This window comes from Bos indicus x Bos taurus, unplaced genomic scaffold (assembly GCF_003369695.1).
Source record: "Bos indicus x Bos taurus breed Angus x Brahman F1 hybrid unplaced genomic scaffold, Bos_hybrid_MaternalHap_v2.0 tig00000092_arrow_arrow_obj, whole genome shotgun sequence".
NCBI lineage: Eukaryota > Metazoa > Chordata > Mammalia > Artiodactyla > Bovidae > Bos > Bos indicus x Bos taurus.
This window is the reverse complement of record NW_020867116.1, coordinates 1-66,158: the sequence shown is the minus strand read 5'-3', so window position 1 is coordinate 66,158 and position 66,158 is coordinate 1. Positions and strand designations below refer to the sequence as shown.

The 66,158-nt window shown below is 36.9% G+C and overlaps 1 long non-coding RNA gene across 1 annotated transcript; it reads right to left on the bottom strand.

Annotated features, from left to right (window-relative positions):
• Nucleotides 1-32,074: 32,074 nt before the first annotated feature.
• LOC113888567 lies at nucleotides 32,075-63,836 on the bottom strand. Its single transcript, XR_003510012.1, has 3 exons — nucleotides 63,739-63,836; nucleotides 35,968-36,049; nucleotides 32,075-32,169 (listed from the first exon to the last, which is right to left on the bottom strand). It is a non-coding gene; the product is annotated as an uncharacterized LOC113888567 (long non-coding RNA).
• Nucleotides 63,837-66,158: the final 2,322 nt, after the last annotated feature.

Sequence of the window (66,158 nt, the reverse complement as noted above, 5' to 3'; positions counted from 1 at the left end):
TATTCCAGGAATGCAAGGCTAACTCCAATTGGAAATCAGCCAATGTAATTCATCATATAACAGTTTTAAAAGAGATAGAAACATGATCGTATCAATTGATGCAGAAATAGATTGACAAAATTCAACACTCATTCACATTAACAGCAAAAATAGTATTAGAGAGTACTGTCTCAACTTCATAAAGATCAGCTTCCCCAAAGCCTACAAGAAACATGTTTAGTAGTGAAATAATGAATGCTTTCCTCCCTAAAGATCAAGAACAAGACAGCATGGCTTTCTCATCCTTCTCATCCTTCTTCTTAAACATAGTTTGAGGAAGTTCCAGCCAATGCAAGAAAGCAAGAAAAAGAAATAAAGGCATGTAATGCATAAACACTTCCCTGTTTGCAGATAATATGCTGGTCAACATAGAAAATCCTAAGAAATCTGCAAAGAAACTCATAGAGTTAATAAGTTCAGTAATGTTGCAGCATACAAGATAAACATACAAAACTCAGTTGTATTTCTATCTACAAGCAATGAAATGTGAAAGCTGAAAATGAAAACTGAAATGCAACACCACTTAAAATCACTCAAATATGATATACTGAGATATAAATCTAAAAACAATTACAGAACTCGAGTGCTAAAATCTACAAAACCCAGATGAAAGAAAAGATATAAGTAAACAAATTGTGTTCATGAATTTTAATACTCAACATTGTAAAAAACATCAGTTTACATTTTTATAAAACTCTGGCAAAGTATTTTTGTAGATTTTGTTGACATGCTTATTTTAAAATTTATATCAAAAGGCAAAGGAACAAGAATAACTAAAGCAATTGTGCAAAAGAAGAATGAAGTGGGAGGAAACCGCCTACCCAATTTAAGACCATATTTATCTACAGTAAATAAGACTGTGTTGTATTTGCAGAGGGATAAAAAGATAGACCTGGAGAAGGCAATGGCACCCTACTCCAGTACTCTTCCCTGGAAAATTCCATGGATGGAGGAGCCTGGTGGGCTGCAGTCCATGGGGTCGCTAAGAGTGGGACACGACTGAGCGACTTCGCTTTCACTTTTCACTTTCACACATTGGAGAAGGAAATGGCAACCCACTCCAGTGTTCTTGCCTGGAGAATCCCAGGGACAGGGGAGCCTGGTGGGCTGCCATCTATGGGGTCACATAGAGCTGGACACGACTGAAGCGACTTAGCAGCAGCAGCAGCAAAAAGATATACCAATGCAACAGAATAAAAAACACAGAAAAATAAACCCATTTAATAGGTCCAAATGACTTTTGACAAATTTGGAAGGCAATTCAATGAAAGAAGGTCAACAAATAGTACTAAAGAACTGGATATCTTCTGAGACAAAATTGAATCTCTACCTAACTTCAAACATTATACAAAAACTAACTTGAAGAAGACCATACATTTATATCTACATGTAAAATATAAAACTCTACCAAAACAGGAGAAAATCCTTGGGATCTTGGATGAAGTAGTAAGTTCACAGATTTGATCTAAAAGTGAGTGATCCATAATGACAGAACTAATAAATTGTGCTTCATCAAAGTATAAAACATCTTCTATACAAAAGAATCTTTTATGAGCATCAAAATAGAAGCTACAGACTGGAGAAAATATTTACAAATCACACATCCAACAAAAGACTAGTATTTAGAATGAATTTTTAAATGCTCAGAACTTAATGGTTAAAAATAAAAAATACATGAGAAAGTGCTGACAAATGGAAAATCAATTTTATTGGACCCAGAAGAGAAGTGAAATCTTGGAACAAACTACAACTTCAAAATTTCTATATAAGAAGGAGTTCTTAGGGAAACCAAAAACAAGGGAGACAAAATCAAGGACACTAGAAAAATCTGAAGCTTCTGGTACCCACAGCCACAGCAAACATCGATACAGCCTAACTTCTTATTGTGTCAACATAAAACCTGACATTAAAGGCCTATCTAGGGAATTCCTTGGTGGTCCAGTGGCTAAGACTCTGCACTCTCAAAACAGGGGGCCTGGGTTTGATCCCTGGTCAGGGAACTAGATCCCATGTGCCATGACTAAGACCCTATGCAGCCAAATAAGTAATTTTTTTAAAGGGCCTATATACCTCAAGTCAGAGAAGGCAATGGCACCCCACTCCAGTTCTTTTGCCTAGAAAATCCCATGGACGGTGGAGCCTGGTTAGGCTGCAGTCCATGGGTAGCTAGAGTCGACACGGACTGCGCGACTTCACTTTGACTTTTCACTTTCATGCATTGGAGAAGGAAATGGCAACCCACTCCAGTGCCTGGAGAATCCCAGGGACGGGGAAGCCTGGTGGGCTCCCGTCTATGGGGTCGCACAGCGGACACGACGGAAACAGCAGCAGCAGCATACCTCAAGTACTGAAAACTCCAATACTTTGGCCACCTGATGCGAAGGGCTGACTCATTTCAAAAGACCCTGATGCTGGAAAGATTGAGGGCAGAGGAGAAGGGGATGACAGATGATGAGGATGGTTGGATGCATCACCAAACTCAATGGACATGATTTTGGGTAAACTCTGGGAGTTGGTGATGGACAGGAGGCCTGGCGTGCTGTGGTTCATGGGGTCACGAAGAGTTGGACACAACTGAGTGAATGGAACTGAACCGAACCTCAAGTACTATTACCCAATATACATGTCAAACTTTCAACAAAAATTACAAGGCATGCTAAAAAGCAAGAGAAACATATGAAGAGACAAAGGAACATCAGAACCAGGCTCAGATGTGACAAAAATAATATATTTAGCTAAGAAACTTTTAAATAAACCATGATTAATATTTAAGTGCTCTAGAAGAGACAGTAAGGATATGAAAGATAGGTAATGTAAGCAAAGAGATAAAAAACAACAACATTTCAAATGGAAATGTTAGATACGAAAACCCCATTGTAAAGAAAATAAAGAATGCATTTTGATGACTTAGTCAACATGGTCAAGTTAACAATCAATGAACTTGAACACAGGTATTAGAATCTTTCAAAACTTATATACAAGAAGAAAAAAAAAAAGAGGCAAGAGGAGAATACCCAAGAACTGTGGGATAGTTTCAGAAGGTGCAACATACATATAAATGGAAGACCAGAAGAGAGAATTGAATAGAAGTATTTGAAGCAAAAATGGCTAAGAACTTCCCCAAATTAAAGACAAACATCAAATAACAGATCCAGGAAGCTTAGAGACACCTGGGAGGCAAAAATATACAAAATCTACACTTAAGTATACCATACACTAACTGCAAAAAACCAACAACAAAGAGAAAATCTTGAATAAATCCAGGGGTGGAGGGAAAGCTCCTTACCTAAACACTTATAGAGAAAAAAGGATAATAATTAGAGTAGACGTCTCATCATAAACCATGCAAGAAAGAACTAAAGTAGAGTGAAACAAAGTGCTGATAGGAAAAAAAAAAAAACCTCATCAACCTAGATTTGTATGTCTGAAGAAAAGATGCTCCAAGTGTGAAGAAATAAAGACACTCTCAGAGTGCAGCCACTATGGAAAACAGTATGGAAATTTCTCAAAAAATTAAGAATACAACTACCATATGATCCAGAAATTCCACTCCTGGGTATATATCCAAAAAAAAAAAAAAATGCAAACCACTAATTTGAAAAGATATACACACCTCAGTCTTCATAGTAGCACTATTTACAATAGCCAAGAAATGAAAGCAACCCAAGTGTCCATCAACAGATGAACTAATAAAGATGTGATACACACACACAGACACAATGGAATATTACTCAGATATAAAGAGTGAAATTTTGCCACTTGTAGCAATGTGTCTGGATCTAGAGAACATTATGCTTAGTGAAATAGAGAAAGATAAATATTGTATGTTATCACTTTTATGTGGAATCTTAAAAAAATAATACAAACAAATGTATACAGTAAAGTAGAAACAGACTCATAGGAAACAAACTAGTGATTACAATGGGCGGATAGGGAAGGTAGGAGGGGCAAATTAGAGACACGGGATTAAGAGATACAAATTACTATGTATAAAATAGATAAGCAACAAGGAAATATTATATAGAAGAGGGAATTAGTGTTATTACCTTGCAATATTTTTTAATGGAGCATCATCTATAAAAAATACCGAATCACTATACTGTAGACTTAAAATTAATATAATACTGTAAATCAACTATAATTTTAAAGTCTCCGAAAAATTTTTTAAATTAAAAATTCTGGGAGATGGAAGATGGTGGAGGAGTAAGATGTGGAGATCACCAGCCTTCCCACAAATACATCAAAAACTCATCAAGATATGGAACAACTCCTACAAAGCAACCTCTAGGCAACAGCAAAAGACCCAGGCTTCCAGGCGGACAGGTTAAGCTCCCTAAAATGAGGTAGGAGAGAGCAAGGAGACATAAAAATGGAAAAGACAGAGAACTTCTGGGCAGCTTGTGCCCCAAGGGAGGGAGGGAGCCCTGAAATAGGAGTTCCCATGCACAGGGACACATCTTCACAGGTGGGCCCAAACCAGGCAAATCAGGGACTTGGAGGGCAATAAACATAATTCAGAATAATGACAGTAAAGATGCTCTGAAGACTTGAAAATAGAATAGAGAAAATGTAAGAAGCATTTAACAGTTAATACAATCACCAAGGACACAGAAGAAATAAAGAAAAAACAAACAGAGATGAATAACACAATTACTGAAATTAAAAATACTCTACAAGGAACCAATAGCAGAATAACTGAGGCAGAGGAATGGATAAGTGAGCTGGAGGATAGAATATTGGAAATAACTGTAGAAGAGCAGAATAAAAGGGAAGGAATGAAAAGAATTGAGGAAGGTCTCAGACAATATTTGGGACAATATTCAATGCACCAACATTCGAGTTATAGGGGTCCCAGAGAAAGAAAAGAAAAAGAAAGGCACTAAGAAAATTTTTGAAGAAACTATAGTTGAAAACTTCTCCCAAATGGGAAAGGAAATAGTCAATCAAGTCCAAGTAGTGCAGAGAATCCCCTACAGGTTAAACCCAAGGAGAAACACATTAAGACTCATATTAATCAAGCTAACAAAGATTAAGCACAAAGGAAGAATATTAAAAGCAGCAAGAGAAAAGCAACAAATAACATACAAGGGGAAAACCATATGATTAACAGCAGATCTTTCAGCAGAAACTCTACAGGCTAGAAGGAAATGGCAGGATATATTTAAAGTACTGAAACAGAAAAACCCACAACTACAATGACTATACCCAGAAAAGATCTCATTCAAAATTGATGCAGAAATCAAAAGCTTTACAGACAAGCAGAAGTTAAGAGAATTCAGCACCACCAAACCAGCCTGCAACAATACGAAAGGCACTTACATAGCCAGTAAACACAAAAGAAAGACCTACAAAAACAAAACAATCAAGAAAATGCCAATAGAAACATATATATCAATAATTACCTCAAATATTAATGGAATAAATGCACCAGCCAAAAGATACAGACTGACTGAATGGATACAAAAATAAGACTCATATATACACTGCCTACAGGAGACCCACTTTAGACCTAGAGACACAGACTGAAGTAAAAGGATGGAAAAAGATATTCCATGCGAATGGAAACCAAAAGAAAGCTGGAGTGCCAACCCTTATTTCAGAAAAAATAGACTTTAAAATAAAGAATATCATAAGAAACAAAGAAGGACGCTACATAATGATCAAGGGATCAATCCATGAAGACATAACAATTGTAAATGTCTACGCACCCAACAGAGGAGCACCTCAATACATAAGGCAAACACTAACAGGCATAAGAGGAGAAACTGACAGCAACACAATAATCGTAGGGGATTTTAACACCCCACTTTCACCAATGGACAGATCATCAAAACAGAGAATCAATAAGGAAACACAAACCTTAAATGAAACATTAGACCAAATGGACCTAACTGATATCTTCAGGACTTTCTGTAGAAGAATACACTTTCTTTTCAAGTGCACATGGAACATTCTCCAGGATAGACCACATCTTGGGCCACAAATCAAGCCTCAGTAAATTTAAGAAAACTGAAATTGTACCAAGTATCTTCTCTGACCACAGGCTGTGAGACTAGATATCAACTACAGGAAAAAAAGAGCAAAAACACCAAATTCATGGAAATTAAACAATACATTACTAAATAACAAAAATATTACTGAAGAAATAAGAAAAGAAATCAAAAGATTCCTAGAAACAAATGACAATGAAAACACGATGACCCAAAATCTATGGGACTCAGCAAAAGCAGTTCTAAGAGGGAGGTTTATGGTGACACAATCATACCTCAGGAAGCAAGAAAAGCATTGACTAGACAGCCTAACTCTACACCTAAAGCAGCTGGAAAAAGAAAAACAAAAACAAAAAAACGAAGTCAGTAGAAGGAAGGAGATAAATCAGAACAGATATAAATGAAAAAGAAATGAAGAAAACAATAGCAAAGATTAATAAAACTAAAAGCTGGTTCTTTGAGAAGATAAACAAAATTGACAAACCACTAGCCAGAAACATCAAGAAAAAAAGGCAGAAAAATCAATAAAATTAGAAGTGAAAAAGGAGAGGTTACAACTGACAACACAGAAATACAAAGGATCATAAGAGAATATTATGAGCAATTATATGCTAATAAAACGGACAACCTAGAGGAAATGGACAGATACTTAGAAAAGATGAGCCTCCCAAGACAGAACCAGGAAGAAATATAAATTATGAACAACCCAATTACAAATACTGAAATTGAAACAGTAATCAAAAATCTCCCCAAAAACAAAAGCTGAGGGCCAGATGGCTTCACAAGGGAAATCCATCAAACATTTAGAGAAGAGCTAATGCCTGTTTTTCTGAATGTCTTCCAAAAAACTGAAGAGGAAGGAACACTTCCAAACTCATTCCACAAGGCCACAATCACCCTGACACCAAAACCAGGAAAAGACAACACAAAAAAAGAAAATTACAGGCCAATATCACTGATGAACACAGATGCATAAATCCTCAACAAAAGTCTAGCAAACAGAATTTAACACATTAAAAAGCTCATATACCATGATCCAGTTGGATTTATTCCAGGGATGCAAGGATTCTTCAATATATGCAAATCAATCAATGTGATATACCATACCAACAAACTGAAAGATAAAAATGATATGATCAACTCAATAGATGCAGAGAAAGCCTTTGACAAAATCCAGCATCCAATTATGATAAAACACTTCCAAAAATGGGCATAGAAAGGAACCTACCTCAACATAGTCAAGGTCATATGTGAAAAGCCTACAGCAAACATTATTCTCAATGGTGAAAAACTAAAACCTTTTCCTCTAAGATCAGGAACAAGACAAGGGTGTCCACTCTCACCACTATTATTCAACATAGTTTTGGAACTCCTAGATATGGCAATTAGAGAAGAAAAACAAATAAAAGCAATCCAGATTGGAAAAGAAGAAGTAAAACTCTGTTTGCAGATGACATGGTACTATATATAGAAAACCCAAAAGAAACTATCAGAAAACTACTAGAGCTAATCAGCAAATTCAGAAAGTTGTGGGATACAAGGTCAATACACAGAAATCACTTACACTCTTACATACTAACAATGAAAAATCAGAAAGAGAAATTAAGGAATCAATACCATTCACCATTGCAACAAAAAGAATTAAATATCTAGGAATAAACCTACTTAAGGAAACAAAAGACCTGTATATGGAAAGCTGTAAGACACTAATGAAAGAAATCAAGATGACATAAACAGATGGAGAGACATTCCATTTTCCTGGGTAGGAAGATTCAATATTGTGAAAATGACTATACTACCAAATGCAATCTACAGATTCAATGTGATCCCTATCAAATTACCAATGACTTTTTTCATAGAACTAGAACAAAAAGTTTCACAATTCATATGGAAACACAAAAGACCCTGAATAGCCAAAACAGTCTTGAAAAAGAAGAATGGAGCTGGAGGAATCAACTGTCCTGACTTCAGACTATACTACTACAGTCATCAAGACAGTATGGTACTGGCACAAAAACAGAAATATAGACCGATGGAACAAGATAGAGAACCCACAGATAAACCCATACACCTATTTTTGACAAAGGAGGAAAGAATATACAATGGGGCAAAGACAGCCTCTTAGATAAGTGGTGCTGGGAAAACTGAACAGCTACATGCAAAAGAATGAAATCAGATCACTACCTAATGTCATACAAAAAGATAAACTCAAAATGGATTAAAGACCTAAATATAATACCAGAAACTATTAAAATCTTTTAGGAGAACATAGGCAGAACACTCGATGACATAAATCAAAGCAAGATCTTCTATGATTCACCTCCTAGAGTAATGGGAAAAAAAAAAAGAACAAATGGGACCTAATTAAACTTAAAAGCTTTTGCAAAGCAAAGCTAATCAACTTTACTTCAATTTAAAAACAAAAATTTTAAGTACTAAAAAAAAAAATTCTTTGCTAGTAATGCTGTATGGTGGCAAGAATACATAGAAGAACTGTACAAAAAAATATCTTAATGGCCCAGATAACCACAATGGTATGATCACTCACCTAGAGTCAGACATCCTAGAGTGTGAAGTCAAGTGGGCCTTAGGAAGCATCACTACAGACAAAGCTAGCAGAGGTGATGGAATTCCAGTTGAGCTATTTCAAATCCTAAAAGATGATGCTGTGAAAGTGCTGCACTCAATATGCCAGAAATTTTGGAAAACTCAGCAGTGGCCACAGGACTGGAAAAGGTCAGTTTTTGTTCCAATCCCAAAGAAAGGCAATGCCAAAGAATGTTCAAACTACTGCACAGTTGCACTCATCTTACACACTAGTAAAGTAATGCTCAAATTCTCCAAGCCAGGCTTCAACAGTACATGAACTATGAACTTCCAGATGTTCAAGCTGGATTTAGAAAAGGCAGAGAAACCAGAGAGCAAATTGTCAACATCCGTTGGATCATCAGAAAAGCAAGAGAGTTCCAGAAAAACATCTACTTCTGCTTTATTGACTATGCCAAAGCCTTTAACTGCACAATTGCACTCATTAGGCAATGGCACCCTACTCCAGTACTCTTGCCTGGAAAATCCCATGGATGGAGGAGCCTGGTAGGCTGCAGCCCATGGGGTCTCGAAGAGTCAGACACGACTGAGCGACTTCCCTTTCACTTTTCACTTTCATGCATTGGAGAAGAAAATGGCAACCCACTCCAGTGTTCTTGCCTGGAGAACCCCAGGGACGGGGGAATCTGGTGGGCTTCCGTCTATGGGGTCGCACAGAGTCGGACACGACTGAAGCGACTAAGCAGCAGTAGCAGCACATGCTGAAGTGAAGTGAACTCGCTCAGTCATGTCCGACTCTTTGCAACCCCGTGGACTGTAGCCGGCCAGGCTCCTCTGTCCGTGGGATTCTCCAGGCAAGAATACTGGAGTGGGTTGCCATTTCCTTTTCCACATGCTAGTAAGGTTATGTTCAAAATCCTTCAAGTTAGGCTTCAGCGGTATGTGGATTGAGAACTTCCAGATGTACAAACTAGGTTTACAAAATCCAGAAGAACCAGAGATCAAATTGCCAACATCCACTGGATCACAGAGAAAGCAACAGTGTATAAATGTTCCCTTTTCTCCACACCCCAAACATTTGTTATATCTTGTGCTTAGTCACTCAGTCATGTCCAACTTTCTGCAACTTCATGTACTGTAGACTGCCAGGCTCCTCTGTCCGTGGGATTCTCTAGGCAAGAATGCTGCAGTGTGTTGCCATTCCCTCTCCAGAGCATCTTCCCAACTCAGGTATTGACCATGGGCCTCCTGCACTGGAGGCAGATTCTTTACCATGTGAACCACCAGGATCGAACCCACACCCCCTGCACTGGAAGGTGAAGTCCTAACCACTGAACAAGGGAAGTCCCTGTTCTCTCTTATTCCTTTTTATATAAACAGGTTTAATGTAATATCTCAGGGTTTCCCTGGTGGCTCAGTGGTAAAGAATCTGCTTGCAATGCAGGAGGCCCAGGTTCAACCCCTGGACTACGAAAATCCCATGGAGATGGGAATGGCAACCAATTCCAGTACTTTTGCTTGGAATTCCATGGACAAAGGATTCCATGGACAGAGAAGCCTGGCAGGCTACAGTCCATGGGGTCACAGAGTCAAACATAACTGAGCAACCAACACACACACACAAGGTAATAAAGGTAATATCTCATTGTGATTTTGATTTGCATTTCTTTGATAGATGGGGAAACAGTGGAAACAGTGTCAGACTTTATTTTTTGGGGCTCCAAAATCACTGCAGATGGTGACTGCAGCCATGAAATTAAAAGACACTTACTCCTTGGAAGGAAAGTTATGACCAACCTAGATAGCATATTGAAAAGCAGAGACATTACTTTGCCAACAAAGGTCTGTCTAGTCAAGGCTATGGTTTTTCCTGTGGTCATGTATGGATGTGAGAGTTGGACTGTGAAAAAAGCTGAGCGCCAAAGAATTGATGCTTTTGAACTGTGGTGTTGGAGAAGACTCTTGAGAGTCCCTTGGACTGCAAGGAGATCCAATCAGTCCATTCTGAAGGAGATCAGCCCTGGGATTTCTTTGGAAGGAATGATGCTGAAGCTGAAACTCCAGTACTTTGGCCACCTCATGTGAAGAGCTGACTCATTGGAAAAGACTCTGATGGTGGGAGGGATTAGGGGCAGGAGGAGAAGGGGACGACAGAGGATGAGATGGCTGGATGGCATCACTGACTCGATGGACGTGAGTCTGAGTGAACTCCGGGAGTTGATGATGGACAGGGAGGCCTGGCATGCTGCGATTCATGGGGTCGCAAAGAGTTGGACATGACTGAGCGACTGAACTGAACTGAAGTGAACCATTTCTTCTAGACCATCCATTTGTTGGCACATACTTGTTGACAGCAGTCTCATAATCATTTGCATTTCTGTGGTATCAGTAATAATGTTTTCTCTTTCAAAACTGATTTTAGAAATGTCTTCTCTCTTAATCTACCTAAATATTTGTCTATTTTGTTTAATTTATTAAAAGAACCAGCTCTTAGTTTCACTGATCTTTTCTATTGTTTTCCTGGCCTCTACTTCATTTCTTTCTTCTCTTATCTTTGTTATTTCCTTCTTTCTGCTAACTTTTGGCTTAGTTTGTTCTTCTATTTCCAGTTCCTTAAAGTGTAAAGGGAAATTTTTAAGATTGGCCTCATTTTGTTATGTAGGCATTATCACTACAACCTGCCCTCTTACAACTGCTTTTGAAAATTTCCTTAGGTTTTGATATGTTGTGTTTCCAATTTCATATGTTTCAAAATATTGCTTGATTTCTCTATTGACTTCTTTGACCCATTAGCTGTTAAAGATCATGTTGTTTAATCTCCACATATCTGTGAATTTCATCGTTGTCCTCTTGTTATTGATTTTTAGTTTCATTCTATTGTGGTCACAAGAGATACTTGGTATGATTTCCAACGTCTTACATTTGCTAGATGTGTTTTGTAATCTATCCTAAAGTATGTATGTTCCATGTGCACTTAAGAAGATTGTGTATTCTGTTCCTGTTGGATGGAACGTTCTATGTCTGTTAGATACATATGGTCCAAAGGGTCATTCAGGTTCATTATTTGTGCACTGATCTTCTCTTTGGATGATTTATTCCTTGCTAAAAGTAAAGTCCCCTACTACAATTGCATTGCCATCTAATTCTCCACATGTATTAACAACTGCTTAATATTCTTATCTGCTCCAATCAGTATATATATGTTTATAAATGTTATATCCTCCTAATGAATTGACCCCTTTATCATTATAGAATTATTTATCTTTTGTTACAGTGTTTGACTTAAAGTATATTTCCAATACAAGTACAGCTAACCTTGTTCTTTTCTGGTTTCCATTTTCTTGAAATACCTTTTTCCATCCCTTTAGTGCATGTTATTTGAAAGTAGATTTACATTAATTGTAAATGTATATTGAAAAACCACTACAAAGTTTTCTAAAGAAGTATAATTGATATGCTAGGAGCAGAGAAAAACTGAGACATAAAAAGTCCACTTAAAACTAAATAAGGTACAAAAGGGGGAGAAAAGAAAAGAAAGAATAAGTGCAATGTATAGAAAACAGTTACAAATATGACAGATATTAATTCACCTATTTGATAATCAAATGTAAATGTCTATTGACAAATTAAAAGATAGAGATTTTTTAAATAGATGAGAAAAAAAAATCAACAATGTGTTAGTGAAACAAAAACTCTTAAAAATTCTGATACAGTGATCCACTTCTGGGTATTTATCCAAAGAAAATGAAAACACTAATTCAAAAAGATATACGTACCTCAAGATTCACATTACATACAATAGCCAAGATATGGAAGTAAGCTAAGTGTCCAACAACAGATGAGTGAATAAAGGTGTGGGAGATATGCAAAATGGAGTATTAGTCAGCCATATAAAGAATGAAATTCTGTCTTTTTATAACAACATGGATGTACCCGGAGAGTATCATACATAGTGAAATAAGTCAGACAGAGAAAGACAAATACTGTACGTTTTCACTTATATGTGAAAAGAGAAAAGTATAACATGCTACCACTAATCAAAAGAAAGTTAAAGAGCTAAAATAGGTATATTAACTTTAGACAAAACAGACATTGGAATAATAAATATTATCAGGGATAAAGATGGGCATAAAATAATGATAAAAGGGTCAATTCTCCAAGAAGATGTAACAAATCTTAGTGTATATACACCTAACAACATACATTAAAATACATGAGCAAAAAACTGATAGAAATGCAGGAACAAAGAGAAGAATTTATTCATATAGTTGGAGACTCCAACATGAGGCATAAAGTCAGTTAGAAAATTAGTTGGAGGCTCCACCACCCAGGCAGAAAGTCAGAATATAGGTGACCAGAACAGCAGTAGCAACCAACTTGATCTAACTGACATTTCTATATTATTCCAACTAAAAATAACAAAATATATTCTGTTTAGGCTCAGATGAAATATTTACTATGGCAAACACATTGTGAAATAAAACACACATTAGCAAATTATAAACACAGGAATTACATAAAGTGAATTTTCAAAACATGATGGAACTGAACTAGAAATCAAATACAGAAAGATATATGGGAAATCCCTACCCACTTAGAGATAAATATCTAAATAAAGCATGGCTCATAGAAGAAATCTCAAGAAAATACTTATATATTTTAACTAAGTTGAAAGCAGAACTAATCAAAATCTACAGGATACAGTAAAAGCAGTGTTAACAGGAAAATTTATAGCACTAAGTGAATGTTTTAGAAAATAAAACAAGTATATGCTTACCAAAGGGGAAAGGTGGAAGGGAGGGATAAACTGTAACTTCGGGATTAACATATATACACTATTATATATAAAACAGATAATCAACAAGAATCTATTGTATACCACAAGGAACTATATTTAATATGTGTAATAACCTATATGCAAAAAGAATGTAAAAAATGGATATATGTATGTGTATATATAATTGACCACTTTGCTGTACACCTTAAACATATTGTAAATCAACTATAAAATAAAAACCATAAAATGAAATAAATATATAATTATATAAAATATTAAAAAAAAGTTAAATTTAAAGAAAGAGTTCTAAAACCAATAATCTAACATTATACCTTAGGAAACTAGAGAAAGGAGAGCAATTTAAAACTAAATCAAGAATAATAAAATTAATAGTAAAAATTAGAGCAAAAGTAAAAAAAAAAAAGAGAGAGAGAGAAAATTAACAAAACCAAAGCTTGCTCTTTGAAAAGATTAATAAAATTGATAAGCCTCTAGCCAGGCTGCTGCTGCTGCGTTGCTTCAGTCCTGTCCAACTCTGTGAGACCACATAGACGGCAGCCCACCAGGCTCCCCCGTCCCCAAGAGCAAAAGAGAGAAAACACAATTGCTAATGTCAGAAACAAAGAGGATCATCATGTTAATCCCATGGATATTACAAGGATCATTACAGAATACTATGAAAAATTTTCTGTCTACAAATTTGATAACATATATGAAATGGTCTAACTACTTTAAAGATAACAAATTACTAAAACCCATGCAAATAAAAGTAGATAATCTGAATAAGTATTGGGAGGTTGAGATACTGAATAATATCCTCAAACTGAAAAGGAACTTTAAGACTGAAAAATGAAGGCGGCATTTCTATAAAGTGCAATTATGAAGTTTATTTGGGGTGTCTTACACAAAGGCAGGATTGGGCAGACAACTGCAGCTGCACTACAAGGAGGTGAAAGGAGTATGAAGTGAAGTGAAGTAGCTTAGTCGTGTCTGACTCTTTGCGACCCCGTGGACTATAGCCTACCAGGCTCTTCCCTCCATGGGAAGAGTACTGGAGTGGGTTGCCATTTCCTTGTCCAGGGTATCTTCCCAACCCAGGGACTGAACCCGGGTCTCCCGCATTGCAGGCAGACGCTTTAACCTCTGAGCCACCAGGGAAGCCCAGGAAAAGAGTATGCTGCTGCGTCGCTTCAGTCATGTCCGACTCCGTGCGACCCCACAGACAGCAGCCAACCAGGCTTCCCGTCCCTGGGATTCTCCAGGCAAGAACACTGGAGTGGGTTGCCATTTCCTTCTCCAATGCATGAAAGTGAAAAGTCAAAGTGAAGTCGCTCAGTCGTGTCCGACTCTAGCGACCCCATGGACTGCAGCCTACCAGGCTCCTCTGTCCATGGGATTTTCTAGGCAAAAGTACTGGAGTGGGCTGCCATTGCCTTCTCCAGGGAAGGAGTATAGAGAGATGTAAAAGGCCCAAAGCCCTTTTTGTAAACACAGATTCTGTGTTTACAGAATCTGATTACTAAGTGAGAAGCATGTCCACACAAATAGGAACCAGGGTTTCCTCCCAACCTAGGGTTTCATGACCATTAAGCATCTGTATCAGCAAAAGGCATTCTTTCAGCTTTTGTAACAGATGCAGCTAATGATGCTGCTGCTGCTAAGGTAAAAGTTGATAGGGGACTTACCTGGTTTGGGTATATTTCTTGTGAGTAAACTGAAGGTCAGTCCCACAGAAAGAGATGGGATTAGTACCTCAGGCCTAAGATAGTGCTGACAAAATGGAGTCAGTGTTGTTCAGTCACACAGTAGGGTTACATCTATTAAAGAAACTGAATAAATTAATAATCTTTCAAAAAAAAAAAAAAGAAAGAAAGAATGCACCAGGCCCAGATGGGTTCATTAGTGAATCCCACCAAACATTTATTAGTGATTTCCACTAAACACTTAAGGAAAAAAAAAAACAAACCAGTTATCTGTAGTCTCTTCCAGAAAATAGAAGCATAGGCAACTCTGAGGCTAAGGTTCAGTTGAGCTCAGCTCAGTCATACAGTTGTGTCAGAGTCTTTGCCACCCCATGAATAGCAGCACGCCAGGCCTCCCTGTCCATCACCAACTCTCGGAGTTCACCCAAACTCATGTGAATCGAGTCGGTGATGCCATCCAGCCATCTCATCCTCTGTTGTCCCCTTCTCTTCCTGCCCCTAATCCCTCCCAGCATCAGGGTCTTTTCCAATGAGTCAACTCTTCACATGAGGTGGCCAAAGAATTGGAGTTTCAGCCTCAGCATCAGTCCTTCCAATGAACACCCAGGACTGATCTCCTTTAGGATGGACTGGTTGGATCTCCTTGCAGTCCAAGGGATTCTCAACAGTCTTCTCCAATACCACAGTTCAAAAGCATCAATTCTTCGGCGCTCAGCTTTCTTCACAGTCCAACTCTCACATCCATACATGACCACAGGAAAAACCATAGCCTTGACTAGACGGACCTTTGTTAGCAAAGTAATGTCTCTGCTTTTCAATATGCTATCTAGGTTGGTCATAACTTTCCTTCCAAGGAGTAAGCGTCTTTTAATTTCATGGCTGCAGTCACCATCTGCAGTGATTTTGGAGCCCGAAACAATAAAGTCTGACACTGTTTCCACTGTTTCCCCATCTATTTCCCATGAAGTGATGGGACCAGATGCCATGATCTTCGTTTTCTGAATGTTGAGCTTTAAGCCAACTTTTTCACTCTCCTCTTTCACTTTCATCAAGAGGCTTTTTAGTTCCTCTTCACTTTCTGCCATAAGGGTGGTGTCATCTGCATATCTGTTATTGATATTTCTCCTGGCAATCTTGATTCCAGCTTGTGCTTCTTCCAGCCCAGCATTTCTCATGATGTACTCTGCATAGAAGTTAAATAAGCAGGGTGATAATATACAGCTTTAACATACTCCTTTTCCTATTTGGAACCAGTCTGTTGTTCCATGTCCAGTTCTAACTGTTGCTTCCTGACCTGCATATAGGTTTCTCAAGAGGCAGGTCAGGTGGTCTGGTATTCCCATCTCTTTCAGAATTTTCCACAGTTTATTGTGATCTACACAGTCAAAGGCTTTGGCATAGTCAATAAAGCAGAAATAGATGTTTTTTCTGGAACTCTCTTGCTTTTTCCATGATCCAGCAGATGGTGGCAATTTGATCTCTGGTTCCTTTGCCTTTTCTAAAACCAGCTTGAACATCAGGAAGTTCACGGTTCACGTATTGCTGAAGCCTGGCTTGGAGAATTTGAGTATTACTTTACTAGCGTGTGAGATGTGTGCAATTGTGTGGTAGTTTAAGGTTAGCTAATACCAAAACCAAAGACATTACAAGAAAGGAAAACTACAGACCAATGACTCTCATGAACATACATGGAAAAATCTTCAACAAGATATTAACAAATAAAAATTTTCAAATGTATAAAGATAATTCTACACTATAATCCATGTTGGCTTAAAATTCAACATTCAGAAAACAAAGATCATGTCATTGGTCCCATCACTTCATGGCAAATTGATGAGGAAACAGTGACATACTTTATTTTGGGGGGTTTCAAAATCACTGCAGATGGTGACTGCAGCCATGAAATTAAAAGACACTTACTCCTTGGAAAAAAAGTTATGACCAACCTAGATAGCATATTAAAAAGCAGAGACAGTACTTTGCCAACAAAGGTCCATCTAGTCAAGGCTATTGCTTTTCCAGTAGTCATGTGTGGATGTGAGAGTTGGACTATAAAGAAAGCCGAGTGCCAAAAAATTGATGCTTTTGAACTGTGGTGCTGGACTTTTGAGAGTCCCTTGGACTGCAAGGAGATCCAACCAGTCCATCCTAAAGGAAATCAGTCCTGAATATTCACTGGAAGGACTGATGCTGAAGCTGGAAACTCCAATACTTTGACCACCTTATACGAAGAACTGACTCATTGGAAAAGACCCTGATGCTACTCATTGGAAAAGACCCTGATGCTAGGAAAGATTGAAGGTGGGAGGAGAAGGGGTTGATAGAGGATGAGATGGTTGGATGAATCACTGACTCAGTGGTCATGAGTTTCAGTAAACTCCAGGAACTGGTGATGGACAGGGAGGCCTGGCGTGCTGCAGTCCAAAGCATCGCAAGGAGCCGGACACAACTGAGCGACTGAACTCACTGACTGACTGATAACTCCATGTGATTTATTCTAGGTATGTAGGACTATTTCAATATTTGAAAATCAATTAATTAATTATATCACCCATCTAAAGAAGAAAAATCATTATCAATCGATGTAGGAAAACACTTGAAAAATTGCAGCCCTCATTCATAAAAAAAATGAAACCAAAACTTTATTCCCTTTCTTGTGCTCTCTGACTTCAATTATGTGCTGTTGCTGCTGCTGCTACTGCTGCTAAGTCACTTCAGTCACGTCCAACTCTGTGCGACCCCATAGATGGCAGCCCACCAGGCTCCCCCGTCCCTGGGATTCTCCAGGCAAGAACACTGGAGTGGGTTGCCATTTCCTTCTCCAATGCATGAAAGTGAAAAGTGAAAGTGAGGTCGCTCAGTCGTGTCCGACTCTTCGCGACCCCATGGACTGTACCCTTCCAGGCTCCTCTATCCATGGGATTTTCCAGGCAAGAGTACTGGAGTGGGGTGCCATCGCCTTCTCCGTCAATTCTGTGCTGCTGCTGCTGCTGCTAAGTCACTTCAGTCGTGTCCAACCCTGTGCCACCCATAGACGGCAGCCCACCAGGCTCCCCCGTCCCTGGGATTCTCCAGGCAAGAACACTGGAGTGGGTTGCCATTTCCTTCTCCGATGCATGAAAGTGAAAAGTGAAAGTGAAGTTTCTCAGTCGTGTCCAAATCTTAGCGACCCCATGGACTGCAGCCTACCAGGCTCCTCCCGTCCATGGGATTTTCCAGGCAAGAGTACTGAATACTATTCAACCACAGTCAAATGACTAAAATTTCTGTTGTCGATAACATCATTAATATACTAAAACAGCTACCACAGATATCATCATTAATGTACAAATTCATTTGTTTCTCCAGGGCAAGAAGAACTAACAGAACCCTGAGCCATAGACTACCTGCCTCAGAATCAAACCAGAGGCATCCTGACTCCCAAAACTAGAGGAAAACATAGGAAGAACATTTTTTTGACATAAATCACAGCAATAACTTTTCAATCCATCTCCTAGAGTAATGGAAATAAAAACAAAAATAAACAAATGGGACCTATATAACTCAAAAGGTTTGCACAGCAAGGGAAACCATAAACAAAAAGAGGAGTCATAGGATGGGAGAAAATATTTGCAAATCAAATGACTGACAAGGAGTTAATCTCCAAAATCTACAAACAGCTCCTGCAGCTCAGTATCAAAAAAACAAACAACCCAATCAAAAAATAGGCAGAAGACCTTAACAGATATTTCTCCAAAGAAGACATACAGATGGCCAAGAAACACATGAAAAGATGATCAACACTGCTAATTATCAGAGAAACACACATCAAAACCATAATGAGATATCATACCAGTCAGAATGGCCATCATCAAAAGTCTACAAACAATTTTTCACAGAACTATAACAAATAATTTCACAATTTGTATGGAAATACAAAAAACCTCGAATAGCCAAAACAATTTTGAGAAAGAATGGAACTGGAGGAATCAACCTGCCTGGCTTCAGGTTATACTACAAAGCTAGTCATCAAGACAGTATGATACTGGCACAAAGACAGAAATATAGATCAATGGAACAAAATAGAAAGCCCAGAGATAAATCCACGGACCTATGGACACCTTATCTTTGACAAAGGAGGCAAGAATATACAATGGAGAAAAGACAATCTTTTTAACAAGTGGTGCTGGGAAAACTGGTCAACCACTTGTAAAAGAATGAAACTAGAACATTTTCTAACACCATACACAAAAATAAACTCAAAATGGATTAAAGATCTAAACATAAGACCAGAAACTATAAAACTCCTAGAGGAGAACATAGGCAAAACACTCCAACATAAATCACAGCAGGATCCTCTATGACCCACCTTCCAGAGTAATGGAAATAAAAGCAAAAATAAACAATGGGACCTAATTAAACTTAAAGGCTTTTGCACAATGAAGGAAACTATAAGCAAGGTGAAAAGATAGCCTTCAGTGTGGGAGAAAATAATAGCAAACAAAGCAACTGACAAAGAATTAATCTCAAAAATATACAAGTAACTCCTGCAGCTCAATTCCAGACAAAAAAACAACCCAATCAAAAAATGGGCCAAAGAACTAAACAGACATCTCTCCAAAGAAGACATACAGATGGCTAAAAGACATAAAAAGATGCTCAGCATCACTCATTATCAGAGAAATACAAATCAAAACCACAATGAGGTACCATTTCACGCCAGTCAGAATAGCTGCTATCCAAAAGTTTACAAACAACAAATGCTGGAGAGGGTGTGGAGAGAAGGGAACCCTCTTACACTGTTGGTGGGAATGCAAACTAGTACATCCACTATGGAGAACAGTGTGGAGATTCTTTAAAAAACTGGAAATAGAACTGCCATATGACCCAGCAATCCCACTGCTGGGCATACACACCAAGGAAATCAGAATTGAAAGATACACGTGTACCCCAATGTTCATCGCAGCACTGTTTATAATAGCCAGGACATGGAAGCAACCTAGATGTCTATCAGCAGACGAATGGATAAGAAAGCTGTGGTACATATACACAATGGAATATCACTCAGCCATTAAAAGAATACATTTGAATCAGTTCTAATGAGGTGGATGAAACTGGAGCCTATTATACAGAATGAAGTAAGCCAGAAAAAAAAAAAAAAACACCAATACAGTATCAGTTCAGTTCAGGTGCTCAGTCGTGTCCAACTCTTTGCGACCCCATGAATCGCAGCACGCCAGGCCTCCCTGTCCATCACCAACTCCCGGAGCTCACTCAGACTCACGTCCATTGAGTCAGTGATGCCATCCAGCCATCTCATCCTCTATCATCCCCTTCTCCTCCTGCCCCCAACCCCTCCCAGCATCAGGGTCTTTTCCAATGAGTCAACTCTTCGCATGAGGTGGCCAAAGTACTGGAGTTTCAGCTTTAACGTAAGTCCTTCCAAAGAAATCCCAGGGCTGATCTCCTTCAGAATGGACTGATTGGATCTCCTTGCAGTCCAAGGGATTCTCAAGAGTCTTCTCCAATACCACAGTTCAAAAGCATCAATTCTTCGGTGCTCAGCCTTCTTCACAGTCCAACTCTCACATCCATACATGACCACAGGAAAAACCATAGCCTTGACTAGACGGACCTTTGTTAGCAAAGTAATGTCTCTGCTTTTCAATATGCTATCTAGGTTGGTCATAACTTTCCTTCCAAGGAGTAAGCGTCTTTTAATTTCATGGCTGCAGTCACCATCTGCAGTGATTTTGGAGCCAAAGACAATAAAGTCTGACACTGTTTTCACTGTTTCCCCATCTATTTCCCATGAAGTGATGGGACCAGATGCCATGATCTTCGTTTTCTGAATGTTGAGCTTTAAGCCAACTTTTTCACTCTCCTCTTTCACTTTCATCAAGAGGCTTTTTAGTTCCTCTTCACTTTCTGCCATAAGGGTGGTGTCATCTGCATATCTGAGGTTATTGATATTTCTCCCGGCAATCTTGATTCCAGCTTGTGCTTCTTCCAGTCCAACGTTTCTCATGATGTACTCTGCATAGAAGTTAAATAAGCAGGGTGACAATATACAGCCTTGACGAACTCCTTTTCCTATTTGGAACCAGTCTGTTGTTCCATGTCCAGTTCTAACTGTTGCTTCCTGACGTGCATATAGGTTTCTCAAGAGGCAGGTCAGGTGGTCTGGTATTCCCATCTCTTTCAGAATTTTCCAGTTTATTGTGATCCACACAGTCAAAGGCTTTGGCATAGTCAATAAAGCAGAAATAGATGTTTTTCTGGAACTCTCTTGCTTTTTCAATGATCCAATGGATGTTGGCAATTGATCTCTGGTTCTTCTGCCTTTTCTAAAACCAGCTTGAACATCAGGAAGTTCATGTTTCACGTATTGCTGAAGCCTGGTTTGGAGAATTTTGAGCATTACTTTACTAGCGTGTGAGATGAGTGAGTGTGCGGTAGTTTGAGCACTCTTTGGCATTGCGTTTCTTTGGGATTGGAATGAAAACTGACCTTTTCCAGTCCTGTGGCCACTGTTGAGTTTTCCAAATTTGCTGGCATATTGAGTGCAGCAATTTCACAGCATCATCTTTCAGGATTTGAAATAGCTCAACTGGAACCAATTAACGTATATATATGGAATTTAGCAAGATGGTAACGATAACCATACTATATGCGAGACAGCAAAAGAGACACAGATATATAGAACAGTCTTTTGGACTCTGTGGGAGAAGGCGAGGGTGGGATGATTTGAGAGAATAGCATTGAAACATGTATATTACTATACGTGAAACAGACTGCTAGTCCAGGTTCGATGCATGAGACAGGGTACTCAGGGCTGGTGCGCTGGGATGACCCAGAGGGATGGGATGGGGAGGGAGGAGGGAGGGTGGCTTAGGATGGGGAACACATGTACACCCATGGCTGTTTCATGTCAATGTATGGCAAAATTACTACAATATTGTAAAGTATGTAGCCTCCAAGTAAATACATTTTAAAAATAAATAAATTTTAAAAGTCTACAAACAATAACTAAATGCTGGAGAGGGTGTGAAAAAAAGTGAAAACTATGGTTTGAAAGGATAGATGAACCCCTATGTTCATTGCAGCACTGTTTATAATAGCCAAGACATGGAAGCAACCTAAATGTCTATCTACAGAGGAATGGAAAAAGAAATGTGTTGTGGTACATAAATACGATGGAATTAAAATGATCAAAATAATATCATTTGCAGCAACATGGATGGACCTGGAGAGTATAATAATATGTGAAGTCAGTCAGAGAAAGATAAATATCATATGATATCACTTGTATATGAAGTCTAAAAAAATGATATAAATGAACTTATTTACACAAAAGAAACAGACTCACAGACTTAGAAAACAAACTTATGACTACAAAGGGGAAAGGTGGTGGGGGAAGGACAAATCAGAAGTTTTTGACTGATATATACACTCTATTTTGTTTAAAATAGATAACCAACAAGGATCTATTGTATAGTATAGGGAACTCTTCAGAGTATTCTCTAACAGCCTAAATGGGAATAGAGTTTGAAAAATACACACACACACATATGTATAACTGAATCACTTTGATGTACACCTGAAAATAACACGTGTTAATCAGCTATCAGTTCAGTTCAGTTGCTCAGTCATATCCATACCCTAATATAAAACAAAAATTTTAAACAAGAACATGTGGATACACACACACACAAAATGGAATATTACTCAGTCACAAAAGAATGAAATATTGTCATTTACAGCAACATGGATAGCCCTAGAGAATATCATACTAAGTGAAGTCAGACAAAGAAAAATACTATATATTACTTATATGTGAAATATAAAAAAATAATCCAAATGAATCTATTTACAAAGCAGAAACAGGCTCACAGACATAGAAAACCAAAGGGGACATGGAGGGATAGATTAGGAGCATGGGGTTAATGAATACACACTACTACATACAAAACAGATTAGTAACAAGGATTTACTGTATAACTGAGGAAACAATATTCAGTAGCTTATCTCATTCCCCTATAATGAAAAATGATCTGAAAATATATATATATATATAAAACTGAATAACTTTTTTGTACACCTGAAGCAAACACAATATTGTAAATCAGCTTTACCTTGACTTAAAAGGAAGAAAAAAAGAATAAAAGACAAGAAATCACTACAGATACTACTGTGAAGGCCAATAAATTAAAAAATTTTGATAAACAGGATATATTTCTTCAAAAGCACAACTTACGAAAACTGACTGAAGGTAAAAAAGAATATCTGAATATTCCTAAACCTACTAAAGAAATGAATATACCATTTAAAATCTTACCTCAGAGAAAACCCAGGTTCAGATGCTTTACTGGTGAATTTTTTTTTTTTCAAATTTTAAGGAAGAAATAACACCAATCTTTCACAAGTATTGATAGAATATAGAAAAGAGGAAACATTTCCCCATTCTTTCTATAAGATGAAAATAACTATGACATGAGAACCTAGCAGAGAACTCAAAAGAAAGGAAATTTCTATGCTAAGCTCTTGTTAACATAGATATTAAACTCGTAAACAACTTATTAGCAAAACATTAGCAAATGGAACACATATAATAATGCTAATATATCACAAAAGTTATATTTATTCTGGGAATACAAGAGTCATTTAACATGCAAAAAATCAAGTGATGTCATTTACCGCATTAACAGATTTTAAAAAAGAAAAAAATAACATGATCACAATAGATGCATAAAAACTACATGATAAAATTCAGCATTCATTCATGATTTTAATATATATATATCCTTATAAAAATTAGGAGCAAAAGAAACTTCTTGATAACAAAGAGTATCTATTTAAAAACCTACAGCAAATATATACTAAATAATGAAATAATAAAAAATAATCTCCCTAAAAAAAACATTGTCCTTGAACTTCTTATTCAATATTGTACTGGAAGCCTATGATGAACAGATTCCAATGCTGTCCCCATGATCACCACTTCCTGATATCCTTGCCTTTGCATAAATCTACTTCCCCTTCAGTGTGTACAGGACCTGTGATTTGCTTTTAATCAGTTGAATATGGCAAGAGTCATGAGATATCACTTTCATGACTAAATTACATGTGACTGTAACATTCATCTTATCAGAAGACTCTCTTTGTTACTGGCTCTGAAGAAGGAAGCTGCTATGTTGTCGGATGGCTTTTGGAGAAAGACATGGCAAGCAACTGACAGTGGTTTCTGGTCAACAGCCAGCAAAAACTAAGGCCTTCAATCCACCAACTTCCTAGGGAACAGAATGTTGCCAATAACCAAATAAGTTTGAAAATAGATCCTTTCCCAATCAAGCCTCAGATGAGGCCACAGCCCTGAAAGTCATATTAATTGTAGTTTGTGAGATACTGATACAGAAACTCATCTAGGCCACTCCTAGTTTCCAGACACAGAAACTCTGAGATAAGAAATGCATGCTGTTAAAAAAAAAAAAAGAAATGCACGCTATTTTAAGCCACTGAGTTTGTGATATTGTCACATAGCAATAAATAACTAATACAAGGTCTTAACCCCAGTACAATAATAAAAATAAATACATATGAAACTATAAAGAAGAAAAGAAAACTGTTATTTGAAGATGACTGTGTACCTAGGAAAGTCTACAGGAAGCTATTAGAATTAGTCATTGAATTTAAGCAAAGTCATTAGATACAAGGTCAACACATAAAAATAAATTATATTTCCAGGGACTTCCAGTTCAAGATGGCAGAGTAGAAGGACATGCACTCATATCCCCCTCAAGAACACCAAAATCACAACCAGCTCTTGAACAACCATTGACAGGAGAATGTTGGAACCCACCAAAAAAAGATATCCCATGTCCAAAAACAAAGAAGCCACAGAAAGATGGTAGGAGGTGCACAATCAGGATAAAATCAAATCTCATACCTGCCCGGTGGGTAACCCACAAATTGGAGAACAGTAATAGCAAAGAATCTTTCCCACTGTTGTGAAGGTTCTGAACCCCACATCAGGCTTTCCAGCCTGGGCATCCAACAAAGGGACTGTGAATCCCCAGGCAATCTGACCTTGAAGGCCAGCAGGATTTGCTTATAGGACTTCCAAAGGTCTGAGGGAAACAGAGACTCCAATCTTAGAAGGCACAAAACAAAATCTTGCATGCACCAAGACCCAGAGGAAAGGAGCAGTGACCCCACAGGAGACTGAACCAAATATAAAAAACTATCTGCTAATGTTGGACAGTCTCCTGTGGAGGTGTGGGTCCACAGGGGCTCACCACAGGGACAGGGGCACCTGTCTGGGAAGGTCCCCCTTAGAGTAAATCCTCTTGGAGGTCACCTTACCTGACCATAGACAGTGTTGCCCCAGGCCAAACAACTAACAGGCAGGGAGTACAACAATTATCAGCAGATAACTGGATTAAAGCTTCACTGAGCAAGGCCCTGCCCACCAGAGCAAGACTCAGTTTTTCCCACCACCAGTCCTTCCCATCAGGAAGCTTACAAAAGCCTCTTAGCCTCCTCCATCAGAGGGCAGACAGAAGAAGCAAGAAATACCACAGTTCCACAGTGGCTAGAACAAAAAGAACATTGCTTGCTTGCTAAGTCACTTCAGTCGTGTCCGACTCTGTGCGACCCCAGAGACAGCAGCCCACCAGGCTCCCCTGTCCCTGGGATTCTCCAGGCAAGAACACTGGAGTGGGCTGCCATTTCCTTCTCCAATGCATGAAAGTGAAAAGTGAAAGTGAAGTCGCTCAGTCGTGTCCGACTCTTCGCGACCCCATGGACTGCAGCCTACCAGGCTCCTGCATCCATGGGATTTTCCAGGCAAGAGTACTGGAGTGGGATGCCATTGCCTTCTCCAAAAAGCACATTACAGAAAGTAAATCAGGATGAAAAAGCAAAAAGTATGTCCCAGATGAAGGAACAAGATAAAACTCCTGAAAAATAACTAAATGAAGTGGAGATAGGCAACCTTCAAGGAAAAGAATTCAGAATAACAACAGTGAAGATGATACATGATCTAGGAAAAATAATGGAGATCCAAGAAATGTTTACCAAAGACCGAAAAGAACTAAGGAACAAACAGAGATGAGTAATACACTAGAAGGAATCAATTTTGCAGCAGAAGATCAGATAAATTACCTGGAGGACAGAATGGTGGAAATCACTGCCACAGAACAGAATATAGAAAAAAGAATAAATTATATTTATATATTCTAACAAAAATAATACAGAAAATGACATATAATTTAATTATCATCATGTACAACTTACATTATATTATCATTTTATCATCATATATAATTTTCAATAGCATTTAAAATTATCAAGTATTTATGACTAAGCACAATAAAAATGTAGAAGACCCCTATAGAGAAAACTATAAATGTTATTCAGAGAAATCAAAGAATACCTAAGTGGTGGGATATAATATATACCATGTTCAATTCCCTGTCTGTGATTCATCCAATGAATCAGAGTCATCATTGTCAACAACAATCAAACAATACTGCCATTCTCCATCATCAAGGCAATTTCAGTTCTCCCCAGACTGACCTACAGCTTCAAGATGTTTCTAATCAAAATCTCAGCAAGTGTGTTTGTGGAATCTGACAAGCAATTTCTAAAAGTTAAATGGAAATACAAAAATATAACCAGGATATATTGAAGTAGAATGGTTAATCAAATCAAATACCCATTAAATCGAATACTACATAACAATGAAAATAATAAGCTACATGCAACGTGAGTGAAACTTCAAAATATAATGTTGAGCAAAAGGTGCCAAATACAAACAAGTATATACATATAATTTCATTTCTATAAATGTCAAAAACAACAGTTTTTGAAATAAAAATAGTGTTTGTGACATTTGAGGGTTAGGTAATAATTATTTAACACAGAGGGATTTCTGTGGTTTTAGTAATTTTCTCTTTCTTGAACTGTGCATTTGTTACATGAATGTAAAATTATTTTGAGGCATACAATTAATATTTACACAGTCTTGATGGTTTGGTAATATTTGCATACACACACAAGAAAAGAATAAGGAAACATTTTATGTGTTGATAAGGAATGATCTTGAGAATATATACAGACAAAACAAGGTACAAAACTGTTTGCATGTTACAACCTGTGTAACAGAAATGTATGATACTTTCATATTTGTCTATAAATACATAAAATAGAAAATTATGTTACATATACATTTGCTTATATGTAAGGAAGAAAGATCCTTCACTGTACATATGTTTTTTATCTTTGAATGTCTAACCAGGCAAATATGTTAATAACTTCAGAAAAATTTTAAAGAGAAATAATTCATATTATCTTTATAAAGCAATATAGTTTTTAAAATTGGGGTTATAAATAGTTCCCAAAGCCAACACTGATGGGTCAAGTTTGCTAGAGATCTCATAAATAAAGTTCTTAACAAAATATTTCTTCTTCCTGGCAATTTAACTAATATTACTTAGAAATGTTTTGATGATATTAATTATCAGAATACCACAGATAGAAAAAGAATAAACTGATATAATAAGTACAAATACTTTATGATCTGTATGTCATAGTCTCCTTGTTGAATTTTACTTGAAAACCATATAAAATAATTCTAGGCTTTCCCCAATGTTACACAATTTATGATCAGTGATAGCAATGACTGTTAATATGCCTTAAAAGGTGAATGCTTGATTTTATTCATTTTTCAGATCATACAGAAATAAAAAGTTTTTTTCCATATTTAGGTTTATAAGGTCATATATGAGAGGACCCAAGGATCATCAACAATTTAAGCCTGGTTGCCACCTTCAAAGATTATAAAACCAAAGATTGAAGGTGCTCTATTTAAAAAAAACAAAAAAACAAAAACACTAAAATTTACAAACTATGTAAACTAAATATGTATATATGTATATTATATAAGCATAAGGATATGAAAGAATGTTGCCCAACATTCCAGTATTACAAGGATTAAGCTGCAACAACTCACTGCAAGTATACCCAGAGGGGAATTCAGGAGAGAGAAAAACAGGATGCAGCATTCTGTTTTGGATATATGGCCCAAAGACAGTTAAGATTCGTATCTAAAAAAGAATTTCAATGGTCCCAGATTCTTACATCTTCCCATACATAGAGAAGCACTTACATCATTAACTTAAGATGTCTTCTCTTTTTGATTAGCAATAATCTTTTATGCCTGACTCTATGTTTCTTCCAGTGAAAAAAATTAATATAGATACTGGTTCCTCAGTACATTTTTTGCAACAGTTCCTCAAAGCTATCTGAGAGGCTATCTTCCAGGCCATATAGTTCCCAGTAAGACCCTCAATAAAACTTCACTCACACTCTCACACTTGTATATCTGTCTTTCAGTTGACAGGTATATAGAAATTTATATAGTTAAATGGGCTATTTAGGAGGGCTTAGAGTTCCCAAAGATGCTTGTTTAAATTCTTTGTTGACTTAAGCCTTGCCTTCACCATACATTTAAGGATTTTTATTCTCTCCACAATAAATAGTGATATTAATGATTATTCTCAATGTTAAGATAATTTATCTCTCTCAAAATGATATCATGTTTTTGTAAGCATTAAAATAGGCAACCCCAGATAGTTACATGTAAAAGAATGAAATTACACTTCTTAACACTATACACAAAAACAAACTCAAAATGGATTAAAGACCTAAATTCAAGGCCAGACACTATAGAAGTCTTTGAGGAAAATACAGGCAGAACACATTTAACATAAATTGCAGCAAGATCTTTTTTGAACCACCGTCTAGAGTAATGAAAAAAAAAAAAAAACGGGACCTAATTTTACTTAAAAGCTTTTACAGGGCAAAAGAAGCCATAAACAAAACAAAAAGACAGCCTTCAAAATGGGAGAAAATATTTGCAAATGAAGCAACCAACAAAGGATTAATCTCCAAAATATATAAACAGCTCATGTAGCTCAATATAAAAAAAATAATAACCCAATGAAAAACTGCACAGATCTAAATTTGAGTGAACTCCAGGAGTTGGTGATAGACAGGGAGGCCTGGCGTGCTGCGATTCATGGGGTCGCAAAAAGTCGGACACAACTGAGCTACTGAACTGAAATAGACATTTCTCCAAAGAAGACATAGAGATGGCCAACACATACATAAAAAGATGCTCAAAATTACTAATTATTAAGATTTAAGAAATTCAAATCAAAACTACAATGAGCTATCATCTCACACTGATCAAAATCACCATAATCAAAAAGTCACAAATAATAAATGCTGGAGAGAATGTGGAGAAAAGGGAACTGTTGGTGGGAATGTAAATCAGTACAGCCACTACAGAGAACAGTATAGATGGTCCTCAAAAATCTACAAACAAAACTGCCATATGACCCAGCTATCCCACTTCTGAGCATATAACCCAGGGAAAATCACAATTCAAAAAGATACCTGCACTCCAATGTTCATTGCAGCACTATTTACAATAGCCAGGAAACAGAAGCAACCTAAAAGTTCATCAACAGAAGACTGGATAAAGAAGATGTGGTACATATAGACACTGGACTGTTACTTAGCCATAAAGTGGAACTAAATAGTGCCATCTGCAGAGACGTGGATAGATCTGGAGATTGTCATACAGAGTGAAGTAAATCAGAAGAAGAAAAACAAATATCACATAAAATCACTTACATGTGGAATCTAGAAAAATGGTATAGATAAACTCATTTGCAAAGCAGAAATAGAGAGACATATGTAGGGAACAAACTTAGGGATACCAAGGGGAAGGGGTTGCGATGAATTGGGCCTTTGGGATTGACATATACACACTGCTGCTGCTGCTAAGTCGCTTCAGTCATGTCCGACTCCATGTGACCCCATAGACAGCCTCGTACCAGGCTCCTCTGTCCCTGGGATTCTCCAGGCAAGAACACTGGAGTGGGTTGCCATTTCCTTCTCCAATGCATGAAAGTGAAAAGTGAAAGTGAAGTCGCTCAGTCATGTCTGACTCAGAGACCTCATGGACTGCAGCCTACCAGGCTCCTCCATCCATGGGATTTTCCAGGCAAGAGTACTGGAGTGGGGTGCCATTGCCTTCTCCGATATACACACTACGATGTATAAAATAGATAACTAACAAGAACCTACTGTTTAGCAAAGGGAGCTCTACTCAATGCTTTGTGGTGACCTAAATGGGAAGGAAATCTTAAAAAGACGGGATATATGTATACATATAACAGATTCACTTTGATGTACAGCAGAAACTAACACAACGTTGGTAAAGCAACTATATCCCAATAAAAGTTAATTAAAAATATAGGTAATGCCTACAAAGTTCCCAATGTTTACATTTGTACAAAACCTGTCAGCTTGCTTTTATATTGCTACTAGTTAAATACACCTCAATTGAGTTAATAAAATTATAATCAGAAATCATCATCATTAATCATTTCTTCTCCCCAAATGGCTGTAAAAGGCACCAGAACATTTCCTTCAACAATCCAGTTGTAAGGGGGAAAAAACTCATTCTGCTTATCTACACAAAATTGTAGGGCCAGATCTACTCAAAATGTTGACAAACAAAAAATGTTACAAGCAGAGAAAGAGATAAAATCAATATGGCAATACCTGAGTAGGTACTATTTTTAGTAGTAAAGATACAAGGAAACATATAACAACTCTTGACTGATCTTTCAGTTTTTCATATCATGAAATTTCTGCTACATTATTTATTTTAAAATTTAAGATAAAATAAACCAAAATTAGATCGAATATGAAGAAGTTCTACCTAGTTTTAGCAAATAGCTAAAATATAAATTTTCTCCACTCAAAAAAATACTGGATATAATAAAAACTTTCATTGATGCTGAATTCCAAAATACTGTAGATATAATATTCATGAATATTACTCAGAACATTGAAGGTTAAGTAATATGCAAATGAGAAGAAAAAGTTCCAGGTAGAAAAAAGAATGTCTATATAGATGCCATTCTTTCTTCTCATCAAACCAAAAAAACACAATTATGTCATTAAGCTCTGCCTATATGGTGATGATTCCATATGAACTATAACCATTCAACAAAATAAAATAAGTACTTTCTTGAGTTCTCAGCAGTGACTGTCTCTATTATCTACCTACCTCAGTTGTGACTAGTACTTGCTAATTTGTGTAAATTTACCTCTCAGAGATTTCTTTCTCTTTCATTAATATCAAATTTTCCTGTGCTAGCCCTTCATAATCACTGCAAAAAGCCTGACTGCTTCCCAAATAATAAAAAAAAATCAAATCATTTGATAGTTAAATAACAGAGACGGTTAATAAAATACAAATTTTACTTCATCTTGAGATGGATTATCAGCTAAGTAGATGTCTGTGATATTCTAGCTCTGGTTGAAACAGACACTAGAAACATTAAAATTTTGTACACTTACAAATAAAATCTAATAATTCTTCCATATCTGTTCTAATAAGTGTTCCATATCTGTTAATTTTTTTCAAATTATTATTTCACTCTAAAATGGAAGAATTTGAATTCTGATCAATTAATCATCTCTGAAAATGTTAATCTTGAATGTATAATGTTGCTCAACACTTAGTACCAACAATTTTGGATGTCTAAAATCTCTGTCTCATATTTTTTAAGGTAAAAAAAAATTTAAGCAAAAAAGTGAAAGTGTAGGAGGTAACTTCCAAAATCAAAAAGTGTAGAAATACATTCAGTATTTACTTGACTTTTAAGTTTTAGGTCTGAGTTTTCGGCACCCTGGCCTAAGAAAGAGAACATATCACCCATTGCTGAAGTCCTGGTTTACAAAGAGAAGAATGCTAGGAGTTCTCCACTAGAAGATGATTGAACCTATATCAGTGAATTTTCTATGTAAATAAACTATTATAAAAGCAAGCATAAATATTATTTAGAGCTATTAAAATTATTTAAAATTTTTTTTTCAAAAATTAACCTGAAACCTGTTCAGCAAATCATTTTCTTATACATTAAGAAATTGTGTAACTCTTACATTCTTACCGTTCTCTGTTAAATTTGAGAGAATGAAGAATAGCTGGCCTTTTTTGTCTAAGGTTCCACAAATGAAGTGTATCGTCTGAACTTGCACTGACCAAAGCACCCTGGAACAAAATGAAGACAAAATGAGTGATTTACTTAATTTATGTTTTTTTGTGAAATAAAACCTAAACTAATGTACTGAATTTTTCAGTGCCCTTTAAGTTATTTGTATTTATATAATGTAGAAATACAAGGAAAGACAATGAACATATTTCAGTCAGGAAGCCTAAAAATGCTAAGAGTAGAAGAAGCAGGTAAACTACCATATACGGATTGGTGAGAATGATTAGCTCAAGGAATATGCATTTATCAATAGAGGGATTATTATTATTATAAGCATCATTGTAACTATTAAAGATTATATTTTCTTTGTGAAAAACTATTCCTTTTTGTTTCTACTATTTACATATATATCATGTAGCTCTACAGAGAAGCAAATATCCAATTCAGTTTTAAAACTGCAATCTAATCACATAAAAATTCACCATTTCTAAAAATTTTCTATACAGTTGAGATGTACATATTCTTCCTAAAAAGTATACTTGATATAACTTAATTTGTATTCATAGTTCAAGAAGATTCATCTGTGACAAAAGAAAACATCTGTAGTAAAAATAAACATTTTTCCAACTAGAATTCAGTATAACTGCAAAAATAATAAGAGCCTTTTTATACAAAGCCTTCAAATACAAATGAATCCTACTTCAAATATTTAAAATAGGATGGGTTCTACCTATTAGTATGGCAGACACAACATGGGCAGAACTAGCTGCCATGTATGACTTCTTATACATATATTTAAACTACTTACTTCAGAGTTAACTAAGATCATCTTAAAACTATGTCAGAACTTTTGCCATCATGAATTTCCCAGCAAAAAATGTCAATGCTTGCCCTATGTCAGAGCCTGAAGCTACTCTAGAGTACTGAGTGTGTTCTATAAAACTGATCTTGCACCATTATGGTAGTCCTGAGATATCTAAAATTCTTATATTTTTCAAAGTACTGTGTTACAAGTAACCTTTCATAGTTAATTAACCACAGATATCAAAATGATTAGCCCATGTAAATGCTAGAAAGAGCTATACTGAAATTCCTAGAATTTATTTCTTCTTTAGGAATTAATGAATATAGGAATCTAAATGACACTTCCATAACAATTCCTAAGACAAACAGATGCTCGTGTGTCTTGTAATGGTTCTCTTGACACTATTCGATACATAACTATGATTTTAGTCTCAGAGAAAAATAGCTTCTAAAACAATAACCATAACAGAGTATAACCATTAAAATGTTTTAAAATGTATGTAATTTGCATATTTGCATATAAATATGTAAATTACATATATTCAAACAGGTATACATTGATACATATATTTTGACATGATCTCACAGGTAATTACACTCCATGCAATAAAATGAATCCTACACACACCTTGAGGATTTTTGTTTTTGTATGCTTGCTTTATTTGTAAGCTGTTCTCAAATACTTTACATATTCAAACTAGAAAATTATTAGGATTTCTTAGAAGTACTTGATGAGCTACAATTTTTCTGAGTTATAGAACAGTGACTTCATTTCTCAGGAAGGTAGAAACTCATTTGGGACAGGGTGACGATAGACCATGATATACAAAATGAATAAAACATAACATCATTTCACAATATATGAAATTAATAAAATGTAGTTCATGCTATACAAAACATATATACTATGCCAAAGGCAATGAAAGTAAAATAATCCAGATGTTTAATAATATCTTAGGGTAATAGCTGATATAGGAAGGAAGTCAGTATTAATAATACTATGATAAAACTAGGAGATAACAGCATTTAAGGGAAGTAAACAGAACCTCTGAATGTAATAGTGCCAGCAGAGACATAACACCCATCAGCAGGGTGTCTAGGACTCATTTACAAAAACAAATCTATAAGAAACACTGCTAATGAAGACCTGTGAAGATTAAAAATTGAATAAAAACATGTGTCATGAGGTCAGAGGCTGGGAAGTTTGGGAAAAGGTCCCGAAATTGAATTTAAAGGCAGATCAAGGTGAGTAGTTCAGGACAGACAACATAAACACTGGCAGGCTTGTCAGTTTTGAAGGCTTGTCTTTATTTATTCTTAGTTATGTAACAGCTGCTGGTGCTGCTAAGCCACTTCAGTCGTGTCCGACTCTGTGCGACCCCATAGACGGCAGCCCACCAGGCTTCCCCGTCCCTGGGATTCTCCAGGCAAGAACACTGGAGTGGGTTGCCATTTCCTTCTCCAGTGCATGAAAGTGAAAAATGAAAGTGAAGTCGCTCAGTCATGTCTGATTCCTAGCAACCCCATAGACTGCAGCCTACCAGGCTCCTCCGTCCATGGGATTTTCCAGGCAAAAGTACTGGAGTGGGGGTGCCATTGCCTTCTCCGTATGTAACAGCACAGAGACAAATTTAAGGCCTTGAAGACAATTCTCAGAGGACAGGACACAGAGAAAATCACCTGGAAACAATTTATGCTTACCAGTAAACATCTATACAGAAGGCAAAGGACTGAGATCTTTCAACTAGGAGCTATAAAGTTGTTGCTGTTCAGTCACTCAGTCATGTCTGACTCTTTGCAAGCCCATGGACTGCTGTACACCAGGCTTCCCTGTCCTTCACCATCTCCCACATTTTGCTCTGGGAGCTACAGTGTAACACTGAGATTTCAAAAAGGCTGCCATTCTAGATACTAATGACTAGCTATTACAATAAAATATTAAAAAAAATATTTTCCCTGCTCTTTATTTCCCTCTCTCATTTTGGTACCCCATAGCAAATATGCCTACCATATGAAATATGCTAGATCTGTCAATAAGGAGAATCTCACAGCCTTCTGAGAAAGATTTTTGAGTCAAGAAAAGTAAAACGTGGACATGTCTCAGTATCATAAATTTTTCATATCTCAGGTATCACTGATACAAAGCTATATGAAATATTTTACCCATGTTTATGAGTAAAAATTCTTAGAAAGATATATATATGCAAATACACAGAGTTGTCAAATAAAAGATCATCATTCATGCCATAAGAAAACCACCAATGATATCTCATATTTTTCTCTCAACATACTGAGCCCAATCTGCTAAGTGCTCAAATTTGGTAAGGCATAAACTCTTAGAACATTTTTGTATTGACTGACTCACTTAACATAAAAGAGTTCTAGAATATTAAAGGATCCATTGTAAAAATATGAGTCAAGAAGGCCTTAAGCAGCCTTCAACTACACTTTCTGAGCTTTATAAACTTTGTCTTTAGGGAGTTCCTCATCACCATAGGTCTATAAAAATAGGAATAGGGTAGGCAGCTTGGTGGGCTGCCATCTATGGGGTCACACAGAGTCGGAAACGACTAAAGTGACTTAGCAGCAGCAGGCAGCCAATGTCAAAATAGCTATGCCCTCATACACCAACAAATGATTATAAAAATACAGACAAACGCATTCAAATTATAAAACTGAAAAGATTATTTAATGGAAGATAAAGATAAAACATGAAAATTAACACTAGATGATTAAACAACCTGGTGAAAGGAGAGTGTAGAGGGAAAGTTTAATGGTCAGTATGGCAATCAAAGGATTTTAGTAATTTTTTTTAAAATTGCTTAAACAATTAATCTATAAATTATGCTACACAATCACAATAACAGGATCTTCTGGTAATACAAATTTTTTCCTTTAAAATTTAATAAATTAACAAATACAGGAGTGCAGTCTTTAACGAAAAATGTCACCATGAATAATATTTCATATGTATATATCTTTAAGCATGTAGAAAAATACTATGAAAACAATTACACAATGTGTGTGACATAAATATTCAAGAAGATCCTTACCTCATTGATCAAGAATTGGAGTTGCAGGACAGCCGCACCACTTTCATGTTGACAATAACAATCAACACCAGGTCTTCCAAGTCTAAAATAATAGAAGTCAAGGATTCTAACATTTTAATTAGTATCAATATTCAGGTATAAAGAAAAAAACTAACCTACTTAGCAACCAACATTTGGCTTATTATTTACCTTTATTTTTGTAAATAAAGGGTTGAAAAATCATGGTCTTAGTTAATGGAAATTATATTATACAGCATTGTTTGTCAGCAAAATGACTGAATAAAATGTCCCTCACACATCAACCCCCTCAACAACAATAATTTTGCCTCTGCATGCACAGACCAAAGTGCATTCTCAGGAGCTCCAGGATCCAGGTTGGAGGTTATGAAGGTGCAGTCCATTTTCTCCACTGAGGAGACAGAACTGCCTCTAGGCAGCTGACTCACTGACTGTGGTCTCAGCTATAGAAACAGAAATAGCTCTGTTCCCCTGAGAATTTAGCTACAATCCCATTTGGCTCTGGGTCTGTCACCAGCATATCCCATATGTCAAGAGATCCAGAGGAGTCACATTCATCCATGTATCAGGTTAACAGGCATAATCAAGAACTTGTTCCTGGCTGTAGACCAGGAAGTGGCCTTTGAACCAGCTCCAGCTCACTCCACCTTTGGAGGAGAGCCCCTGGAAGTAACGTATAGTTCATCAGACTGTTGATTCTGAAACGGCCCCCTAACAGACCTCCAGCAGGTCTCAGCCACAGTTTAGGAACAATCTTACTGGCATAGGAACCCCTTAGGAAACATGCTTGTCTGGGCCCTCTAAGATCCTAAAAAGGATTTATACTCAGCTCAAGCCCCCTCACTGCCACAGTATGCTAGAATTTCTGCTGACACAAAGACTAGACAGGAGATACTCCTGTCTCTGCCCCTTGGAGTTTCTGAAAAAGCCCTATATATGACTCCAGCTTCCTCATAATCCATAGTCTGACAGTCTACAACAATCCTGAATGACCAGTGTCCCAGTAGGAAACACTCCTACTTGGAGATCTGAAAGGGCCCTACACCGAATCCCAATCCCTCCCAACAGCAGTCTGTGAACAGTCCTGCTACCAAATATACCCAACAGAACGTTGGGTATATACTCCTGTCTATACTCTCAGAAATTCTGAGAGGGCCCAAAACACCATAAACACTCCTAGCACAAGGACCTGTTGGCTGAGGACCCACGCATGGACCCTAAAGCGGACTCTTGTCCCAGTCCTACCCTACTGAACAAGGTACTACAGGCAGTCACATCCACCCAGGGACCAGAAGGGATCCATCCATACCATCCCAAGACCCAGTAACAAGCCCACAAGTCATAGATGCCACTGTAGACCCAGCAAAAACTGCCTCCCATGCATGCTTCACAACAGCAATTATGGATATAATCCTATCAGCTCAGGAAACAGACAGGAGGTTTTTATCTCATGAAACCAGTTTGTAAAAACTGGAAGAGGTGTTTGCTTCCACAAATGCACAGACACCGATGTAAGGCTACAAAGACAACAGAGAGTTATGCAAATGTGACACCACCAAAGGAAAGTAATAGAACTCTAGTAACTGGTTCCAAAGAAATGGAGATTTATGACCTGCCTGACAAAGAATGTAAAATAATCATCTTAAACTGTATGAAATGCAAGAAAACACATAGAGACAACTGAACAAAATCAGGAAAACAAAATATGTTAAATAAAAGAAATGGAGAGAGATCAAAATGGTGGAGTAGAAGACATTGAGCTCACCTCCTCCTGTTGAATACATCAAAAATAGATCTACATGTGAGGCTTGCTAAAAATAAACTAGAGACTGGCAGAAAGGTTCTTTTACAACCAAGGGTGTAAAGAAAGATCCACATAGAGTCAGGTAGTGAGGAAGGCAAAGTGATCAGGACCAGTGCCTAGCAGGAAGCACAGAAAAAGAAGGGGATATCACAGATTGGGAAGTTCTCCCTAAGGAATGAGGGGTTTGGACACCCCAGCCATTGTGCTGGAATCAGGAAGATGAGTCTCCTGAATGGCTTTAAAAACCTGCAGAGTTCCAAACAATAGCAAGGAGAGATAAGAAAGTCATCCTAAGTGATCAGTGCAAGGAAACAGAGGAAAACAATAGAATGGGAAAGACTAGAGAACTTCCAGATGTTGAAGCTGGATGTTCAAGGCAGAGGAACCAGAGATTAAATTGCAAATTCTGTTGGATCATAGAAAAAACAAGAGAATTCCAGAAAAACATCTGCTTTAATTGACTGCGCCAAAGCCTTTGACTGTGTGCTAAGTCACTTCAGTCGTGTCCGACTCTGTGCGACCCCATAGATGGCAGCCCACCAGGCTCCCCCGTCCCTGGGATTCCCCAGGCAAGAACACTGGAGTGGGTTGCCATTTCCTTCTTCAATGCATGGAAGTGAAAAGTGAAAGTGAAGTCGCTCAGTCGTGTCCGACTCTTAACGACCCCATAGATGGCAGCCCACCAGGCTCCCCCATCCCTGGGATTCTCCAGGCAAGAACACTGGAGTAGGGTGCCATTGCCTTCTCCAAAGGCAGGTAGATCACAACAAACTGTGGAAATTTTTTCAAGAGATGGGAATACCGGACGGCTTTACCTGCCTCCTGAGAAATCTGTATGCAAGTCAAGAAACAACAGTTAGAACCGGACATGGAACAAACTGGTTCCACATTGGGAAAGGAGTACTTCAAGGCTGTCACCCTGCCTATTTAACCTATATGCAGAGTACATCATGCGAAATGCTGGGCTGCATGAAGCACAAGGCGGAATTAAGATTGCTGGGAGAAATATCAATAACCTCAGATATGCATGCAGATGACACCACCCTTATGGCAGAAAGCAAAGAGGAACTAAAGAGCCTCTTGATGAAAGTAAAAGAGGAGATTGAAAAAGCTGGCTTAAAACTCAACAATCAAAAACCCAAGATCATGGCATCTGGTCCCACCACTTCATGGCAAATAGATGGGGTAACAATGGAAACAGTGAGAGACTTTATTTTCTTGGGCTCCAAAATCACTGCAGATGTTGAGTGCAGCCATGAAATTTAAAGATGCTTGCTCCTTGGAAGAAAAGCTATGACCAACCTAGACAGTATATTAAAAAGCAGAGACATTATTTTGGCAACAAAGGTCCATCTATTCAAAGCTATGTTTTTTTCAGTAGTCATGTATGGATGTGAGAGTTGGACTATAAAGAAAAATGAGCGCCAAAGAATTGGTGCTTTTGAACCGTGGTGTTAGAGAAGATTCTTGAGAGTCCCTTGGACTGTAAGGAGATCAAACCAGTCAATCCTAAAGGAAATCAGTCCTGAATATCCATCGGAAGGACTAATGCTGAAGCTGAAGCTCTAATACTTTGGCTACCCAATGTGAAGAACTGACTCATTGGAAAAGGCCCTGATGCTGGGAAAGATTGAAGGCAGGAAGAGAAAGGGATGGCAGAGCATGAGATAGTTGGATGGCATCACCGACTGGATGGATATGAGTTTGGGCAAGCTCTGGGAGATGGTGGTGGACAGGGAAACCTGGGGTGTGGCAGTCCATGGGGTCACAGAGTCCGATACAACTGAGTGACTGAACTGAACTGACCTGAACTTGAGAAAAGAATAGATGAATACAGTGAGAATTTAAACAAGGAACTAGAAAATATAAAAAAGAACCAGAGAAAAAGAAACCAATACAATATTGTAAAGTAATTAGCCTCCAATTAAAATAAATAAATTTATATTTAAAAAAAAAAGAGAGTATAACAACTGGAATGAAAAACAGACTGAGGGAATTAACAGACTAGGTGACAAAGAAAAATGCACGTGCAATCTGTGAGACAGAATAATGGAAATCACCCAGTCATAACATGAAAAAGAAAAATTTTTAGAGGTAAGGATAGTTTAAGGGATCACTGAGCCAACATCAAGCATTCATATTAACATTCACATTATAGGGGTCCAAGAAGTAAAGATAGAGAAAGGAGTTTAAAATGTGTTTGATGAAATTGTGGCTAAAAATTTCTAGAGCCTGAAGAAGGAAACAGACATCCAGACACAGGAGGCACAGAGGACCCCAAACAAAATGAACCAAAGAGACCTGCACCAAGACATATCATAACTAAAATGGAAAAACTTACAAATAAAGAGATAATTGCAAAGGCAGCAAATAAAAAACAAAAAGTCACATACAAGGGAACACCATAAGGCTATCAGCTGATTTTTCTACAGATTTTGCAGACCAGATGGGAGTGGCATGACATATTTAAAGAGTTGAAAGGGGAAAGCCTACAACCTGGGATACTCTATTCCACAAGATTATCATTTAGAAATGGAAGAGAGATAAAAACACTTTCTCTGACAAGCAAAGACTAAGAGTTCAATACTAAATTGACCCTAAAAGAAATGCTAAAGAGTCTTCCCTACGTGGAAAAGAAATGGCTACGATAAGAAGTAAGAATTCATAGGAAAGGAAAAATCGTACTAATAAAGGCAAATATATAGTGAAGACTATGGATCAACCACTTAAAAAAGATAATGTGAAGATTAAAAGACAAAAATTGTAAAATCAATTACAAGAAACAATTAAGGGATAAATATGAAGGTGTAAAATATGTCATCAAAAACAACATGCGGGAAGGAAGTAAAATATGTAGATCATTTAGAATGTGTTTAAGCTCAAATGACTACCACTTTGTAACAAAGTGACATATAGATCAACATATATAAATCCCATGTTAACTACAAATCAAAAACATACCATAGATTCACAGAAACAAGAGAGAAAGGAACACAAGTATGACACTAAAAAAAAAATCACTGAACCACAAGGCAAGAACAGAGCAGAATCATAAAACAAAAAACAAGAAACAAAATGTCAATAAATACATGCCAATCAATAATCACTTTATATGTTAATGGATTAAATACTCAAGTCAAAAGATAAGGTAGCTGACTGTATTCTTAAAAAAAAAAAAAAAAGGACGCATCTATATCCTGCCTATAAGAGACTCATTTCAGAGCTAAACGCACACACAGACTGAAAGTGAGGGAATAGGTAAAAAACGTTTCATACAAATGAAAACAACAAGAAATTTGGGGTAGCAATACTCATATCAGACAAGGTCTACCACAAAGGAAAAAGAAAGGCATTATATAATTCTAAGAAAATTAAGTAGTTGCAAGAGGATTCCTACTTGTTGTCTCATGCAGCAGAAGATTCTTCACTCTTGATCTACAAAACCTCTGATGGAAAAGTTACTAGAACAGCATACAATTTGCATAAAACACACTGCAGCCTTACTGGTGTGCCTTCCAGCTTATCAGTTCCCTGGGTCCTGTTAGATCCAGCGAACTGTTAGATCCAGGATCCTGTTAGATCCCAGTTTCTTATTACCATATCACATCCACCATGGAAGAATACCTTGTACTTCTCCACCTAAGTCACTGGGTCCAACAGCACAACAAAAGACTGGTGGAATAAGAACGCCTACCCGCAGCCGTAGGAATTCTTTTCCGTGGAAACGAAAAGCCTGCCTGCTCAGCAAGTTGAAAATGAAGGAGTGGCTCAAAATAAAAGAAAAATAACTTAAAGACTGTATCATGGAAAACAGAAACCAGTTATCACAACGTTTAATTTAAAATTTGAGGGGAAAAATACCTGAAAGATCTGTAGGCAACAGTAATGTTTTTCTTTTACTGTCCTTGAGAGTTCTTAGAGTGCCTTAAAAAAACATGTTGACTATATGAAGCAGTGTTCCAACTCAAACAGAATAATATGCTCTTAACACCTGAGGTTTGAGGAGACTATAGATATGTCTTAGCATTACTGTAGCAGGAAAATATAGAGAGAATAAATTATTTTTATAGTAGATCTTTACCAAAAAATTGTAAGTAGGAAAATAATTTGCTCTTTAAAGAACAATATTTATCATGATACATTAGGTTAACCCTGGAGGAGGAAACAGCAACCCAGTCCAGTATTCTTGCCTAGAGAATCCCATGGACAGAGGAGCCTGGCAGGCTACAATTCACAGGGTTGCAAAGCGTTCAACACAACTCAGCAAATACACGATGATAGAAGGATCAATACAAGAGGATATAACATTCATTAACATACAGCTAACATAATGGCACATAAGAATATGAAGCAAATATTGACAGATGCAAAGGAAGAAACATAATAATACAGTAATAGTAGAGGATTTGAACAGCCCCTTATACCGATAAACAGAGTATCCAGAAAAAAAAAAAAATACTAAAGAAATAGTAGTCTTAAGTGACACATTAGACCAACTGAACTCAATAGGCATCCAGAGGACTTACATCCCCTAACAGCAGACTATACATCCTTTAAGTGCATATAAAACATTCTCCAGGACATACTACATGCTATGTCACAAAACATGTCTAAACAAATTTAAAAGGATAAAAATACACCAAGAATTTTTTCTTAAAAAAAAAAACAAAACTAGAAATTAACTACAGAAAGAAAAACAGATAAAAAACATATACATATGACACTAAACAAGAGAGAGGAGATATATGTATACAAATAGCTGATTCACTTTGCTATACAGCAGAAACTAACACAACATTGTAAAACACCTATATTTCAATATTTTTTAAAATTAAAACACAACATAATAAACCTTAGGGGATACAGATAAAGCAGTTCTCAAATACAAACCAAGAGCTAAAGCATCTACACACACACAAAAAAATCTCAGTTCAGTAACCTAAAATTCAGTAACCTAAAATTAATGAGAAACAATAAAAGCAGAGAAAACTAAACCCAAGCAATCAGAAAAAGGAAATTAAAAAGATGAGCTGATACAAATAAAATGGAAAATAAAACAATAAACAAAATCAATGAAAGCAAAGTTGGTTCTTTAAAAAAAAAATCAGCAAAATTCATTTAGCTACATCAACCTTAAATAAAGAGAATACACAAGTAATTAGGAACTAAAAATGTGACAACACATCTTATAAAAATAAAGATTATAAGAGGATATTATAAACAATTTATACGTCAACAAATTAGATAATATAGAAGAAATGAACAAACTCCTAGAAATACATAAATTACCTAAACTGATTAGAAAATAAATTTTAAAATCTGAATAGTCCTTTAAAGCCACTGATTTAGTAATTAACTATCCAGGATGAAAAGCTCAGATGGCATCATTGCTGAAATATACCAAAAAGTTAAGATTACTACCTATTCTTCATTAACTCTCTTAAAAATCAAAAGAGAAAACACTTCCCATAAGATGCTATTAGGCCAGTAGTGGCTCAGACGGTATAGCGTCTGCCTGCAATGCAGGAGACCCGGGTTCAATCCCTGGGTTGGAAAGATCCCAGGGGAAAAAAATGGCACCCCACTCCAGTACTCTTGCCTGGAAAATCCCATGGGTGGAGGAGCCTGGTAGGCTACAGTCCATGTGGTCACAAAGAGTCAGACATGACCGAGCAACTTCACTTTCACCCTGATACCTGATTCAAAGATGTTACAAAGAGAGAAAATTAAAGACTAATAATTTACTAATACAGACATTAAAATACTCAGCAAAAAATAATCAAAATGAATCCAGCAACATCTAAAAAGGGTCATTTATTATGATCTGGTAAGATTTACTCCAGGAATGCAACACTGGCTTAACAACAAAAAATCAATTAATAATAATATAATAACAACAATAATGTAATACATTTATTATCAACAGACTAAAAGACAAAAATTACTTGGTCATCTCAAGAGGTGAATAAAAGTTATTTGAAAGAAGTTTGTACACCTTCGTGGTAAAAACTCTCAATAAATTAACAATAGAAAGAAATTTCTTCAATCTGATAAAGGGCATGTACAAAAAACCTACTGCTAATATCATACTACTGAAACAATGAATAATTTCCTTCTAAGACAAGGAATGAGACAAATATGTACCAGAGGTTTTATCCAGGGCAACTGAACAAGAGAAATAAAGGATACCCAGATTAGAAAAGAAGAACTAAAACTATCTGTAGATAACATGATCTTGTACATACAGGTATACCTTATTTTACTGTGCTTTACTTTTTTAGCACTTCTCAGACACTGAGCTTTTTTACAAATGTAAGGTTTATGGCAACCCTGCATTATGAGATGATGCTTAGCATTTTAAGCAATAAAGTATTTTTCAATTAAAGCACGTACATTATTTTTTCAGACATAATACTATTGCATACTTAATAGGCAACAGCAGAGTGTAAACATAACTTTATATCCACTAGGAAACCAAAAACTTCATGTGATGCTTTATTGTGGTATTTGCTTTATTGCAATGGTCTGGAACCACAATATCTCCAAGGTATGTCTGCACACAATCCTAAGAAATACACTGAAAAATCATTACAACTAATAAAAGAGGAAACATTAAGGCTGCAGGTAACAAAATCAATGTACAAAAATCAACTTTCTCTATATACTGCTGCTGCTGCTGCTAAGTCGCTTCAGTCATGTCCGACTCAGCGACCCCATGGACTGCAGCCCACGACTCCCCCGTCCCTGGGATTCTCCAGGCAAGAACACTGGAGTGGGTTGCTGCCGGGAGCCGGCATAGTGCATATTGAGTGCATATTGCATATTGAGTGCAGCACTTTCCACAGCATCATCTTTCAGGATCTGGAATAGCTCAACTGGAATTCTATCACTGCAGGGAGCCAGCGTGAGAAGCTCCACCCATGACAAAGGTCATGAGGAAGGAGGCTCGGCATATGCAAAGGCAGGATCGAGCCTCAGAAGTCCCCCTGGAAATTCTCAAGCATCTACCCCCAAAACCAGAGTCTGCCTACTTTCTGCTTTGTGCTTTCACCTACACCTTTGACTTTACGGGGGTCTGTCCCCCACTACCTCTCTCTGAAAAAAGAGTTAGCTTACAGCTCCAGTTAATAATTCCTGGGTGTGACAGTGTTTCAACCTACAAACTCCTTTGGAAATCCTCTAGCCTGCCTGAATAGGTTTTTCCGGCCCCATGTGATTGTTCAGAGCCTCCCAACTGTGAGAGGCAGGAGATGTTCTAAACTGTCTAAACACAGATTCCTTTGAGTAGTTAAAAGATTGATTAGAAATTGTATTGGTGAAAGGTTTTTTCACTTATTGGGCCAATGTTTGCTGCTAAGTCTCCATACTCCTTACCTACTGTGTCCTTGGCAGTGTATTGATTGATATAATGGGTGTACAGAAATGTAAGTAGTAGCCTCAATGTTTGTAACCTTGGACCCTTGAGTTAATTCTTTTCTTGACTGAGCCCACCTCACCTTTGCCCTATAGGAATGCAGCTTTGTCCAGTGCTTTTTTGGAGGCTGGTGCCTGACTTTGGAATAATCACCTTTAGAGAAAGATAAGTTTCTTAAAATGTTAACAGGCCTCCTGGCCAGAAGATGATGTAATTCACCTGAACTTTTGCATATGATAAGTTTGAAAGCCTGGCTTCGATTAGAACCAGGAACTGCTGTCCTTGCATGACCTACCCCTTCCCCCATTATCCTCTATGCACAACTTAAGGTATAAAAACTACTTTGGAAAATAAAGTGTGGGCTTTGTTCACCAAAACTTGGTCTCCCCATGTCGCTCTCTCTCCCAAATTCTGGCTGAGTCTCCATCTGGAGCGCGGAACCCGCCATGCTTGCTAATTATGCCTGGGCTTCTAAGATCCGACCGGGGAGGCCTCAGTGTCTCCTCTCCTTCTGGAGAACGGAAGGACGCCTGCGGCCTACGTAAGTGGTGCAAACTTCTTGTCTTGAAGTTTTATTGGTCTCCCGCGTAAACCAAGCTACTCAGCCTCTTTTCTCCACTGAATTTTCCTACTGAGCTATCCTTATTCTATTACTCTTTATATCTTTGATAAACATTTAAATAAATAGGTCGCCTATGCCGTCTCTCCTTCGAATACCCTGGATCAGCCAGGGCTGGACCCCGGCAGGTTGCCACTTCCTTCTCCACTCTATACACTAACAAAGCACTATCCAAAAATTAAGAAAAAAATTATATTTACAGTAGTAAAGTAATGAAAGAATCTGCAATAAATTGAACAAAAGAAGTACAAAATATGTATTCCAAAAACTATAAACATTAATGAAAAAAATTAAAGACCTAACAAGTGAAAGACATCTAATGCCCATAGATCAAAAGACTTAATATTGTTAAGGTGGTAATACTCAGCAAATACAGAATCAAAGAAATCCCTATCCAAATCCCAGCTGCATTTTTTTTTTTTTTTTTGCAGAAATAGATAAGACAATGATTTTTGCAGAAATAGACAATAGACAAAAATCCATATGGATATTTAAGAGACCCAGTATATTAAAAAAAAAAACTTAAAAAATAAGAATAATGTTGGAAGACTCAAACTTCAAAATATATAGAAAGCTACAGAAATCAAAACCAATGAGGTGCTGAAATAGAGTAGACATATAGCTAACTGGAACAGAATTGAGAATCTAGAAATAAATCCTCACATATTTAGTCAACTGATTTTCAACAAGGATATCAAGACAATTTAATGGAGATAGACTTCTTTTTAGGAAATATTACTACAACAACTGAACATCCACATATAAAATGATGTAGATTCCATCCTTATACCATATACAAAACTTAACTCAAAATGAATCACAGCTTAAATTAAAAAGCTAAAACTATAAAACTAATAGGGGAAAACAGTAAAGCAAGTCACACAAATTTTCTGATTTCCCAGTGCATATAAAAATTATTTTTATACTATATTGCAGCCTATTATGTGTAACAGCATTATGTCTTTAAAAAACCAATGTACATATCTTAATTAAAAATACTTAATTTCTGCAAAGAGCTAAACATCATCCGAGCCTGCAGTGAGTCACACCCTTTTTGCTGGTGGATGACTTGAAACATTGCAAGAATTAACAAAAAGTGACACAGAGACACTAAGTGAGTAAATGCTGTTAGAAAAATGGTGCTGATAGACTTGAAGACAGGAGTTAGCACAAACCTTCAATTTACAAAAATGAATATCTCAAAGCAAAATAAAATGAGGTATACTTGTATTTAATTCATAGAACTGTATATTAAAAGAAAAAAGTCAAATTTACTATATGAAAATATTGAAAGGTGAAATTTAAAATGATTAATGCATTCTCTAAAAAGAAAAGTAACATCTCTTAAAAACATATGTTAAAATATAAACCTATTTTTAATATAAAAGTAAATAAAAATTATAAAGCATGGAGATGGTCAACTTAGGAAAACAAGCGATAAAATAAAAATTATTTTACCTAATTAATATTTACAGATAAATACAACCAACAATAGCAAAATATTCATTCATTTCGAAATACTCATTCATTTAACATTTATTACGATAGGTCACAGACAGGGCCATAAAACAAGCTTCAGTTAATTTAAAAGGATTCAGTTAATATACTGTCTGCTGCTGCTACTGCTGCTGCTAAGTCGCTTCAGTCATGTCCGACTCTATGCGACCCCATAGACGGCAGCCCACCAGGCTCCTCCATCCCTGGGATTCTCCAGGCAAGAACACTGGAGTGGCTTGCCATTTCCTTCTCCAATGGGTGGAAGTGAAAAGTGAAAGTGAAGTCACTCAGTCGTGTCCGACTCTTAGCAACCCCATGGACTGCAGCCCACCAGGCTCCTCTGTCTCTGGGATTTTCCAGGCAAGAGTACTGCAGTGGGGTGCCATTGCCTTCTCCGTATACTGTCTGACCACAATGGAATTAAATTAGAAATCAATAATGAAGGAATTCTAGAAAAATCTCTAATATTTAGAAACTAAATAAAACATTTATAAATAACCCACAGTTAAAGAAAACAAGTAGAAATTAGAAAATAATTCAAGCTGAATGGAAGGAAAACACATGTTAAAATTTGGGGATGGGGAATTACAATTCTGCCAAGAGGGAACAGCCCTATTTTCCCAGTTTCTGTCTTTCATAACTGAAAACAAGAGCAAAAACCCTGGAGATAACATTATAAACAAGCAAAAGTAAACTCTGAGGTAGAAAGAAAGAAAGAAATTTCCAGGCATCTCAGGACTTGTGGAATGACACAGTAGTGAGTTCCTTGAGTTTCCTTTGTGTCCCATATATGCTAGACAGAGCACTGCAGAAGTTTTCAACCCAGTACCACCAACTAGCACAGGTAAAAAATAAAGACAAAAACAAAAAATCCAAGAAAAGCTATTCTCCAAAAGGACTGAGAAGAGGGTGGGCTAAAAGCGAACTGTGGCATTATCCATCCTATTCTATCCAAACATCAATGAAAAAACCATACTCTCTTCCTTCCCACTCCATGGCGTTCAAGAGGGCTGACTAGGGAGCTGCTCATCTACCTCATCTCACTCCCGCCATGCAGAGAGTACACTTTAAATCCTATAGCAACTGGTATTTAAGGACACAAGCAGGTTGCTAATCACCCATCCCCTGCCTGGAAGAAGCAGGTAGCACTTTGTTCCACTGCCAGGTTATATCAGTGCACTAAGCAGGATGCTGAATTCCCATCTCCACAGCAGTGGAGGCAGGGGGCAGCAATACAACCCTGATGGGGTAGTACTATTGAGTCTAAATCAGCAGTTGATTGTCTATCCTCTTACCAGTATAAGGATGTTATTTTAATTTCTCCAACAAGATATGGCAGCCCTGGAGTACAGTGGCAACAAGTTTGAATGAGGTAGTATAAGGTGGGGCTAGTTATCATTAGGTTTCACTCACACCCTCCTAGCACCCCAAGTCAGCAAGGTGATAATTTGGAAGCAGAATCCTTCCACTTGACAGCAACAAGACTGAACAAGGTGGGTGAAGCAGGGCTAGTCAGCAACCAAATCATACCAGAGAATCCAAATAGGAGCTGAACCACTGTTCACATCAATGAGGCAAAACAAGGTGATGCAGGGAGAAGTGATTGATACTATGATTCCTTTATCTCCTGATGTCACTGGAGCACAGTGGGAAGGTGAACTTCCAACCCATCCACTTGAAAGGAAGCAGTATCGATCACTACCCTCCTTTTTCAGGGATGAGTATGTTGACAGGGCTCACCAAGAAACTGTACATACCCATCTGGGACTCAAACAGCAAAGGAAGAAGTTAAATGGTCACTCATTGCAGATGACATTATACTCTACATAGAAAATTCTACAGTCTTCACCAGAAAACTACTAGGATATATAAATTCAGTAATGTTGTAGGATACAAAATTAATACACAGAAATCTGTTACATTTCTATACACTACCAGAAAGAGAAATTAAGAACACAATACCATTTGCAATTGTATCACACAAAAATAAGCAAACTGATCACATGGATCACAACCTTGTCTAATTCAATGAAACTATGAGCTATGCTGTGTAGGGCCACCCAAGACATATGGATCATGGTGGAGAGTTCTGACAAAATGTGGTCTACTAGAGAAGGGAATAGAAAAACACCTCAGTATTCTTGCCTCGAGAACCCCATGAACAGAATGAAAAGGCAAAAAGATCTGACACTAAAAGATGAACTCCCCAGGTCAGTAGGTACCCAATATGCTATTGCAGAAGAGCAGAGAAAAAATTTCAGAAGGAACGAACAGACTGAGCCAAAACAAAAACAACATCCAGTTGTGGATGTGGCTGGTGGTGGAAGTAAAGTCTGATGCAGGATGGGGAACACATGTATACCTGTGGTGGATTCATTTCAATATTTGGCAAAACCAATACAATATTGTAAAGTTTAAAAATTAAAAAAAAAAAAAAGCAATACTGCATAGGAACCTGGAATGGTAGGTCCATGAATCAAGGCAAATTGGAAGTGATCAAACAGGAGATGACAAGAGTGAACATCAACATTTTAGGAATCGGTGAACTAAAATGGACTGGAATGGGCAAATTTAATTCAGATGACAATTATACCTACTACTGTGTGCAAGAGTCACTTAGAAGAACTGGAGTAGCCCTCATAGTCTACAAGAGTCCAAAATGCAGTACTTGGTGCAATCTCAAAAACAACAAAATCATCTCTGTTTGTTTCCAAGGCAAACTATTTAGTATCACAGTAATCTAATGCCAAAGAAGCTCAAGTGGAACAGTTCTCTAAAGACCTACAAGATCTTTAGAACTAACACCAAAATACATGTTCTTTTCATCACAGGAGTCTGGAATGCAAAAGTCAAGAGATACCTGGAGTAATAGGCAAGTTTGGCCTTGGAGTACAAACTGAAGCAGGGCAGAGGCTAAAATAACTTTGTGAAGAGAACACACTGGTCATAGCAAACACCCTCTTCCAACAACACAAGACAACCCTATACAAGGACATCACCAGATGGTCAATACCAAAGTCAGACTGATTATATTCTTTGCAGCTGAAGATGAAGAAGCTCTATAGAGTCAGCAAAAAGAAGCAAAACAGCAAAACAAAGCAAAATAAGCAAAAACAGCAAAAACTTAAATTGAAGAAAGTTAGAAAAATCACTAGGCCATTCAGGTATGACTTAAATCAAATTCCTATGATGATACAGAGAAACTGACAAACAGATTCAAGGGATCAGATCTGATAGACAGAGTGCCTGCAGAATTATGGATGAAGGTTCGAAACATTGTACAGGAGGAGGTGAACAAAACCGTCCTGAAGAAAAGAAATGCAAAATGGCAAAATGGTTGCCTGAGGAGGCCTTACAAACAGCTGAGAAAAGAAGAAAAGCTAAAGGCAAAGGAGAAAAGGAAAGATATATCCATTTGAATGCAGAGTTCCAAAGAATAGCAAGGAGAGATAAGAAAGCCTTCCTAAGTGGACAATGCAAAGAAGTAGAGGAAAATAATACAATGGGAAAGATTAGAGATCTCTTCAGGAAAATCAGAGATACCAAGGAACATATCATGCAAAGATGGGCACAATAAAGGACAGAAATGATATGGACCTAATAGAAGCAGAAGATATTAAGAAGAGGTGGCAAGAATATACAGAAGAACTGTACAAGAAAGATCTTAATAATCCAGATAACCACAATGGTGTAATCACTCACCTAGAGCCAGACTCTCGGAATGCAGAGTCGAGTGGGCCTTAGCAAACAACACTATGATCAAAGCTAGTCGCAGTGATAGAATTCCAGCAGAGCTACTTAAAATCCTAAAAGATACTACTGTGAAAGTGCTACACTCAATATGCCAGCATATTAGGAAAACTCAGCATTGCCACATGACTGAAAAAGGTCAGTTTTCATTCCAATCCCAAAGAAAGACAGTTGCAAAGAATTTTCAAACTACCGCACAATAGCATTCATTTCACATGCTAGCAAAGTAATGCTCAAAGTTCTCCAACAAGGTCTCAACAGTACATGAACCAAGAACCTCCAGATGTTCAAGGCGGATTTAGAAAAGGCAGAGGAACCAGAGATCAAACTGCCAACATCTACTGGATCACAGAAAAAGCAAGTGAGTTCCAGAAAAACATCTACTTCTGCTTCATTGACTACGCTAAAGCATTTGACTGTGTGGATCACAACAAACTGTGGAAAATTCTTAAAGAGATAGGAATACCAGACCACCTGATCAGACTCCTGAGAAACCTGTACGCAGGTCAAGAGGCAACAATTAGAACTGGACATGGAACAATGGACTAGTTCCGAATTGGGAAAGGAGTACGTCAAGGCTGTATACCGTCACCCTGCTTATTTAATTTATATGTAGAGTACATCATGCAAAATGCCCCACTAGATGATGCACAAGCTGGATTCAAGATTGCCGGGAGAAATATCAATAACCTCAGATATGCAGATAGCACCACCCTTATGGCAGAAAGCAAAGAGGAACTAAAGATCATCTTGATGAAAGTAAAAAAGCAGAGTGAAAAAGCTGGCTTAAAACTCAACATTCAATAAATACAGTATACTAACGCATATATATGGAATTTAGAAAGATGGTAACAATAACCCGGTGTACGAAACAGCAAAAGAGACACTGATGTATAGAACAGTCTTATGGACTCTGTGGGAGAGGGAGAGGGTGGGAAGATTTGGGAGAATGGCATTGAAACATGTAAAATATCATGTAAGAAACAAGTTGCCAGTCCAGGTTCGATGCATGATACTGGATGCTTGGGGCTAGTGCACTGGGACGACCCAGAGGGATGGTATGGGGAGGGAGGAGGGAGGAGTGTTTAGGATGGGGAACACATGTATACCTGTGGCGGATTCATTTTGATATTTGGCAAAACTAATACAATTATGTAAAGTTTAAAAATAAAATTAGAAAAAAAAAAAGAAAAAAAAAAACTCAACATTCAAAAAACCAAGATCATGGCATTGGGTTCCATTGCCTCAAGGCAAATAGATGGGGAAACAATAGAAACAGTGAGAGACTTTATTTTCTTGGGCTCCAAAATCACTGCAGATGGTGAGTGCAGCCATGAAATTAAAAGATGCTTGCTCTTTGGAGGAAATGATATGACCAACCTAGACAGCATATTAAAAAGCAGAGACATTACTTTTCCAACAAAGGTCCATCTAGTCAAAGCTATGGTTTTTCCAGTAGCCATGTATAGATGTGAGAGTTGGAGCACACATAAGGCTGAGCACCAAAGAATTGATGCTTTTCAACTATGGTGTTGGAGAAGACTCTTGAGAGTTCCTTGAACTGCAAGGAGATTAACCAGTCAATCCCACAGGAAATCAATCCTTACTATTCATTGGAAAGATTGATGCTAAAGCACCAATACTTTGGTACCTGATGCAAAGAGCTGACTCATTAGAAAAGACCCTGATGCTGGGAAAGATTGAAGGCAGGAGAAGGGGACGACAGACTACGAGATGGTTGGATGGCATCACTGCCTCAATGGACATGAGTTTGAGCAAGCTCTGGGAGATAGTGAAGGACAGGGAAGCCTAGCAAGCTGCAGTCCCTGTGGTTGCAAAGAGCTGGATATGACTGTTGGGTGACAGAACAACAACAACAACAAAAAGAATAAAAGACCTAGGAATAAATTTACCCAAGGAAGTGAAAGACGTGTATACTGGAAACTATAAGACACTGATGAAAGAAACTGAAAACATAAATAATAGGGTAGATATACTATGCTCATGCATGGAATGATTAACACTGTTAAAAATGTCCATACCATCCAAAGCAATCTAAAGATTCAGTGGAATTCCTAGAAAAATACCCATGCACTTTTCACAGAAACAGAACAAATAATCCTAAAATTTGTACACAACTACAAAAGACCTCGAATAGCAAAACAATCTTCAGAAATAAGAACAAAGCTAGACTTATCATACTCCTTCATTTTAAACTATATTACAAAACTATAAGTAATCAACATAATATGATACTGGCATAAAAGCTGACACATAAACCAATGTAATAGAATCAAGATCCCAAAAATAAACCAGTGCCTATTTGGTCAACAAATATTTTACAAGGAAGCCAATAATATTCAACAGAAGAAGGACGTCTCTTCAATAAATGATGCAGGAAAAACTGCATCACTGGAGTTTTCTGGACAGCCATATGTAAAAGAATTAAGCTGAACCACTATCTTACACTGTATACAAAAATTAACTCAAAATGGATTAAGAACTTGGACAAAAGACATGAAACCATAAAACTCCTAAAAGAAAATATAAGCAATACACTCCTGGAAACCATTCTTGGCAATGATTCTTCAGACTTGACACAAAAAGGAAAACATAACAACAAAATATAAAATAAAGTGTGGCTACATCAAACTAAAAAGCTCCTGTACAGCAAAGGAAACTGTTAACAAAATAAAAAAGCAACCTATCCTATGGAAGAAAATATTTGCAAATCATGTCTGATAAGGGATTAATATTCAAAATATATAAAGAACTCATATAACTCAACAGCAAAACAAACAGTTCAATTAAAAACTGGCAAAGGATCTGAACGGATACTTTTGCGAAAAAGACTGACATACAGACAGCTAAGAGGTATTGAAAGGCATTCAACATCACTAATTATCAGGGAAATGCTCAACAGCAATGGGATATTATCTCTTTCTTAAAATGGCTATTATTTGAAAGACAAGGAATAACAGCTGTTGGCAAGGATATAGAGAAAAGGGCACCCTTGTGCACTGTTAGTGAGATTGTAAATTGTGCAAGCACTATGAAAAACATAATGAGGTTTGGGATTGGCATGTATACACTACTATATTTAAAACAGCTAGCCTCTCCAGAAAGCAGGAATAGAAGGAACATACCTCAACATAATAAAAGCTATATATGACAAACCCACAGCAAACATTATCCTCAATGGTGAAAAATTGAAAGCATTTCCCCTAAAGTCAGGAACAACACAAGGGTGCCCACTTTCACCACTAGTATTCAACATAGTTTTGGAAGTTGTGGCTGCAGCAATCAGAGCAGAAAAAGAAATAAAAGGAATCCAAATTGGAAAAGAAGAAGTAAAACTCTCACTGTTTGCAGATGACATGGTCCTCTACATAGAAAACCCTAAAGACTCCACCAGAAAATTGCTAGAACTAATCAGTGATTATAGTAAAGTTGTAGGATATAAAATCAACACACAGAAATCCCTTGCATTCCTATACACTAATAATGAGAAAATAGAAAGAGAAATTAAGGAAACAATTCCATTCACCATTGCAACGAAAAGAATAAAATACTTAGGAATATATCTATCTAAAGAAACTAAAGACCTATATATAGAAAACTATAAAACACTGGTGAAAGAAATCAGAGGACACTAATAGATGGAGAAATATACCATGTTCATGGATTGGAAGAATCAATATAGTAAAAATGAGTATACTACCCAAAGCAATTTATAGATTCAATGCAATCCCTATCAAGCTACCAACGGTATTTTTCACAGAGCTAGAACAAATAATTTCACAATTTGTATGGAAATACAAAAAACCTCGAATAGCCAAAGCGATCTTGAGAAAGAAGAATGGAACTGGAGGAATCAACCTGCCTGACTTCAGGCTCTACTACAAAGCCACAGTCATCAAGACAGTATGGTACTGGCACAAAGACAGAAATATAGATCAATGGAACAAAATAGAAAGCCCAGAGATAAATCCACGCACATATGGATACCTTATCTTTGACAAAGGAGGCAAGAATATACAATGGAGAAAAGACAATCTCTTTAACAAGTGGTGCTGGGAAAACTGGTCAACCACTTGTAAAAGAATGAAACTAGAACACTTTCTAACACCTTACACAAAAATAAACTCAAAATGGATTAAAGGTCTAAACATAAGAGGGAAGGCGCCAAGATGGCGGAGGAGTAGGACGGGGAAAACACTTTCTCCCCCACAAATTCATCAAAAGAGCATTTAAACGTCGAGTAAATTCCACAAAACAACTTCTGAATGCCGGCAGAGGACATCAGGCACCCAGAAAAGCAACCCAACTCCTTGAAAGGAGGTAGGAAAAAATATTAAAGACAATAAAAGAGACAAAAGAGGGAGGGACGGAGTTCCGTCCCGTGAAGGGAGTCTTAAAAAGAGAGAAGTTTCCAAACACCAGGAAACCTTCTCACTGCCAAATCCGTGCCGAGCTTTGGAAGCACAGAGGGCAACATAACAGGGAGAAAAAATAAATAAACAATTAAAACTCGCAGATTGCGAGCCCTACGGTAACTCCCCCAGCGGAGAAGCAGCGCAGACGCCTGCATCCGCCATTAGCAAGCGGGGGCTGGGCAGGGAGGCGCGGCGCGGGCTGCATCGCTGAGAGTAAGAATCTGGCCTGAATACCCTGAGCACTATCTGAGCGAAATAATTTGGGCTAGCAAACCAGACTGTGGGATATCTACCATGCGAAAAGCCAGCCCTAACCTAAGACACCGCCAGCCCGCGCACGGAACAAAGGACTAAACAGAGATAGTCAGCTGCAGACCTTCCCCCTCCGGTGACAGGCAGCCAGAGCCGGAAGGGGGCAATCGCAGCCCCAGAGAGACATTATCTATAAAACTGGCTTCTTTGCTAACTAAAACTTATTGGGGTCTGGACGGTCAACATCTGCCTGAGAAGGTGTACCGGTTTTACACCCAGATAACCGAGTGGCGGGGAGGCGATAAGTCACAGCATTGGCGCTCGCCAAACACCTCATCACCTGAGCTGCTCGGACCTGGGAAGAGCACAAAACGCAGGCCCAACTGAGTCTCCGCCTCTGAGGACTACCTGAGTGCTTGAACTTGAGCGGCATGGACCTGGGAGGCGCATGCAACCCAGGGCCAGCCTCGGATTGTTCCCGGCGGAACAACCTAGAGCCTGAGCAGTGTGGGCAGGGAGGCTACACGCGCCGTGAGCGGGGGCAGACCCAGTGTGGCTGAGGCACTGCGAGCGCACGCCAGTGTCATTTGTTTGCAGCATCCCTCCCTCCCTCCCCACAGCGCGACTGAACAAAGAGAAGAAATACAGCTCCACCCACCAGAACACCGACACAAGCTTCCCTAACCAGGAAACCTTGACAAGCCACCTCTACATACCCACACACAGCGAGGAAACGCCACAATAAAGAGAACTCCACAAACTGCCAGAATACAGAAAGGACTCCCAAACTCAGCAATTTAAACAAGATGAAGAGACAGAGGAATACCCAGCAGATAAAGGAACAGGATAAATGCCCACCAAACCAAACAAAAGAGGAAGAGATAGGGAATCTACCTGATAAAGAATTCCAAATAATGATAGTGAAATTGATCCAAAATCTTGAAATTAAAATGGAATCACAGATAAATAGCCTGGAGACAAGGATTGAGAAGATGCAAGAAAGGTTTAACAAGGACCTAGAAGAAATAAAAAAGAGTCAATATATAATGAATAATGCAATAAATGAAATTAAAAACACTCTGGAGGCAACAAATAGTAGAATAACAGAGGCAGAAGATAGGATTAGTGAATTAGAAGATAGAATGGTAGAAATAAATGAATCAGAGAGGATAAAAGAAAAACGAATTAAAAGAAATGAGGACAATCTCAGAGACCTCCAGGACAATATTAAACGCTACAACATTCGAATCATAGGGGTTCCAGAAGAAGAAGACAAAAAGAAAGACCATGAGAAAATACTTGAGGAGATAATAGTTGAAAACTTCCCTAAAATGGGGAAGGAAATAATCACCCAAGTCCAAGAAACCCAGAGAGTCCCAAACAGGATAAACCCAAGGAGAAACACCCCAAGACACATATTAATCAAATTAACAAAGATCAAACACAAAGAACAAATATTAAAAGCAGCAAGGGAAAAACAACAAATAACACACAAGGGAATTCCCATAAGGAAAACAGCTGATCTTTCAATAGAAACTCTTCAAGCCAGGAGGGAATGGCAAGACATACTTAAAATGATGAAAGAAAATAACCTACAGCCCAGATTATTGTACCCAGCAAGGATCTCATTCAAGTATGAAGGAGAAATCAAAAGCTTTTCAGACAAGTAAAAGCTGAGAGAATTCTGCACCACCAAACCAGCTCTCCAACAAATACTAAAGGATATTCTCTAGACAGGAAACACAAAAATGGTGTATAAACTCGAACCCAAAACAATAAAGTAAATGGCAACGGGATCATACTTATCAGTAATTACCTTAAACGTAAATGGGTTGAATGCCCCAACCAAAAGACAAAGACTGGCTGAATGGATACAAAAACAAGACCCCTACATATGTTGTCTACAAGAGACCCACCTCAAAACAGGGGACACATACAGACTGAAAGTGAAGGGCTGGAAAAAGATTTTCCATGCAAATAGGGACCAAAAGAAAGCAGGAGTCACAATACTCGTATCAGATAAATTAGACTTTAAAACAAAGGCTGTGAAAAGAGACAAAGAAGGTCACTACATAATGATCAAAGGATCAATCCAAGAAGAAGATATAACAATTATAAATATATATCCACCCAACATGGGAGCACCGCAGTATGTAAGACAAATGCTAACAAGTATGAAAGGAGAAATTAACAATAACACAATAATAGTGGGAGACTTTAATACCCCACTCACACCTATGGATAGATCAACTAAACAGAAAATTAACAAGGGAAAAAAAATATATCTATAAAGTTCACTAAAGCAAAGCACAGTAAAATTTAAAAAAATAAATAAATAAATAAACATAAGACCAGAAACTATAAAACTAGAGGAGAACATAGGCAAAACACTCTCCGACATACATCACAGCAGGATCCTCTATGACCCACCTCCCAGAATATTGGAAATAAAAGCAAAAATAAACAAATGGGACCTAATTAAACTTAAAAGCTTCTGCACAACAAAGGAAACTATAAGCAAGGTGAAAAGACAGCCTTCAGAATGGGAGAAAATAATAGCAAATGAAGCAAGTGACAAACAACTAATCTCAAAAATATACAAGCAACTCCTAGAGCTCAATTCCAGAAAAATAAATGATCCAATCATTTGGCCCAATGACTGGGCCAAAGAACTAAATAGACATTTCTCCAAAGAAGACATACAGATGGCTAACAAACACATGAAAAGATGCTCAACATCACTCATTATCAGAGAAATGCAAATCAAAACCACTATGAGGTACCATTTCATGCCAGTCAGAATGGCTGCGATCCAAAAGTCTACAAGCAATAAATGCTGGAGAGGATGTGGAGAAAAGGGAACCCTCTTACACTGTTGGTGGGAATGCAGACTAGTACAGCCACTATGGAGAACAGTGTGGAGATTCCTTAAAAAACTGGAAATAGAACTGCCTTATGATCCAGCAATCCCACTGCTGGGCATACACACTGAGGAAACCAGAATTGAAAGAGACACGTGTACCCCAATGTTCATTGCAGCACTGTTTATAACAGCCAGGACACGGAAGCAACCTAGATGTCCATCAGCAGATGAATGGATAAGAAAGCAGTGGTACATATACACAATGGAGTATTACTCAGCCATTAAAAAGAATACATTTGAATCAGTTCTAATGAGATGGATGAAACTGGAGCCTATTACACAGAGTGAAGTAAGCCAGAAAGAGAAACACCAATACAGTATACTAACGCATATATATGGAATTTAGAAAGATGGTAACAATAACCCTGTATATGAGATAGTAAAAGAGACACTGATGTATAGAACAGTCCTTTGGACTCTGTGGGAGAGGGAGAGGGTGAGATGATTTGGGAGAATGGCATTGAAATATGTATAATATCATATATGAAACGAGTCGCCAGTCCAGGTTCGATGCACGATGCTGGATGCTTGGGGCTGGTGCACTGGGATGACCCGGAGGGATGGTATGGGGAGGGAGGAGGGAGGGGGGTTCGGGATGGGGAACACATGTATGCCTGTGGCAGATTCATTTCGATATATGGCAGAACCAATACAATACTGTAAAGTTTAAAAATAAAATTAAAAAAAAAAATAAAATAAACAAAATAAAACAGCTAGCCAACAAGGACCTACTGTATAGCACAGAGAATTTGGCTCAGTATGCTTCAATAACCTAAATAGGAAAAGAATTTGATAAAGAACAGATACGTATATGTGTAGAACTGAATCACTTTGCTGTACACTTGAAACTAACACATCATTGTTAATCAACTATACTGCAATACAAAATTTTAAATATTTTTAAAAGATAATAAAATAAAATAGAACTACCACCCAATCCAACAATTCTACTTCTGGGTATTTATCAGAAGGAAATGAAAATCTAACTCAAAAAGATATCTGTACCTTCATATTTACTCCAGAATTATTTTACAATAGCCTAGACATAGAAACAACCTAACTGTCCACTGATGGATGAGTGGATAAAGAAAATATGATATACATAGACATAAAACAGAATGGTACTCAACCATATTAAAAGAATGAAATCTAGCCATTTGTGACAGCATGTATGGACATCAAAGGCATTATGCTGATTGAAACAAGTCAGAGAAAGACAAATACTACACACTCGCACTAAAAAACAGAAATCTAAAACAAACAAACAAAAATACTGAACACATAGAAACAGGGAACAGATTGGTGGTTGCCAAGTTCAGAGGTGTGGGGTGGGCAGAATCGATGAAGGCGCTCCAAAGGTCAAACTTTCATTATAAAATAAGATCTGAGGATGTAATGCACAGCATGGTGATTATAGTTAATATTACTCTACTGTGTATTTGAAAGCTGCTAAGAGGGTAGATCTCTAAAATTCTCATCAGAAGAAAAAAAGTTTTTGTAACTATGTGTGGTGACACATTAACTAGACTTATTGTGGTGATCATTTCACAATATATAGAGATACTGAATAATTATGTTGTATACATGAACCCTAAGATAACATTTTATGTCCATTATATCTCAATAAAAAGGAAAGAAAATAATCAAACAATATTCTATATACAATAAACTCACTTCAAATACAATGACATAAGTTTACAGTAAAAGGATAGAAATAGCTATAACATGTAAACATTAATTTGTTTTTAAAAAGTATGAGTAGCTATGCTAACATCACATAAGGTCAATTTCAGAGCAAAGAAAATTACTGGAGATAAGTAAAAACATTACATAATGATAAAGGGGTCAATCCATGGAAGGTATAACAATTCTAAATGTGTGCATACCAAACCACAGACCCTAAAAATACAGAAAGCCAAAACTAATGACGCTAGAAAGAGATTTCTAATTATATCCATAATTAGAGTTGGAGTTCCTAACTCACTCTACTCTAGGGATTTGACAAGAATTACCAGACAAAAATTAGCAAGAATATAGAACTCAACAACACAATCAACCAGTATTTAGTTGACAAATATAAAGCATTCCACTCAGAAGGAAAAGAATGCACATGTTCTTCCATAGTCTATAGAGTATCTACCAAGAAAGATCATATCCTAGGCCACAGAACAAATCTCAACAAATTTAAAAGAATTAAAATCATAAGTGTGTGTTTTCTGATCATAATGGAGTCAAAGCTGGAAATTTTCTCGTTTTTGATTTCTAAACACTTGCCACTTAACTAAAATACTTCTAAGTAATTGATGATTCAAAGAAGTCTCAAAGACAATTTTTAAAACTACATATGACTGACTGAAAATTCAAACACACATATCAAAACGTGTGGAAATAGTTAAGACTGTGCTGGGAGGATAATTAATAACACTAAATGTACACCTTAGAAAAGAGAATGAAAATTCTCAAATCAATAACATGCTCCCACTTCAAAAAACTAGGAAAAAATAGCAAAATAAGCTCAAAGAAATACTAAGATAATTCAGGATAAAATGGAAAGAATAAAACAAAAGCAATTAAACAAAAGCTAGTTCCTCAAAAAAAAAACAATAAAAATTTATAAACCACTAGTAAGACAGACTACAAACTATCCAAATAAAATAGAATGCTAAAGTAGTCCTATAACTAATTTTAAAAAGTGAATCTGTGATATAAAATCTCATAGTCTCCATTAGAAAATACTTACAAACATTGAAAGAATTAACACTAATTTTATACAAAATATTCCAGAAAACAGATGTAGAGAGAACCTTTCTCAGTTCATTTTATGAATCCAGTACTACCCTACTATGAAAAGCAAACAAGACAATACAAATAGAAAGTTCACTCAAAAAGGAATCTGTATTTAAATATAAAATGTATAACTATAATTTAGGGAAAAAAAAGAAAATAAGATACAAAGTGAGACAAAGAGTTCTAAAAGGTGATATCAAAGCAGCACAATCTATAAAGGAGAAACTGATAAACTGGACTCTAAAAGTCCGATTAAGTGGGTGAAAAGATAAGCTGAAGACTGGAAGAAGATAAATATAATATTACACCATTTATATGTGGAATCTAAAATATGATACAAACGAACTTACTTACAAAACAGAAACAGGCTGACAGTCATAGAAACGAAACATGGTTACTAAAAGGGATAGACAGGGGAACAATAAATTAGGAGTTTATGATTAGCAGATACAAACTAGTATATATAAAACAGATAAACAACAGGGTCCTACCATACAGCATAGGAAACTATATACAATATCTTGTTAATAAACTATAATGGATAAGAATAGAAAAGATATATATATATATATGAATCATTTTACTGTATGTCAGAAACTAATACATTACAAATTAACTACTTAAATTTTTTAAATGTTTAAAATAAAATAACAAACAAAAGAAAAAGACTGAAGAAAATAATGCAAATCATATATCTGACAAAAGATTAGTATCTAAAATATACAAGAATACCATAATGAGACATCACCAGAAAATGATCAGAATGGCTACAGTAACACTAAATGCTGGTAATGATATAGAGATACAGAATCACTCATATACTACTGGTGGGAATAAAAATGTTATGACCACTCTGGACAACAGTTTGGGATTTTCTCATAAAACTAAACATGCAACTATTGCACAACCCCTGCAGCTGCTCTCCCGGACATTTATACAAGAGAAATGAAAATTTATGTTCACACAAAAATATGTACACAAATGTTCATAGCTGCTTTAATCATAATCAGAAACTGAAAATCCAGATATCCTTCAGCAAGTGAAAGGTTAAACAAGCTGTGGTACATCCCTACCATGGAACATTACTCAACAATAAAAAAAATTCAACTATTAATACATACAACAACTTCAATGAGTCTTCAGAGAATTATGCTGAGTGAAAAAAGCAAACCTCAAAAGGTTACATACAGTATGATTTCATTTATATAACATTTTTAAAGTGACAAAATTATTGAAACAAAGAACAAACAAGTGATTGTCAGGAGTCAAAGATGAGGCTGAGGGAACTGGAGGGTAAGGATGCGGCTCTAAAAGGGCAACATGAGAAATCTCTGCAGTGATAGAAATGCTCTTTACCTTGAGTATATCAATTTCCTGGTTGTAGTAGTATACTCTTGCCTGGAAAATCCCATGGACGGAGGAGCCTGATAGGCTGCAGTCCATGAGGTCGCTAAGAGTCGGACATGACTAAGTGACTTCATTTTCCCTTTTCACTCTCATGCACTGGAGAAGGAAATGGCAACCCACTCCAGTGTTCTTGTGTGGAGAATCCCAGGGACGGGGGAGTCTGGTGGGCTGCCGTCTATGGGGTCGCACAGAGTCGGACACGACTGAAGCGACTTAGCAGCAACAGCAGTAGTATACTAATAGTTTAAGATATTTCTATTGGGGGAAATCGGATAAAAAGTACATGGGATTCTTCTATATTACTTCTTAAAAACTGCACAAGTCTATAATTATCTTAAAAGTTTATTTACAAAACTGGGATGACACTAAAACAAAATCTGGGAGGATATTTATAACTCTACAGGCATATATTAGAAAAGAAGAAATTTCTCAAATCCATGACCTCAGTTTTCACCTTAGAACACCAGAAGAAGAAGATAAAATGAAACCCAAGATTAATCAATAGAAAGGAAATAAAAAAGACCAAATCAGGAATCAATGAAATAAAATATAGGAAAATAATACAGAAAAACAATAAAACCAAAAATTGCTTCTTATGAAAATCAGTACAGTTAATAAGCTTCTAGCTAGACTAACCAGGGAAAAAAACACAAAACACAAATCACCAATATCAAGGATTTTAAAAGGGACATGAATACTTATCTCACAACATTAAAAATATACCAATTAATTTGATGACATGGGTTACTCATGTCTAAAGAAACAATAAAATTTATTTGGTCATAAATATTTCACTTACCTGAATATTTAAGGAAATTTAATTGGCATTAATATAGTAAATAATGAACCAAAAATTAAGGATACATTCGTATAGCACCAGTTCTCGTCCCAATAGCCAAGATTTTCTGAACTGGATCAAAGGCTAATGTGGTGGGCTGATAAGGAAAACCATGCCGAACTGTCTGAAAGAGAAAATACTGAAAATAGTCATCAGGGAAATAAAAATTAAAGTCACAACAAGATACCACTATCCAACCAGCAGAATGACTAAAATAATTATTTAGTTTTATAAAAAAGACCACCAAGGTGTTTGGCAGGAGTGTTAAATCACAAACACTTGGAAAAACATGTTGCAGTTCTTTAAAAACTAAACATATACCTGTCCTATGACCTAGAAAGTTCACTCCTATGTATGTAACCAAGAAAATAACAAGAATATGTCCACATATTAATTGGTGTAAGTACACCCCTAACAGCTTTAACAACCTAGAAAAAACTCAAATGACAAACAAGAGAAGCAAACATCAAAACTGTGGTATATGCATACAATAGAATAACTCAACAATTAAATAATAAAAAACTAATGACAGAAACGAAAACATGGATGATTCTCAAGAACAATTATGCTAGTAAAGGAAGCAATACACAAAAGAGTAGGTATAGTATGATTACAAATAATATAAACAAGCAAACAACCTATGGTGAAAAAAATCAGAACTGTTTTGACTTTGATCACTTGGTTTGACAAGTGGTTGACTTGAGGAGAACTGACTAGAAAGAGCATAAAGGAACTTTACTAAGTGAAGGTAATATTCTATATTCTGATAAGGTTTGAATTTTACATGTGTATACTTTAGTCAAAACTCATAAAATGGTATAGCATATAATAATATGAGTATTCCAGTATAATTCTTTCAACTCCACTGTATGTTTGAAAGGTTTCATAATATCACAATGGGGAAAGAAAGAAAGAAAAATATAAAGAGCTCATAATATGACAAAAGAGATAAGACTAACATGTAAAAAAGGAATATGCAATATTAGATTAATTAATTTCAAAACGAAATATGCTAGAACCTTTAAAAAAAATAGACAACCCACATAAGTCAGGAAAAAAGAGATTCTATATCTTGTTCAGTCAAATATTTAGTGGTCCAAAAACTACTTTTAATGGAAATATTTTTATAATATATTGCTTTTGTAAATATTCAAAGATGAAAGATTAAAGATAGCATGTAGTTTATCTAAAATTCATTCCCCAGATAAAACAAAGTAGAGTTCATTGCATAATTCCTCATTTTCCTTTAACGCATGTAAGAACATATATGCAAAAGCATATAATATATAACCAAATCTGTATTTTTCTTACTTAATAGCATATTATGGAAATATTTCCACAAAACAATACGTTTAGATGTTCTTCAACCTATTTAAAGATTGTAGAGCTCATTATAGTATGAATATACCACAATGTCTTTAACCAACGAACTATTGTTCTATAATCTCCAAAGAATCTCAACTAAATTGGCAAAAAATATACTTAGCAACAAAACCCACTTCTATTCATGATCCTTAACTGAGGTGTTTCCCTCTTCGTTCTCAATTGTCTTTGTTTTGACTTATAAACAAAATGTCAAGAGGAAGATACTCTAAATTCTCATGCAGATCAATGTGGGATAACAATAATCAGAATATAGTTTCTCTCAAAAAAAAAAAAAACAAGAGGTAGGTATACTTCCCAATCATTTTATGGCCAATATTACCCTGATCCTGGAAACTAAGTCATCACAAGAAAAGAAAACTAAAGACCACTAATTATTAATAATATGGATATAAAATTCCCTCCCCAAAATATTAGCAAGCCACTCATCAGCAGAAAAGTGGAAGATTTACTGAGCATGGCCCTGCCCACCAGACCAAAGACCCACTTTTCCTGATAGCCAGTCTCTCCCATCAGAAAGCTTACACAAGCTTCTTATCCTCATCCATCAGAGGGCAGACAGAATGAAAACCACAATCACAGAAAACTAAGAAAAATCATGACAAGGATCAGTGTAACTCAATGAAGCTATGAGCAATGCCATGCAGGGGTCATCCAAGATAGATGGGTCATGGTGGAGAGTTCTGACAAAAACGTGGTCCACTAGAGAAGGAAAAATACTTCCGCATTCTTGCCATAAGAATCCCATGAACAGTATGAAAAGGCAAAAAGATCTGACACTGAAAGATGAAACCCCCAGGTCAGTAGGTGTCCAATATGCTACTGAAAAACAGCAGAGAAATAGCTCCAGAAGGAATGAAGAGGCTGAGCCAAAACAAAAACACCATCCAGTTGTGGACATGTCTGGTGGTGAAAGTAAACTCCAATGCTGTAAAAAACACACTGTATAGGAATCTGGAATGTTAGAGCCATGAATCAAGGTAAACTGGAAGTGGTCAAACAGGAGATTGCAAGAGTAAACATCAACATTTTAGGAATTACTGAACTAAAATGGATGGTATGG